Source organism: Mus musculus, chromosome 16 (assembly GCF_000001635.26).
Source record: "Mus musculus strain C57BL/6J chromosome 16, GRCm38.p6 C57BL/6J".
Classification (NCBI taxonomy): Eukaryota; Metazoa; Chordata; class Mammalia; order Rodentia; family Muridae; genus Mus; species Mus musculus.
The window spans coordinates 26,946,420-27,018,508 of NC_000082.6; the positions used below are offsets into that span (position 1 = coordinate 26,946,420).

At 38.0% G+C, this 72,089-nt stretch overlaps 1 protein-coding gene across 4 annotated transcripts; it reads right to left on the reverse strand.

The window, feature by feature from the left end:
• Positions 1 to 10,815: 10,815 nt before the first annotated feature.
• Gmnc (geminin coiled-coil domain containing) lies at positions 10,816 to 45,256 on the reverse strand. Of its 4 annotated transcripts, none has more exons than NM_001013761.2 (6): positions 45,054 to 45,233; positions 43,490 to 43,620; positions 19,157 to 19,331; positions 17,465 to 17,553; positions 16,475 to 16,591; positions 10,816 to 14,452 (listed from the first exon to the last, which is right to left on the reverse strand). In NM_001013761.2, the coding sequence occupies exons 2-6, from the start codon at positions 43,508 to 43,510 to the stop codon at positions 13,835 to 13,837; spliced, it is 1,020 nt and encodes a 339-aa protein (NP_001013783.1). In that variant the 5' UTR covers positions 43,511 to 43,620; positions 45,054 to 45,233; the 3' UTR covers positions 10,816 to 13,834. The 4 variants fall into 4 exon arrangements, with proteins under 4 accessions (NP_001013783.1, NP_001272847.1, NP_001272845.1 ...); XM_006522113.3 differs by having other exon boundaries at positions 12,651 to 14,452; positions 19,157 to 19,326; positions 45,054 to 45,256; NM_001285918.1 differs by lacking the exon at positions 19,157 to 19,331.
• Positions 45,257 to 72,089: the final 26,833 nt, after the last annotated feature.

A 72,089-nucleotide genomic window follows, 5' to 3' on the forward strand; every position in this document is an offset into this window, starting at 1 on the left:
AAATGAAATGACTAATATCAATGTGTAAATCTAAATTTTTTTATTTATTCAAGGAAAATGGGAATTTTATGATACAGATTTTATTATTGTATGTTTATTACTATTTTATAAAAGTGTCACCAAGTATGTTACTTATGACAGTTGGTTAGTATAATGACTAACATTCTTCATTTTTGATGCATTATTACTTTATGAAAGTGTCACAAAGTATATTGTTTATGATAGCTGGTTAGCATAATGACTGTCATCTCTTCATTTGAATAGTGTACATATTGAGTGAAATTCGAAAATAATATTCAATAATAATTGGTTATACAAGCCAGGCGTGGTGGTGCATGCCATTAATCCCAGCACTCCGGAGGCAGAGGCAGGTGGATTTCTGAGTTTGAGGCTAGCCTGGTCTATGAAGTGAGTTCCAGGACAGCCAGGGCTATACAGAGAAACCCTGTCTCGAAAAACCAAATAAGTAAGTAAGTAAATAAATAAATAAATAAATAAAATTGGTTATACATTCAATGCTCTGGATGGTGGTAGTGCACGGCTTTAATCCCAGCACTTGGGAGGCAGAGGCAGGTGGATTTCTGAGTTCGAGGCCAGCCTGGTCTACAAAGTGACACGACAGCCAGGGCTACACAGAGAAACCCTGTCTTAAAAAAAAGAAGAACAAGAAGAATGAGATCATTCAAATTTACCTCCTAAGGCTACACACTATAATGCTGATTCTGGTTTACTCATAGATGAACCAAACTGTTCAGAGGGATTTAAATTGTAGATGTGAAAATGATACCTTCCAGATAGCTACAATTCTCTCTTCCTCTCCCTCCCCCTCTTACTTTCCCTTACTTATAACAGCTCGGAGTATAACAGAGATGAGTAGTATTATGAAATGATAGCCATGGGCAGATAAAATGTGTATGCTGTGGGTCAAGTCACTTTCTTCTTTTGTGTGCCTGCTTACTTTTGTTTCTCAGAATGACTTCTAAAAGTACAATGGAAAATGAAATGCTATACCATGCAGTCATAAGCAATATAAAACTCACTTATAATGAATTAATACATTCAAAATATTATAAATTTTGCAAAATTGATGTTTTTTTTTAACAAATCAATGCTTTGCACAAAAGAGATCACTACTGAAGTACAAGGGGCAAAATTGTCTTTGTAGACAATTACATATTGACCATTTTCCTTAGAAAGAATAAATGACTAACAATTGTTTACAGAATACTAATTGGTTAGCATGCATAGTGTAATAGTAATAAGTTAACTATAATAATACTTTGTTTTGAAAATACTCAAAATATTTGTCAGAACAATAGTAGTGACTATATAACATGAACCATTAATATTTATTCAATTTCATGGAGTTTTCATGAAGGCTTAATTTTTATGTTTGGAATATGTTTGGAACAGTGGCCAGACATGTGTTGCCTCTACTTTGGTTAGTCTTAACAAATACCAGCATCCAGGGAAGATCACAGTGAAGAGCAAGGCCATGAAGGACAAACATTTTTCTCAACTTCCTTTAGAGATTTTAGGGGGAACTGTACCCCTGTTCAAGAAAAAAGAGAGCTTGAGTCTCTCTTTCAAAATATTGTGTCTCATTTGCATCCCCTACAATATTGCATGAAGACATGCACACATCCCTTGTAAAATTTGTGTAGATGATGGTGGTAGTGTTGTGTATGTCTCGTGTGTGTGTGTGTGTGTGTGTGTGTGTGTGTGTGTGTGTGTGTGTATGTATGTGTACTCTCAAGTATAAATGAGGATACATATGTGCCTCAACACATCCTGTGAAAATAACAGGCTGTGAAATTCACAGGTCAATCTCAAGTATTGGACTTCAAATGACACTTTGAGGCTATGGAGCTATGTCTAGGTTAGCTATCCTACAAACTTGCAAAGAATTCTCCTGTCTCTGTTTTCATCCTAATGCAGGAATACTAGGGTTACTCACATGTAGTACCACACCCGTTTTTTATGTAAGTTATAGAGATCTGGACTCAGGATTTCACACAAGTTCGTTTGTCAACTGTCCCATCTCTGCAGTCCAAGCTTTTGAAGATCACATATTCTAACCACTAGCTCTTCTTTCTGGTTTACATCTTTTATAGTGGAAAATTATGTCTCCTATATTGGTTCATAATAATAGGCATTTTTCCACATTTCTTGAAAGTCAGTTTCCCACATTGTTACTTTTGACTTTTGCCTACACATAAAGTAATATTTCAATTAAAAATATAAAAGTCTTGAAATTGTGTGATAAATTATTTTAAGCAAAGGTAGTTTAAGAATTAAGAGTACACTTGAACAGAGATGACCTAAGAAAATAGGGATGTGGTTCTGTTGACTCTCCAATGTTGAAATACCACAGTCCCACCAAGAAGTAAAATGACTTGAAAATTTGTTGCTCAGCCATCTAACTCAGTCACACTACCACTTATCTCTTCGCAGGAAACCACTTGCTCTTTGTTGATTTAGGAGGATGGAATTCTACCACCTGTTCATCATCCTGATCTATGCTCACTTATGTTTTCTGCATCTTCTTTTGGTTTCAACATTAGCAAAAATACATATGAGAGGGGAGAGATCACCCTAACTCTTTTCTACTGCTCTCCACACCCACTGTTTATCCAGTTACTTTTTATTATTTGCTTATATATAAATTACTTCTTTTATATAGTGATATAACCATTAGTTTTGTTTTAACACATTGTTTCTAATTGAATTATATAGATATAAAATTCAAAACATAAATTTTGTTAATTCATATACATACAGGTAAAAGACACATTATAGAATCCTTTGTACAACTGTAATCAGAGGATGATTCAATGAAGCTAAAAATATTATCAATATTTTGCATTGAATAACTTTATTACAGCCTGAATCTTTTAGTAGAAGAGAAACAAAAAACTCTGTGTGACAAAGTAAAAAAAAAAAATCAGTAAATATTTCTCACTGCATTACATTTGTAGATCAGCAGCGACTTTCTGACCACCTACAGAGAAAAGCAACAGCAAGGCATTTATAACATTCCTACATGCCATTTACACCTGAATACACCTAGTAAGGAAAGCCGCTGCCTAATGAGATTCCCATTTGTCTGTCTTATTCCATAAAACATAATTAATATATAAATTGAACTTGGATTATACCTATAATGAGAAATTAATATGGATGGTTAACTAGCCTCTTATATCTCAAAATTCATGAGAGTTATCAACTGACAGAATCAGAACTTTGAAATTCCAGGAAATTTTAGTAAGGTAATTAAAATATTAGTATTGGGGCTTGAGAGATGGATCAGTAATCGAGAGCACTGTCTTTCAGAAACTTGGGTTCCATTTCCAGCACCCTTTTGGCAGTTGACAGCCATCTGCAACTCCAGCATTATAGAATCTGACACCCTTAAACAGACAAACATGTAGGCAAAACACCAATGCACATAAAATTGTATTAGTTCTATTGATTTCAGTAACTTTATTAACTTCATTCTCTAAATCAGCAGGTAAGATTATTTTAACCTACTAGACACTCCGTGAGTACTATTTCAATAGATGAGAACACAGCAAACATAACCTAACAATTATTTCAGATTTATTGTAGCTGTTTTCTTCAAGATAGCATCACTGACTGCGGAAGTACTTTGTGGGTAAAACCCAAATGGTGTGCTTTCCAATATACTGTAGACATGTTCTTGACTTACAGTAACTTCTCAGACACATGATATCACCTGCTTAGAATTCATACTACATGCTCAGCTTATATAAGATTTTCAAGGAAATATTAAATTATTAATAGTAAAATATTAAAATGAGGAGTTTGAAAACTATTTCTTTTTTTTTTCCTTGAGGGATATTTGATTTACTCTTAAGAAATTCTGAGTATTTTGAAAGGAAACCTGTAAGAGTTACACTCACCACTTACTGTTTTAAGGACAGTGTAAACTGACCTGAAGCGTGACCCCTGCTGGTACGGATAGAAACAACACATCTAAACCATCGTCTTACTCATGTGGATTCAGTGCCCATTATTAGGTCCTACGATAGATACATAAGAAATTCTGTTTATGGAGAAACTTCTGCTGGATTCTAGGGACATTGTCATCCTTTATGGAAAGCAATCATGTAACCAACAATGCTGGTTCCCATTCCTGAGAGGTCTTACACCTTGTCATTGTCTTCTGTTATCCTTCTGACCTGTGCTTATACGCCTTGTAATGACAACTTTGCAATCCCCTGAATGTCCCTGATACCATGCTTTCTGCAAACACTCTCCTGATTTTCCTGTATTAAAATAACTTTTGGAACATGTACTATAGTCCTTAGGAAACAAGATTATATTTTGAAATAAGTATATATATGTACATATATATATACATATATATATACACACACACATATATACATATATGCATATATATGTAAATATATAAATGTATATATGTAAATATATATATTAAATAAGCAGAGATAATGTACTACTTATTTAAAATGGCCTGTTTTAGGAAGTATGAAGGCTTTTCCTTTGACAATTTAAAGAGGGATATTTTACCTGTGTGTAATGGGTAAGAATAAAAACCAGAATATGAAGCTATAAATCATCCTTTTAAAAAATGTATCACCACTTTCAGGTCAGAACACTGACATGGAGAATGAGAGTTTAATCCTAAGGATGCTGTGAGCAGAGGATCCCCGTTCTTTTTCTAGTAATTAATTTATTTATTCCCTTTACATCCCGATTGCAGCGCCCTCTCTTCTAGCAGTTCTTCTTCTCACATGGTCGCTCCCCCTACCCCTTTCACCTCTGAGAAGGGAGAGGTATTCCTATGTCTATCTGTCTCTGTTGCCCCCAGCCACACCCCTGATTTCTGTTCATTCTCCTGGCCCTCTCTCCCAGGAGCCACATAGTTTTAACTGCCAAATCCATTTTAGGTACACACTGTCATGGCTGCAAAAGGAAGGGATATTCAAGCACATGGTGTTTTGATTTGCTGGCATAAACATACCCATGTAATTGCTGCAGCTATTAATCTGTCTGTGTACAAAAACACTGAGAAAGAATGCTTTTGGAGTTCATCAGTGGGCTAGTTTAGAACCCTAGACCATTTTGTCCCTATGTTGCTAATGAGATGGCTCACAACAAACTTGATTCAGCCTCTATCATTTCAAAAGGCTTTTGACTAAAACATTGATATAAATGTTTAGTAAGCACAATAGGAGGGCAAAGTGGCTCTAGTCATGATCCTTGCACACCAAAGGAGAAAAGGCAGTCTTTGGCAAGATGGTGTTCTAACTCCCGATGGAGGATGTGGTGTCTACGTTCAAACAGCTCACCAGGCAGTTGGGCCCAGGGGAGCACATGTACAGGTGCCACTTCCAGATTCCACCTGGAACCACACCCTGATCAGCAGGGATGGAAGAAGGGGGATTCTACAGCCTCATAAGGTAACAAATCCCAAGAGGATGACATGAATGGAGGGTGTGTTTTGGCTTTTTGCCTGAATGTAAGGAGAGTTTTTGACTTCTCCCAGAGTCCTCATTAAATAGTGGCTCCGGCTGTCATATTCCCTGCAAAGGAGGATCCTGAGGGACCACTCCCTCCACAGGGTCCTGAGATACTGAGGCCTCAACCCAGCAGGACATCCATGCCTTTCTGTTTCAACCTGGCATAAAGATGAAGGCCAAAGCAAGAGCCAAATACACCTATTGTTTCCCTGAAAAAGAATATTTAATCCTCCATTTCCAAAGAGAGAGTACAGAAAGCTCCTGGGGTGTACGAACGTACCGATTCTGCATTGTATGTGTCTTCACCCACAATCTTACTAGCTCTCTGGGATTTTGTGAAATGGTCGCACACAAAAGAGAATAATGCCAATAACTCTACGAATATGAAGTCTATTTCCTGAAAGCCTTTGTGTGCTATGCCTGTGCATGTGTGGTGCCATATGCATAGCTATTTACGAATATGTGAGCAGACAAGTGTCGTGTAGATGTACAGACCCAGATAATATGAGTGAGGTGTCTTCTTCAATTATTCTCCACTGTACTTATTGGGGCAAGATTTCTTCTTGAACCCAGAGATCACAAATTCCATCCAACTTAGCTAGTCTATCTGCTCTGTTTTAAATGGATCCTGGGGATTTGCACTTTAGTGCCCTTGCTTGCTCTGCACACACTTAATTCATTTAGCCATCCCTTGCCCACCTTCCAGCAAACTTTCATGTGAAATATTCGTACATTTCTGCTTTAGGATTTAATATGAGCAGACATAATTGGGAAATAAATTAATTTTCCTTTTAACTTCTCTGCCTTTTGGAATAAGAAGCCCACTACTATTTTCAAGAGTTAGTCATGTCCTGATATTTTTGCCACCATTACATCCTTATACAAAATTTGTGCGATTTGAATGAGATCTCTGTTGTACATGATGAGATTTTGAGTCTCCAACTAGACTAGTGGTAACTATTTGTTCGAATGAGGACCTCTGAAACCTGTGACATCACATAGGTGGGACCTACAGACCTGTTGCCAAGACAACAGCCACCGTATTCCCAGAATCCACTCGGCTCCCTTCCCACTTTTACCTGTGTTATATCATTATTCATATATATATAAGGGGAATGCCCCTCCCCCTCTCTATTCCCCCCTTCTCTTTCCGCTGCCACCTTCCTTGGCCCTCTCTCTCCCAATAAACCTCTTACAAGTGGAACGGTTTCGGTGTAGTCTGCTGTGTTCAGATGTGAGCTGCTATTCTATTCTAACACACCATTTGCTGCTAATGTCTGATGTTTGGAGTGACCTGCGGCTGGCACAGAAGAAGAGGAGGGGTCTGAAAAGGTAGAAGTAGCAGGCACTGGGGTATCCTGGTGAGAAGGAGAAATTGAGGCAGCAGTTTGGGTTTTCAGCAGCATGGAGACAGGTTTGCAGATGAAAGGAGGTGGTTTGTTAGCTGGATCTAGCATTGTAGTGTCATCTGGCAGAGGTTGTGAAGGTTTCATGGCTAAGAGAAGTGTTAGGGAACAAGAAAAGCACATGGAGGGATTGGAGCGAAGATAGAGGAATGCTTGGACATAGGGGACCTCTTTCCATTTACCAGTTCGCTGGCAGTATGTGTTAAGATCCCTTAAAATAATTGGATCTAGAGTACCATTAAGTGGCCATTTGGAACTATTATGTAGCTGGTACTGAATCCAGACCTTATTGCAGAGGTATATTAATTTTGATGCCTTCAAATCAGGCGTTAGCTTCAAAGATTTGAGGTTTTCCAGGAGACATCCCAGTGGGGTGCCTGGAGGTATGTTCGAAGATATCACAGAACCCACTGGGGGTTTATTGTATTATTTGTTCCAGTGTCCTGAGAACAATCTAATAACCAAAAAGAAATCAGCCAGGCTAGAGGCCCAAGTTGTCACTAGGTCCCCTAGAGGCTAGACAGTATGTCCAGGATTTACTGCAAAAAGGTAATCCCTACTCTGGATCCAGGGATTTCTTAAACAGCTGCAAGAGCCCGGACTAGGAGGGGAGTGAGAGTTGCTTTCAAAGGAATGGTCACTCAAGGGTTGTCCTAATTCGTATGTCAGCTGGAAGGCGTAGCTGTAAAATGCCAACCCTTTAGCTCCCAGAAAAAGCCATAGCTGGGAAATAGGGGCCCTCTAGCCGACCAACACTACCAATTAATAGGCCGGTGTCTGTGCAAGAATTCTAGCTAACTGGTAAATAGAAACTTGGAACTGCTTGGGTAGGTTTGGGCCCGGCAGAAGCTAGTCCATCAAGATGAACTATGGCGGCACAGCTCATGTGGTAGAAGTTCATATGTCCTGCAGTGGTAGCAGCAGCAGCAGCTCACATGGTAGAAGCCTGTGATTCCTGCAGCAACCAGCTGACGGGCCAGGATGCCAAGTCTACTGCTCCCAGCCAGCATGCACAGTGGGCCAGGCCGAAGTTCCTTCAGGCAGTGAGAGTTCTGGCTTGTTCAGCTGGCAGCGGTATTAGCTGAGTGCCGGTAGCAAGCTGGAGCACTCACAGCAGCCTCGGTTGCAGGTTGCAACAGTCAGTGGTAGCAGCCCGTTCTGTGATGGTCCACATGGCCGTGATCCCACCGCATGTGCCTGACCCCACTGCAGCGCTCCGCAGCGGCTACTGAAGGTGCCACTGAGTTCCCGGGCTTCGGCATCAAATGATGTGTTAGAATAGTGGCTCACGTCTGAACACAGCATACTAGGCCAAAGCAGTTCCACATGTAAGAGTTTTATTGGGAGAGAGAGGGGCAAGAGAGGTGGTGGCAGACAGAGAAGGGGCAAAGAGAGAGAGGGTGGGGCATTTTCCCTCATATATATGAATATGATGTAACACAAGTAAAGGTGGAGGTAAGCCAAGTGGATTCTGGGAATATGTTGGCTATTGTCTTGGCAACAGGTCTGTATGTCCCACCTATGTGATGTCACAGCCTTCAGAGGTCCTGATGCCAACAGTGACAGTGAAATAAAGGATTAAGAGAACTGTCTACTTTCAGAGCCTCTGTATCAAGGGCTGGTGTATTCTGCTACAGCCATTGTGCCATATATTCATTTGGCTTCTATAAAATAAGCATTATATATTATAGCACGAAGAACATCTAATTGGACTTCAATTAATTTTTGTACTTGAACAGAAAACTGGCACTAAGTTTTCTAATATTTCTCGTTTAGATATTTGCATGTTTTTCCCATTTCCTTTTCCAGTTGCTCCTCCTCCGTGTGCCCCCAAGCCCTTTCCTCTCCCAATATATATCTTTTTCTTTAATTGTTGTTATTACATATATGCATACGTGTACAGATAAGTAAATATGACCTGCTCAGCCTGCTTGGTGTTTGGTATTATGTCTATAATTTTAGGGCTGACTACTTGGTACTGGATAAGCAATTGTGTGGCTCATCCATGAAAAAGACTAAGTCTCCCTCTTTCTCAGTAGCCATCAGTTTCCTGTAATTCTTTGTGTTATGGACAGGACTCCAAGTGATTTACCTCTTTTTCTGAAGCAGGTCTATCATCGTTAATGTTCAAGTCCTGTTTAGGCAATGATAGTACTGAAGTATAATGATGGTAACTCCCCTGCCATTTGTCTGAATTCCTTTTTTCTTGATGTTCCTTGAGACTAAGGTGGAGAAGTTGTGCTGTAGTTGTATCCATTGCTTCAGAGCAACCCATGGTCAGTTTTTCTTTGTATCTTGTCCAGTGTAATCTAACATTCAACATAATGTTCACCCTACAGTGGCCTTCTGTAACAATCTTTGCTGCAAAAAGCAGCTTTGATGAGGGGTAAGAGGTGCATTAATCTGTGGCTATAAAGATAAGTCTTTAGAGTTTAGTTAGGAGTGATTTTGCGTTATGGGTTAGTAAAGTAGTGCCAGAAGGTTCTCCTTCTGATTGATGACACCACTAGCCATTGAAAGGTGAGAAAGTTGCCAATAACAGGCATGATTTCCCTTCTATTGAGCAGTTCTTAATCCAACTAGAGACCCGGCGGCTACCACAAAGGAATAAAGCTACACTATTACACTTGGGGAGATGGTGCCATGCTGGTCCTTGTTGGGGTTCATAGGTGTTACAGCTGGAAGTTGGTTGCTTTCCTCCCTGGGCAGCTTGCCTGTACCTTCACTGCAATGACAGCTAGTCCTCAGGAAAGGCTTTCAGGTTAGATCCAGCATGGATCCTGGAGTTCTGTATCTGAAGTGCATGGTGTCTTCATGAATAGAGACTCACCTTCAACCAAAAACAACAGCAGTAGCCTCCATTGTTTGGGGAGTCTGCTCATGCTGTGTTCCCTTCAGGTCATTTATATCCTACTCTTCTCCTAACAAGCACTCGGCAGACGCAGAGTATTTACTTTCATGATTTCTGATGTTACTTTTGGTTGTATACTTACATCTAAGTATTTTAAGCTAAGAACTTACTGATAAGAGAGTATATTTGGCATTTGTATTTCTGGGCAACACCCTACTACACTCAGTATATTTTCTAGTTCCACCTGTCTACCTGAAAATGTCATTATTCTTTATACACCTATCATAAGTGCATTCATTATATTCTAATTCGAGTTCCATTCAGAGAGAAATTCGGTCATTATTTTCTCCAAGACAAAAGAAAAAAATAAATAAATCTCTATGCATTCCCTCTAGATATTAATAGTCTCCTTGTGAATGATGGTCTAAAATAGATCAGAGACTTGGAGAACTGCTCAGTTTCCAGGTGCAGTTAGTCTGGTGTGCTGATTGTTCACCTTGGCCGAGCCTAGCTTCCTTCCATCGTTTAGGGCAATTATAGGTGAGAAGATCAGAAAGTGTTTTATGAGATGAAGCTTGCTTTTTAAGATCACAGAACTCGTCAGAGCCTGTGTTCTTTGAGGGTTGTTTGTGTAAGCACCTCTTTATCACCATTTAAGAATCTTTTTCCAGTCACAGCTTCTCTTGAAATTCCAAACTTGATTCCTTGAACATGGATTCGTTCCCAGTGGGACAGGCTTTCCCATCTTGAGAGCCAGTAGTTTCCTTGCTCTGATGAAACACATTCAAGTTGTGTTTCTCATTTGCAGCTACTTTAATTTTAAAATATGCAGTATTCTAATATCCTCATTAGCGTGCATCACAGGTCATAGCTATTAAACAGTTTCTCCATTTTAAATACTTGTGCTTTTAAAAAACTGATTTGGAAAAGAGAATGTATTTTACGATATAATATTTATAGCAGAAATAGGTACAAAAATCTCTTTCTTAGTACATTGTTCCATTCAGTACAAAACATTTCTAAAATAAAGAGTCAAAGGGCAATAAAATAAGTTTTCTCATTTATTAGTCATAGATTGATTACAAAGTTGACTTATATAATTAGAAATTGTTCCAATCAAAAATAAATCGTAGAATTTACACTCCAAGTAGTAAATCGTGCTTGATATTTGTAGATAGTCTTTGTAAGAATTAAAACTAAATGCTTATGTACCTCTGTCAAAATGAAGATTTAAAACATACTGAAAAACATACCTATGCTATATGTTTTAAGAACTAAGCCTATCAGATTTATTCATAAATATCCCAAAACAGAGATCTTGGGTGCATATGGAGTTAAGGGTGGAGAAGATGGAAAAGGGAGGAGTTAGAGATATTGATCATCAAAATACATTGTATAAACTTTTGGATAGTTAATATAATATGATTAAACATCAACATTAGATTAAAATTCTTATATGATGTTATGTTTAAGACAATTGTATTCATTAGGCATTTGAACCTTTTTAGGCCACAGATTATTTAAAAGTCTCAGTTATATACCTGGAAAAAGGAAATAATCAATAACCCTAAGTGCCAATGATAGTAATCCAGATATAAACATGTTACAAAATTAATGCAAATAAAGAAGGTTATGGTTACAACCCAGATGGAGAAATAGCTAATGTTGGAAATCATTTGCACCATATGAAAGTACCCATCACATTCAGAAAGGGACAGTTTTTATCATTTTTTTCTTGTAAGATATTAAGTGGATTGCTGGAGAGAGAAGATCAACCTTTAAAGTCAGAACATGTACTCACATAATAAAATTTCAAATTTCTTACACAGCAACAAAATGATAGCCTATATATAACTCAAATAAATATCAGAAACTTGCAGATATAATTGCAAAAATATGTGGTAATTCCTCTGTTACCACCTTTCATATTATAAGTCTAAACACGTTATCAATGGGATCTAACTTCTATACACCAGGATGAGACCAAGTTGATTTGAAATGATCTCAAAAGCTGTGTTATGTATGTAGCTGTTCTTTGTGCCCAATGCACAGTGCTGAACTTGAGAATTTCTTCTTGGCATACATCACACAATACAGTGCTTAAACAATGCAATATAAATATCTTTTAGTTAATTTGGTTCTCTGTTTATTTGACTTTCAAAATAATTGCATGGTTTACTCAATTCCTAGCAGAGCAACATACAATCAATTCTAATGTTCACTTTGTTATTCTAAAATGAGATTGATGTCACCCACCAGGGATGTGGATACTAAAATGTAAAAGGCATTCCTCTGAAAAGAAAGCTTTTAATAGTTCTATTGTTCCATAAGTTATGAAAACACCCCAGCGAGTACCAGTGCCTTCAATGATAGTAAATAAAACTGATTGGCAATAGAAATTATAACACAGGTTCTTTGATTTTTGTGATCAAACTAAAACAGAGAACAAAGAGCAAAAATCAAAAGAACGTCCTTCTTACAAAAACTTACAGACAGTACACATTTCAGACATGTTTTCTGTGAAGTGACAGGTTGAGAAGGAATGGGGACGAGAGAAATAGCAGTGGACTGTATGCAGACAATATGGATGTGTGTCCATGATACATGCTTAATTCTCACAAGATCAGGGTGCAAAGGAAACAAACATGTGGAAATGTTTCTTTAATCTAGAAAGCGATGAATCCTTGATGTCAGGATTTGCATTCAAGCTATGCACAGCTTGAAAATGAATACGTATCTATTGGTAGATGCCAATGACTTTCCACTAGGCTACACTAACACACAAAACTGGCTTATGCTGAAGAATATCATGATGAGAACAGAATTGTGATGATTATATATATATATATATATGTATATATATATATATATATTATATAAGCAATATGCATATTGCTTATATTCATTTTTCTTGTTTTGGTTGTATATAAGGTTCACCCTACATAATATCTGCATCACTTATCAAAGTTAAAGGGAAGAATAGAATGGGATGCCATTTTGGACTAAAGCAAATGCAACGCACACTCCACTCAGAATGCAAGTGGTTTCCTAGCCTAACGCCTATATTCTAGAGGCAGAAACACTGAACCTTCACACAAATGAAATAGCTTTGAGAAGGTTAACTTGTGCACTTGTGTAGGTCTTGGGACATATGTGACCTTACCTTGTCTGACATGGATACTAAGTATTCTATACATGTTTTAATGGAATGCAGAATGGAGGATGAACAAGGATAAGACAATGTCAAAGTTAAGCAAGACTACAGTTCCAGTGAAGGGGATGTCAGCTCGGTGTAGTCCGGGAAACCTTTCCTATTCTTTATTTTAATTAAAGTCCCTCAAAATATGTTGCATCATACTGCTCAAAGAAACAATGTCAGGTACCAATAGAGATTAATATAACACATGACACATTAAAAGAGATAAAAGTAGTTCTTTTGACTGCTATAATCTGTCATTGGTATTGCTTATCGGTGAGGTTAGCTTTCTTTAAGAGATTCTTTGACAACATTACCATGGGACATTTAATTATTTGATCTTCCATGAACAGAGTGTTACTTATATTGACCCTGAGTCTTCAGTAATGCTAAAGGGCAGAAGCCCCATCTGTGGATATCCAGTAGCAAGTATGTGAAATAGAATTGGGACTCATTCTAAGGGTCATCTTCAGACACAAAGACAAGCAGAGGAGGAATAGAAGCCATGTTTAGACAATCTGGTGGAAAATGATATGCTGTTAAACGGTCCATAATTGGAAAAGGACAGTTTTGTCTTGAAAAACTATACAGGAAATTAGAAAATATATTTCCAGGCCTCAGGCAATGAGAGAAAGCCGAGGGCAGGTATGAGCCTGTAAACAGGTCAAGAATGAATAAAGGAAGAACAGATCGCTAACAGTGTGGTTTATTGACCACCATACCCTGCAAGTTGATGTGTGTAGCCTAAAGGAACAGTGGCAGTGGCAGGAGGCAGGCTAGAGCTGCTGTGTTATCAATGGTCAAGTCCATATGCAAGAGGTCTTTACAGACAGAAGTCCTGGCAGTGTTCTGTGATAGAAGAAAGGAGTCACTAGGTCTGCTTAGGGACCCAGGTAAACTTCCAACCTCCTTCCTCATCTCGACGCACAAAGGCTTGTCCCTGGTGGAAGGAGTGAGTTTTCACATTACAGTGAGGGCTCAAAGATGTGGAAAAGGCCATCTCTGTCTTGTTGGGTGACACATCTGCAGTGTGGTAAGGAAGAGTCTGCACCCTCACTGGAGGATTAGAAAGCCTAGGAAAACTGTGACAATCTTCCTGGTGGATGGAGGTGGTATGTGAGCCATGTGTTCCCTGACCTACATAGTCGAGGTGTAGATCTCTGGGGACATTTGCATAGCCATTTGCATCATGTACAAACAGAGAGGAAATACTGGGAACTGCTCTGGGATGAGAGGTGGTGGCACTGTAGTTAGCTGGTAGAGTGTCATCAATGGTGTTGAGGTCTTTTAACCCAAGGGTTTGAAGAACCCAGGGGTCCACATGGGGCCCAGGTTGTTCCTCACAGTTAGAAAACTCTGTGGAGAGGTTTCTCTTGGCAGTTTTGAACTGGGGAATCTCAGCAGGGGAGTGTCTGTGTTCTTTGGGTTTCCTCTTCTCTTTTCTGAGTTTTCCAAACACTTTGGAAAACTCATCTGATGACAGCAACTTCTGGAAAAGCAATATTTGAAAACTAGACTTCTTTCAGATATTTACTGTTCACACAATTGCTTAATGAAAAAAGAAAAAGGCTAAATGTCTTGTGTGTTCCCACACAAGTAAAACTAATCAATTAGCTACTGTTTGCTGCATAAATATTCTTAATAAGTTGTTACTTTAATTCACATTCTTTACTCCATTTTTAAAAGTTGAAGGAAGCAGATGACATCTGTAAGGTTTCAACTAAGAGAAGGAAAAGCTGTCAATAGCAGGTATCACTTATAAAACTTATTTATAAGTAAATAAAATAGGACTATCATTTATAAACAATTGATTACATGTTTTTTCTCATTTTGTGCAGATGCTATTAAAGTCATTAGTAAATAAAGCAAGACATAGTCATAAGAGAGATTGAGGACTCCTTAGCCTAGATTTAAACCTCATTCATCAGAGTCTAGACAGAACCTCTGATTTAAACACTATAAACCACCTCTTACTTTTATTATAGTCACTTTCAAAACAATCCTATGTGATGTGTTCCATTATTCTAAATTTAGAAACCTGATATCAAGACACTTAAAAATAATATCACTTTAATGATTTTATAAAATACTTTTTATAGATTGATAACCACTGTATTTTATAGTAGCAACTTTAAAAAAGTGTGTTTTAGTCAAAGCTCACTAGATTGCAAAGGAATCAAATTTAGTGACTCTTTGAACTGAAAACAAGTGGTAGCATCAGATCTAGATTAATGTCATCGTTTGTGTATACGTAAGATTAAACTGATGATAGACACAGTAATGTAAGCGAGGGCAAATGCAAACTGAAATGTAAAATGGAAGGAAAAACATAAAGCTTACAGGTGAGCTATTTATCACTGAGTTAAAGCAGTTCACTTAGAAGTGCAAGAAAAATGGGGAGAAAGATAGAATGCTTGCATATCCCTACTCACAAGTGAAGTGTGTGTGTGTGGGGGGGGGGGGGGGCAGAGTTTGAGTTTCGTGCCTTTCTCTACAACTTTTCACCTTATATTTTCAGGCAGAGTCCCTTGCAGATCTTTCAAGTCAAGCTGACCAGTGGGATGCATGCATCTACTCAGTTTCCCTGCAATCTACTGGGATTGCAGGTGCAGACTGCAGGCTTTTAATGGGAACTCTTCAGCATCCAAATTCACTTCTTTATGGATGCATGAAAATGCTTTACTTAATTAACCATCTCCACAAAGCCTAGAGAGAATTCCATCAGGGCACTTAGCCCATCCATTTACAAATTAAGATAACAAAGGCCCTGTACTGGTTTGAATAAGAATGGCCCTTAAGTCTCATGGATTTGAATGGGTGGCCTATAGGGAGTGGTATTATTAGGAAGTAGGGATAGCATTGTTGGAGGAAGTGTTTCACTGTGGGGGTGGGCTTTGAGGTCTCTGATCCTTGAGCAAGGCCTATTGTGGAAATCTCTTCCTGCTGCCTTGAAATGCAGATGTAGGTAGAATTCTCAGCTACCTCTCCAGCACTATGTCTGCCTATGTGCTGCCATACTCCTCTTCATGATGATAATGCATTAATTCTCTGAACTGTAAGGCAGCTCGAGTTAAATGTTTTTCCTTATAAAAGTTGCCATGGTCATGGTGTCTCTTCATAGCAATAAAACCCTAACTAAGACAGGCCCTAAGGAAGAACTTTAGCTAACATCTAACACATACTTAGAACTACCAATATTTTTTCCCATTTGATTTCTACTCAAATATTCCACACTTTATGAACACCATAGTCATCAATTCCTCTGATTAACTTTAGTCTTTAAAGAACTTCCGTAGTCACATCTAGCTAAAAATCTGAAACTAGAAACTTCTGGGAAATGGTATACAAAAATCCTGTTGAAGCCATCTGAATCAGGAAGGGTAATGATTCTATTAAGTCCCATGAAGACGCCTTGTTCAAGCAAACTTCATGTTCTCAGTCATGGGATGGTATGCAGTGATTTCCTCTGTCAACTCACTGACTTGAACTTGTAGAACAGATAATTACATACCTTGGCCTTCTCTTCCAGACGTTTAACCAAAGTAGAATTCAGGTATTGTCTGAGGTGATTATTCTCTTCATGTAGCCTAGCAAGTTCTTCCTCCTTCTGCAGTAGAGTATCCTGGAGCTGTGGGAAGCACACAAAGGTGTGGGGTGCTCCCCTGTATTGGTGGGGGGGTGCTCCCCTGTATTGGTTTTGTAACCTAATAACAATGCACTGCTCCCCAACCTGCTTAAACTTGATTATTCTTGTTTGTTTTATGAACATAGTTTCAAAAAGCCCTAGTCCTCGGAGTCCTAAATTAAATCTACACTCCCTACCACCGGATTGTTCAGTTTTGCGCACCTCGTATTCCATTCATTACAAAGTATTTAAAGAGATCAGATGACTCTCAAAACTGTAACCACAGGGAATCAGGTGGGTATGGAGGAAAGTGAGCCACACGGAACTGTTTAAACATAGGAAGGATAGTTAGAAGGTTTGACTGGACTCTTTCCTTGCATGTTCATGAAAATAAAAACAAGAGATGTGACTTTGCTTCCCCTGGGGTCAAACTGGTCTGCCTGTGTTGTGTCCAGTAAGTAAGACTGCTCTCCAGGATGAGCCGTGAATGAATCCTGGAGAAGGAGTGATCTTTGGATAGAGTTTATCATCATCCCTCCTCTCAAAGATGAGCTATGTTTACTGTTGAAAACATTACTGTATTCTGTCTGTGCTCTTGGCAGCAGCCCAGAGAGTAGGGCTGCAGAAATAGTCCACAGCTAATGAAAAAAAAAAAAAATGGTGAATTGAGAGGTCAGTCACACGTTTTCTTGGAGCCACTGTTTCTGTGTTTGTTCATCTAACCGGTATTTCTTTGGACACACAACACTGAGCCACTGTGATTTTAAAAAGAGAAACAATGTAAAACTAAAAATCAATATGATTAAAGGGGAGACTCAGGAAAGAAGGGACTTTATGGAATTGGATAGTCTCAATATTCTTGATACTTTTCCATACCTGTTTATTTCTGTAGAGCTGAGATGAGAGCTGAGCCTCTTCCCATGAACATGAGTCCAGAACAGGGAAACTTAACTCAGAGGGCGATTCTATGTGAAAATTTTTTAAAAAATGAACATATTTAGAACTGTGTGATTAAAACTCAACAAATGACTTCAAATATTTAGTAGACTTTGTTACTTCTCTTTCACACGGGAAAACAAATTATTTAAAGATTTCAGAGGAAGGAAGTGAGGAAATACTTATGTAGTGCCTACAAAGGTGGCTAAAGGGATGCCCTCTGAGAGAGCTGAGCAGCTCCTTGAATGGATATGTACCTTCTTGCTGGCTAAATGAATAGAGGCTATCTCTACCTCATAAGAATATTGACTGACCCTGCTTTCCACTAGGCACAATACTGTGATTCCACTACCCCTTTCTAGTGTTTATCATATTTTCTGATTTTTAGCATTTGATAGTGCTATGTTAGGCTTCCTGATCAACTCCTATATTGTGAAGCTACGTTTCCCCCTCACTCAACTTACTTGTGAAATCTGAAAGGGCAGAATTTTTTTGAGAATTTTATGCCATGGTATGATAACATTTTCCAGCATTTGTTTATTTATTGGTGCTAGACATTAAAACCAGGACCTTGTATATGCTGGAGAGGCCCTCCATGGCTCAGCCAAGTTCCCAACTCTTGTTGCCATTGACCTCAGTGATATACTTCTTGTTTCTCTGAAGAATTTCATGGAGATTTTACTGCCATATCATACATGATCTATTTTAAGTGTTTATATCTGTATATTTTAGTGCTTTTTTTCCCAAAAAGGTTTTATGTTTTTTATCATTTATAGCAACTATAACCAGCAATCAAAACTGTTTCTGACTCATTCTTAATCTTGATCTGGGCTGGACTTTAAATGTTATTGTTGAAACATTTAGTACAAAATCACAATGATGAGCAAGAAAATCGAAATAAAACTTGGGTTGCCATCCTGAGACACTCCTGCTTTTGCTTATAGTAAAAAGACAAGACTGAACAACTTTCTCCATGGTATATGTGTTGGTTTTTGCTTCAGCATCTAGTCATAAACACTCCAGTCTCCAAATACCTTGGAGCAGGTGAATACATGGGTCTTTGATTTCCCAGTGCCTGAGAGTTTTTACAGAAACCACACATTAAAATAGAAACTTCTTTAATATACGTAAGCTCCAGCCCAATGTTCTCTTTATAATTTCCATCAACATTGGACATCTTTCTAAAGCTGAAGTGTATATGTGAAAGGGGAATGGTTGTTTTCCATGGATGTAATACTGTCCTCAGAATTTGTGCTATGAAATAAACATTGTTACTCATTCTTGATTTTTCTCTCAAGGTCACAGGGAATCTAACCAAATTACAAAATAAATGCTCCACCTGATACATTGACTCCAAAAATGTGCGTTTTATGAAACTTTGTTATAGACCCCAAAGTTACTCCAGGAATCCGAAATCTCTAAGAATTGTACAATGTAGAGAATAACATGTTCCTAACACACAAGAGGAAGGGTTTCGTTTTTACTAGTTGATGAGTACAGAACACCCAGATTTATCCTACAAAATGTAGCAGTTTTGGGGCTTACTTGAATTCCCTACAATATCTCCTTTTCTGTAGAGGTTCTGCTGTGAAAAGGCCCATTCTCCCAGAGAAGCAGAGGAGTAGAACTTACCCAGCACTTGTGGTGCTTGCTGGAGCTCAGTGTTGTCCAGGAGACCAGCAGCCCAGAAAGAGACCCAAGTCTCCTTGGAAACGTCAACACCAGATTCTGACGTTGTAGTGGAATACGGGCAATTATAACTCTGGCCTCCTACAAAATACTGATCTTGGCAAGGCAGAATGCTGTTCTGTGAAATTCAGTATCATAGGGGTGTGAGAGAAGCCATGATGGCAGGTGGGAAAGGGAGAAAGTAGGAGAAATATAGAGAAATTATATGTGGTGAAGCAAATAAACAATGAAGATGATAACTACAAGTCCAGATACATATTTGAATGGTTCGATTATAATTGCTAAAAAGAAGTAGGCTCTTTGAGTTACCCTGTACTACCTAAGGCCTTTTCACAAAATAAGTAATATTGGATGGGCCAGGTTAGTAAACATCATACGAATATTTCCTACTGTAGTACTCAGTTCAACTATAAGCTACTCAGATATTAAATAAAAAGAATAAGGCTTCATGATTCAAAAATATAAGAACTATCTGTTACTCTGTAGGAGACATCTTGATTATGTTTCTCCTAGCCTTGAGAGATAAAGATCACAGGCTGCAATGTGTTAAGTGAACAGTTCTACATGGCACCATATCAACAAACCTTCTAAACTGGGAATCTGAATCAGGTGTGTGCCTTATACTGTAGGAAAACCAATTCAGGCTTATCCCCGACTAGCTTACAAATAAATGAAGACTCAGACTATGGTTATTTTATTTGGCTTTGACAATTACTCGGGTTAACCCCTAGTCTACTTTTCTAACCATTGACCTGGCTACCTCCCCAGTCCTACACTCCAGATACTTGCTGTTTCTCATGCCCACATGCTCATGGTTCATCTCCTATCATGGTGGCTTCCTCCTCTTCTCCCATTCTTTCTCCTTCTCCTCCTCAGTTCTCCTCTCTCCTCTTCTAGACTCTCCAGTCCCAACCAGGTAACTCAAAACCCTCCAGTAATTGGCTGTAGTCAATTTTACGCAACCAATAGTTTTAAATTAAGGAGCAAGTTTGCACAACAAAAGCTTATAATTTACTCCTAGGGCTAGAGCTTCTGGTACAGAAGTTAGCATTACAATACCTAGCAACAAACCAAACCTCAACATTACAGTTGGATGATATATACGTGAATGGATATACAAATATAGGCATATATGCATACAGAGGTGATTACATACATTTGCCCCCAGGTCCAGTCACTGGAGTCTAGCATCACTCCATAGAAACAGTCAAAGGCTGAGAATAAAGGCAGTGGGCTCTAGTTCCCTCCATCAGTAAAGCTTAGTACCCTTTCCAAGTTCTCTTGCCACCAGTAGCTGCCTGGCATTCTTTCTCCACCTTGTTCTGATTCAGTGAACACCTTCCTGCCCCACCGCACTCGTGCCTCAAACCTCAGATATGGCCTTTCCAAATGTCCAGTCAGGGCAGGTAGGCTGCCTGTTAGCTTCAGTTGTCCAACAGCCCAGTCTTAATTATGTGTCAATGTTTAATCAGGTAAAAGACATCTGTGGCAACAGAGTCCAGGTTTGAACAAACTCTTTTTAAACACTCTAAGTCTGTGGCTGCCTTGAAGACTTTCTTGGACATAACTTAAATAAAGAAACCAGAAGAGAAGACAGAAACGAGGGAGAAGAAAGGAGGTGAAGGAGGGGAGAGGAGGAAGAGGAGGAGGAGAAGGAGGAAGACAATAAGAATAAAAGAACAGATTTATTACTATTGAGTCACTAGAGTAATACTTGGGCCCTGCTCCCAGCAAGTGAACGTTATTTGGAGTACAGCCTGGACAGCCGTTGCCTAAAGAAATTCGGCCAAAAGTTTATCAAGTGCTATTTTCTTTTTTTCTAAAAGTATATTTGTAGACTCTTTTCGGAGGTTATTAATGGAATCAGAGCTAAGCTATTATGCAATTGACACCGGAGAGGAAAACAAACCCCAAACACTTCTAAGTAGTTTAAATCTAAGTGTTTGCAAATATGTGCATCATCTGGAGGAACAGGTGGAAGGAAAGAAAGCCTGTGCAGGGTGAGGGCAAACGGGTGGGGTGGGGAGGCAAATGTGCAGAGAAAGGGAGCAGAGAATAAAAAGGGGTGCGGGGCAGCAGGCTTTGCCTATTTTAGTTGTTAAGTACAAAGACATCTCCCAAGGAGTATATTTTAAGTGCAGTTTATTATTGTCTTCCAGGGCCCCCAGGTCCTGGCAGCAGACCAGTAAAGGCCAGCTCCTCACTTACCATCTTGCAGAAGAAAGCGCTGCAGAAACTAGGCCCACTCAGCTTTTTCTTAAAGCCAGACTTAACTTTAAATGGGACTTCAGGGAGGAGCAAGGAGGCGAGTTCTAATCCGCTGGAGCTGCCAGCGACGCGCGCGAGGCTCCTGGCTCTTGCTGCTCTCTGATTTAGTAGGAGGCTGTCAAACAGGTGACGTACGTGCCTAGGGAGCCGCCCAGCCTAAGCCACGGACACTTCAGAGACACCAGCACTGGCACCTGAGACATGCGCGTCGCCTTGCGGGTGCGGAGGCAGGATCCAAAGCCGCGCCCGACCAAAGCCTGTGCCCGTGAGAGCTGAGTCTACAGAGTCTACCTGGCGCAGTGGCAGCCGGCGATGGGGACTTGGCTGCCCTGCTCCCTCTGTGCCACGCGCCCAGCAGCCGGCAGGGCGGGGCCGGGCAGGGCGGCCAGCCAGCCCCCGGAGGCATCTGAAGGCCAAACTTTGGTCTCTGCGCAGAGCTAAAGAAGCCCATCCAAGGGACCCTAGTTTGAGCGGCACTCTGTGCATTCCCTGGTCACAGGATAACAAGTGATGGTAACTTAATAGCGGCGACTTGATTTTATTTATTTATTTTTTTATTTACTGAAAGAACACAGTTCTTGCAAGGTTTAAATGTGAGGAGAAAGTGTGTAAAATCTAGAGTGTACATTTTCCAAGACACGTACCGTGGACAATTGCCTGCACACAAGTACTCAATAAAATTTGTTCAAACAATGAATTAATATTTATATTTAAGAATCTAAAGTGCTTTTCGCTGAGTCAGGCTGATGCACATCACAATTATATAAAATGAGAAATTACGATTAGGAAAAATAATGTCTGTCAATACTTCATAGCATTATTTTATTTCTCTATCTTTTATTTTATCTTCACAGCCATCTCTATGATGTTCAAGTATTGATGACAGAGAAGCAATGCCTCCCTTCAACAAACCCCAGTAGCCAACTCTCACTTATGCTGACCATTTAAAGGCTAGAAAGCAGTAGATGAATGGGATCCAGCTCCTGCAAGCCTGGGAATATCCCCAGAAGTCTCTAAGCCTGCCTGAGACACCTGTACAACCCTGTCTATTACTGTTCAAGTCAGTACACAAGGTGTGGAGTGTGGCGAGTGTCCACCAACCGATGAACACATGAAGAAAGTGTTTAAACCAGGGAGTTTTATTCAGCTATAAAGAATGACACTATGCCCTTTGCAGAAAAAAATGGTAGTCTTGGATATCATAATGCTGAGTAAAATAAGTCAGACAGCTATAGCTTATTTATTATTTTATATAAAGAGTCTCTATTTAAAGTACGTGTATATGCGTATGAGTGTGTGAGTGAGTGTGTGTGTGTTTGTGTGTGTGTTTTAAATAGAATGGGTACTGCTATTTTACCAGTTGTTAAGAGGAAAAGGACCAGAGGGTACAGGGACAAGAGATGGTAGTGGGTATAAATATGAGCAAAGTCCATGATGTGTATGCATGACAAGATTATGAGGAAGCCTGATATTTGTACAAGGAATAAATGCTAATAAAAAATAGCTAAAGATTTTGACAGTCAACATAGAAGCCACGTTCTACTATTCTCTCAGTGTAAAAGAAAATGAACACTGTTCGCATAATAGGTGAGTATCACACTTGGGTTTTGGAGTTCAGGCTAAAGCAGCCGAGCTTCATTCTACCTATCACAAGAACATTATACTCAGTGCTCTCACTTCTACCCATAAATGTGTGCATAACTACCACAGTTACAACAGATTTGTATTTCTTTGAAATTCATAGGTTGAAGTTCTAGTGCCAGTGTTAATTGTATTTAAATAAAGATTACTTCAAGAACTAAGTTTAAATGTGTTCCTGAGAGTAGGCCTTATGTCTGGTGGTATTATCAGAAGGCAGTCACACCAGGGACCTGGGATGGCACTCAACAAACGAAAGGTCATAGGAGGGCAGTGAGGAGTCATCTGTCTGCGAGACAAGAAGGGAAAGCTCAGAAAAGGCCAAGTGCCCAGCAGAAACCTTGATTGGACTTCTAACTTCTGAGACTGAGGCTAGGCCTATGACATAATTGATAGGTAGCCCTGGCAGACTAATATGTACAGGACACAGAAACTGAGAACCAGGATTTGAGTCCTGCTTAAATATAGTTTTTAGAGAATAATTTGACATTTTTTTGATTGTCTTCTTCCTCTGTCATGAATAGAATTTAGGAAAATTATGACGTGACTAAGGGCTCAGAACCCCAAGATCAAGAAAGGTATAGAGGAGGGAGTTGAGAATGTGCCGGACTCATTGACATCCTTTCTCCTGTTCTGATAATATGTATTTGTAAATTTTAAAGAACAAGACTACACGTGAAAATCGCTGCATAGGAAACTGGAGATCTGGATCATTCCATGCCAACCCATTCTAGTGTGTTCTAACCCATTCTAGTGTGTTCTAACTCATTCTAGTGTGTTCTAACCCATTCTAGTGTGTTCTAACTCATTCTAGTGTGTTCTAACCCATTCTAGTGTGTTCTAACTCATTCTAGTGTGTTCTAAGAGAAAGCAATCCCCACTCTGCTCTGGCAGCATAAAGGACAGAGCCGCAAATTAATTTAGATATAGCGAATAAATGGTCTTGTTCAAGTCAAAGAGCTGTTTACGCGTTCGTCCTGTAAACACCCAAGCTCTTTAACAAAACCAGGTTAGCTTTCTGATGAGCAGCAGAGGCAGAGAGAGGAGGGCTGAGGAGCCTGGCCTTGGGAAGCTGTCACAGATGAGAAGCATGAGAAGTGTAAGCCTTTGCAATGACACAAAGCAGGGCAATGAGCAAACGTAGCATGATAAAAAGAAAAGAAAAGGCCACCAGCTTTGCATCAAAATACATGTGGACTCCTATTCCTGGTATTTTTTAGATGAATTGTGTGGGTTGCTAGATCAAGGTCTCTAAGTTCTCATAACCCGTCTGATGAATTAGAAGCAAAATGCTTACAAGAGACTTCACATATGAATCATATTTGCTAATGCTCATTAATTTCCCTTTTCCTGATTAAATAAGAGGAACTTTTATAATATTACTTAGAGGGAGAGTTCTGACATTGATGATGCATAAATATCTATTGCTCTGCTGGGTCTGTTAACTTTTCTAAAGGGCATGTTGGATTTGCAAACTGGGTATTTTTTGAGGGTTAGATGTAAGTTCTAAAATTCTTTACTACATTTTTAGCACATACATGCTTTGCACATCAACTACTTTAGCACAGTAGCAATGGGTGAGCACATGGAGACATAGGATCACAGAACACTGGAGACCTATTCACAACTGAGTGCAGAGCAGATCATACATTCTTGGTGAAATCATTACACAGTGGGGCTGTGCATGGTGGTCCAAACACTTAACCCTAGCACGTGGGAGACAGAAGCAGGCAGATTTCTGAAATCTAGGCCAGTCTGGTCAACAAAGTCAATTCGGGATAGCCAAGGCTGTCACACAGAGAAACCATTTCTCAAAAAACCAAAGGGGGAAAAAAAGACCCCCAAAGTAAAACAAACCAAATCTGAAACCAAAATCTGAAAACCAAAAATCAGAAATTAAAAACCAACAAGAAAAATAAAACCAGAAAACCTACAATGGCAACGCTTCAAATCCTTGAACTCTGGCTATGCCCATTATTTTCTTAAGATTTATTGCTGCAGCATGAGCTTGATTATTATTTACAAACAAAACAACAAGAACAAGAACCAATACTGGAGAAAATAAGCAAAAGTGTGAAGTCCTTTGCTACATCTATCTATGTGTATGAGATAAAGGACCATGATTCTTCATGATGCATATCAACCCATGCAAAATCTTTTTTTTTTTTTTATGTAAGCAATGAGATCAGTTAAAAGCTTCCTTTGTATTGTGATAGAAGAGGTGGGTGTTGAAGAGGAGGCTAATAACAGTTCAGTTGTTGAATCAGGGTAAAAATATAGCAAAATAGGAGGTAATTTGACCTGCACAAGAACCAAGTCTGCAGACAGCAAAAGGTAGAGTGTGATCAGAGGTGAGGCGAGGATATAAATAGACAGGCATATGGAATGGTCTTTCATTTCACCCCTGGAGAATGCTTTCTTCGATTTGCCCATTAGTGGATTCAGTAGCTAGCATGTATAATAAAGAAGAATCATTTTTCTTTGTAAACACAGCTCCTTCCCATAGTATAGACAGCTGAGTCTCCAAGTAACAGAAGTATCGTGTTTCTCCTATCTCCTACAGGTTGAGTTTTGTTACATGTGGAAAAATTTCAATGCAAATTTTGCATTGACTTTTGCGATTATTTAGTATATTTGGAGAGAGGTTACACATTCAGTTTATGAGATACAGTGTTAACTTTACTCATCCAAAAACATATGTGGGAGTAAGTATTTTATTATGGACAGAGACTTAACTGATATTCACCACTTGGATGTCATTGGAGATTTCTCATGGATAGGATATATAGTAAACATTTTAAACTAATAAAAATCATTTCTATAGAAACAGGATGTGTGAAAAATAATCAACATTTAATTCTGCGAACAGAATTAACACAGTTGAGAAGAGTGTTGTGGTTATTAGCTAGAAAAGAGAAATGCCTTATATGAGGTCAGGAGTGAAATGTGACAAAATACAAACGGATGCTTCTGTGTGAAATGTGTATGTGTGTGTGGTTATGTCAGCCAGAATTTCTTTAATAGATTTATATCTACCATTATTTATTGACTCATAAATGATTGCTGATAATTTAGTTATACTTGATGTATTTTGTTAAGGCAAATGACATAGCACCGTCGTGTTGCAAAATCAGGAGGTTATCATGAAAAGGGCTTATCTTTTCAATATCATCTATATAGCGTGCATATGTGAGATTGTTTTCAAATGGACACAGGCCTGTATTCATTATTCAGGAATTCTTTTCTGTCTCTGGGAGCCTTGCTCTCTGCCTTTTGTCATAAGTTAGTGTTTCAGCATGGTATTTGAATCCAGGTAGACTGAAGCAGCTTCACCTTGCTATTGATAGATATGGGAGTTCCTCCTTCCTTCAGGTCCCACCTGGGATCTGGGGCAATCAATGCCTTACCTCTCTGCCTCTTACTATGTGAGCACTGGTGGGAAGCTCTGCTTAAGGAAAAGCTATCTATCTAAAGGGAAATAAGAAACGTCAATAGTACTATGAAAGAACATTAGAAAAATTGAAATTTACCTCACATTAACACAAACCCTGGAGAGGAAGCACTGTAACCAAGCAAAGAGTTCTCAGGGGTCAGGGTAAGCTCTGTGATGCAGTGCTCGGTGATAGTATGAGCCCTCAGAATCCACGCCCAGCAGCAGTAGCAAAATACATAAACAAGTCAGTAAATCAATACAGCTTTATTCCACACACTCTACCTCAGTGCACTAAAAAATGATTAAAATAGTTATGGTGAGTAATGTATGTCAGGATATGCTCATCTAACTCTGATATAAAATAAAATTCTGCCTCACGAAAATCAATATTTTACCAACTAGATTCCAGTGTCCACATCGTTCAAGACTTCTTGTCAGGGATGCTTGGCAGGCCAGATGACAGAAAGCCAGTGCAACATTAACGACTTGGAAGGTGAATTGGCTGTGACTGTAGCATTTACATTTATTGAAAATACAGAAATCAGAAAGTCTATTTCTATCAATACAACTGGACTCATTCCATTCCAGCCTTACCTGAGAAACTAAAAAGTGTTAATTGTATCACATAATGTATACCACAACTGAAAAGGATCCCCTTATTTCTTATTTCTTATTTCTTAATAACACATTAATTCAATTCAATTACAATCACATAAAAGAAATTTAAGTCAATCAAACTTCAATTTCCATTCCAATTTTATTTTCCACATTTCCCTTTTTTTAGAAAATAAAAGCATAGTGCCAATTTGTATCAATGGAAGCATATACATACTTCAAAAACAGTCTAAGAGAATAGACCTAGTGTTTACTGCCCTGAAAGTCACATTACTCCACTCTGGAAAACACTTTAGTGAGAATCCCAAAACCCCACCATCAGCTAAGGACAGATCCAAACTCTCTGTGACTTTGAATGGGGGACACTGCAATGGCAAATGAGAACAGTGCAGAAGCTCACTCTCCTTCTTTCCTTCCCTCTTTCATCCCTTCATCCATTTCTTCTTTCTTCCCTCTCACTTTGTTTGTGTGTGTGTGTGCTTGTGTTTGTGTTTGTGTATGTGTGTATGTTTATTCCCCTCAGTGGTACTTTTAACAGACATACACATTTCAGTGGCTTCTTATCTGGGTAAGAGAGCCACAGGAGCAAGGTGATGCGGTGGTGCTGCACACCTTTGATCTCAGCACTGGAGAGGTATAGGAAGGTGGATCTCTATGAGTTTGAGGCCAGCAAGATCTACAGAGAGATTTAAGAACAGACAGGTTTACAGGGAGAAACCCTACCTTGAAAAAAAACCAAACAGAGAGAGAGAACATTTTTTAGCACATGAAATGTTTTTTCTTCCTAAAATACTGTATCATGTGAAAACTTTCATTCCTTGAATTCTCTAGTACTCATGAATATACATCTAGATGTACATGTTGCATTTATTTATTCCTATCCATGCATCTTGAGCACCCAGTAAAGCCCAAACCTCAAAATACTAGGAGATAAATGAAAACATTCAGATGTTAGACATGAGCCCTTATTCTGAACAACCAAATTCTCAGTAAAAACAACAGTCTAGACATGTTTGATTTGTGATTCTGGAAAAATAAAAGCAATATTTTTCCCTTTACTAACATCAGTGTTTGTGTACCAATGAATCTCTACTCGTGGCAGAACTTAGAGAGAAGCCTGTTCCCTAGGACTGTCTTATTGGCTCCATATTTCTCGGGATAATGTATTTACCTTCTTCAGACATGCACACTAAGAAGCCCAGTTGGCCTATACATAAACATTTTACACCTGTTAATTTGCAACACTCCTTTTTTCTTGAACTGAAACAGCAACTACTTAGAAGATACTAAAGGCAACTTGTATTTCTGCATCTATATTGGATATCTGTGATATAAGTGGTATTTCCGCAAGTGTTGTGAGCACTACTGTATGCAAAGAAGCAATCGAGTGTTTCCTCGGAAATCAAATCACTAGGAGAAAAAAAATTGTTCACTTACATAGAATAAGTTTCCAGAACCATTTCTACTCTTCCAGATGGAAAGGCAAAAGAAACCAACCAATAAAAAAATCTTAATCACAACTAGTTTATGACTTTGCTCACATATCAATATAATGACCAATGATCATCATTTTGTATTTTGTGTGCATGGTGCATTTGCACAAGTTTGACACTGGGTAGCTTCACTTCTCACTCTCCTGTATTGAAGCAGTCTCTTGCTGTACCCGAGCCTACTGTATTTGACAGTCTATCTACCAAGCTTGCTTGAATCATTCCTAATCCGCCTGCCTTGCGCTGAGATGACAGGGAGGCCACTGACCCGCTTTACTGAGAATATCAAGGATCCAGGCTTGGTCCACACGCTCACACAACACATGCATTACACACAGAGTCATCTCCCTCACCTCTGATAACATTTACAAAGCTGGAACAATAAGAATAGCTTCAATAAATTAGACTTCCTGCAGTGTGCATTGCTATTCCTGGGAAAAAACACTATGTTCATTATGTTAAAATATATGCAAACATATTCTCATAACCATAGAGGTATTAATATAGTAATGTCTTAACTGTGTTTATTGCAGGCTCCTGCGCAGCCTTGTTGTTCATCAATGCTGGGAAATAATGCCCAGAAACTGCAATAGTTCTGCAGTGTTTAGTGGGTACCCATTTTAAATCTGAAGCCTCAGGACATCTTATTCTTTATTTTACAACAATTTAGAGCTTTGAGATGTGATTCTAGTATCATTCATTGATAATTCTTAACATCACGAGAAACATTTATCAAATATTCTGAATTAAATTATATTTGGATTATCATACTGTTTTATTTGGTAGAGTAAAAAAATATAGAACGCACCATATTTTTAGAGGGGGGAAAACAAATAATAAATTAACATGTCTAAGAAAATAAAAGAATTCCATAATTATGACAAAAATATACAGTGGACATGAATATGTACAAAAGAAAATAAGTGGCTGCCAGTATACAAAAATATCAAACTTACCTCTTGAGATAGGAATCCAAAGGCATGCAGAGGCTACCTGGGGTAGTTGCTCTAAGTGACAGCCTCCAATCTCAGCCTATAGCCTATAGTTAATCCTCAGCACACCCTTCCCCTGATTTCAGAACTAGCCTTGTGCCCTGACCCAAAGTGGCCAAGGTAATTTATTCATGTCCATATAATTTAATGTCCACAAGCAATTGTGTATATAGTAAATGTACATACAAAATACAAGACTATCTTAATATTACTTTACAAAAAATGAGGGTATTATAAACATTTATTTATATATTTTTCAATAATATCTTGCAAGAATAAAACAAACTGAAAGAATTTTTATGCATTCTTTCAGATTTATTATAACTCAATAAATTTCTAAACTGTTACATTTGAGAGAGATTACATAATGCACTCACTGCTTCCTCTCTTAAAGGATATGTTCAGATGTCTCCTATGCCTTTGTTTCTATAAACAATATACAGGCTCATCATCCCAATACCCAGGGGGTGCAACAAAAGTTCAAGAGTTTAAAGTCATTCTTAGCTCTGGAGTGAGTTTGAGGTCTGTTTCAAATTCAAGGTGGGTAGGAAGGAAGGAAAGAGGGAGGGAGGGGGAAGGGAAGGAGAGAGAGACAGAGAGAGAGAGAGAGAGAGAGAGAGAGAGAGAGAGAGAGAGAGAGAGAGAGAGAGAGAGAGAGAGAGAGAGAGAGAGCTCTATTTCAAAACAAAACAGTGCAAAGATTTAAGTCGTTTCTCTTAGCAGGCAGAGGTAGGCACAACCTGGCATGGTTGTCCACTGAGAGGCCCTACCAGCAGCTGGCTGAGACAGAAGCAAATACTTACACCCAACCATTGGTCTGAAGTCTGGGACCCCAGGGTTGAATTGGGGGGGGGGGGGGGATGAAAGCTGAAGGGAGAGTGACCCCATAGGAAGGCCAGCAGCCTCAAATTATCCAAACCCCAAGGAGCTTCCAGAGACTGAGCCACCAACCAGGGGCATACAGGGGCCAGTCCCAGTCCTAGGCCTCTGGCACAAATATAGCAGAGAACTGCCTGGTCTGGCCTTAGTGGAAGAAGATGTGCACTTAATCCTCATGAGACTTGAGGCCCCAGGGAAGGGGGAGGCCTGCTGGGTTGGGGGAGAGAACCCCCTTGGAGGCAAGAGGAAGAAGGAATAGAATGAGGAATTGTGGGAGCGGGGACCAAGAGTGGGGGCAACAACTCGAATGTAAATAAATAAAATAATAAAAATTGAAGAAAAAGAAGAATAAAGGGGAAAAAAAGAGAATCTAGGCCAGTTTATTAAGTAAAATCCAGGCCATCAATGCTATATACTGAGACTCTGTCTCAATAAACAATTAAACAAAATTTACTGATTTCTTAAAAGTGCATCTTACATTTTTAATGAAAACTCCAAAATGAGTTATACTTGATTTTTAAAGATTCCCTTCAGTTAGCTAGAATCATCACTAGCAGGAAGAAGTGAGGTTCTTTCCCACATTAATGCTAATTTGTTTCTTTATCCTAATGCTTTCACTTTCTCAGTCACCACTGAAATCTAACAGCAACAGCGGGCTTCCCAATTAAAGCTCTGACGTTAGATAAAGTGACATCAAGCATCAAGCCTTTGTGATTTGTTACCTTAATTGGTCCTTGATTTGTCTACATCCAAGTATTTGTCTAGTTTCTCTTCACTTTTCCATTTGATAAAGTAAGGAATTCCTCCTGTCTTGTGTCAAAAGTCTCTCTGGTATTTCTGACTGCAGAGTTTTGATAGTTGGTTATTTCTCCATCTCTTCAGTGTATCAGAAGTACCCGTTCTTCAGATATTTCATAGAAAACCCTATGAATCTATCTCTACATATTTCAATGTTCTTTTATTCATATTTTCTACTGGTAAACTTCAACTGGAGTGGTTATATAGTTTTCCCAAACCATCCACTTGTTTGCTAAAAGTCCATGGTAGGAGTCACATCACAACATGCATTCTATTCATGTCTCTGCGGTTTGATTCTTTTTTCTCATGCTTGCCAATTTTACCTTCTGTTGTCTTTGATTGGGATTTTGAGGGTATTATCATATCAAGCATGGCTTTTCAAAGCTTTGCTGATTTATTTGTCTTTTGTGTTGTCCCTCGGTTGTAAGCAGAACTTACAGTAGCACCATTATATAATGATATGTAATACACATAATGGGTGTTATGGTAATAACTGGGCTCATCTTCATGAGATGATTATTTTGCTCAATGACAATATGAAACGTGTGCAAAGTTCTTACTGTAACTGAAGTTTTATTAAGTTGCCCATGTACTAACAAGCAGTTTTCCTTTCTGTCGTCACCTGCTAAAGCTTTTTATACAGAGGTCTGTGACTGTGTGTCTCTCCACAAATACACATTTTTAAAATTTTTTTAAGCTTTATTTTATTCATGTGTATGAGTACACTGTAGCTGTCTTCACACCAGAAGAGGGCATCAGGTTCTATTACTGATGGTTGTGAGCCACCATGAGGATGCTGGGAATTGCACTCAGGACCTCTGGAAGAACAGAGCCATCTCTCCAGCCCGTTTGAAATCTATTTTTTTTTTCTTTTTTACAAATGCACATTTATCAAAGGATAGCAACCTACTTCATTTTTCCGACCGTTCTCACTACCCCGAGTCTAGCTGTGAACATGAGTATTGCATCTCCTTTGTCATTGTTCTACATCCTATTGCCTTTTAGATTTTCACTGCTTTTGTTTTATTCTGACTCTTATAAATTGCACACACATATTTTTTCAAATTAAATTAAACAGCATAAATCTTTTTGGAAGATTATAATTCACTCAATGTTATAATTTGGGAAAGTGTTTACTAACTGGCATTGTACTTAAGGTTTGAGTTCATACTTTTTAAGTTTATCAGCTTAGTAAAATCTTTCCAATATCCTTAAATCAAAACAATTCGCCTATATTTTCTTCGTAATTAGACATTATTTATAATTCAAATGCATAAACATAACTGTTATTATTCTTTTTGAGATTATTACAATCATATATTTATATATAAATATATACTTTAAAACAGCAAATTATTTTTTTAATTGGGTATTTATTTCATTTACATTTCCAACGCTATCCCAAAAGTCCCCCACACACTCCCGCACCCACTCCCCTACCCACCCACTCCCACTTCTTGGCCCTGGCATTCCCCTGTACTGAGGCATATAAAATTTGCACGACCAATGGGCCTCTCTTTCCACTGATGACTGACCAGGCCATCTTCTGATTCATATGCAGCTAGAGACAGGAGCTCTGGGGGGTGGGGGGTATTGGTTAGTTCATATTGTTGTTCCACCTATAGGATTGCAGATCCCCTCAGCTCCTTGGGTACTTTCTCTAGCTCCTCCATTGGGGGCCCTGTGATCCATCCAATAGCTGACTGTGAGCATCCACTTCTGTGTTTGCCAGGCCCCGCATAGTCTCACAAGAGGCAGCCATATCTGGGTCCTTTCAGCAAAATCTTGCGAGTATATACAATGGTGTCAGCATTTGGAAGCTGATTATGGGATGGATCCCTGGATATGGCAGTCTCTAGATGCTGTTAATACTTTAAGCTGTAGTTAACATAGTATCAATTCATATATTAAAAACGAATACAAATGTACCACATTAAATGATTAACAAGTTTACACCAATGGATGATGTATACAGTACAAGAGAAAAATACATCACTTTAAAATTAGTAAGCATTATTTTACTTCTTTTAGCATTAAAGAAAAGTTGAATGGGAAGTATGGAATTTTATGATTTGATTTTTCATCCCTCAACCTCCCCCATTAACTAACATGCCATACTAGGAATAAATGTAGTACATTTTCAAAACGACTTTGGATCATGAGAACTGAGTCCGTGGTTCAGGTGTAGGTGCACACTTTATGTTGTCACTTTAGGGATGTTGACTGATGTGTAACGGCACATGTTCACAGGTAAATTGTCAACAGCATTAGCTCCACTGCCATAAGCCATCCTCGGTCCCTTCATTCGCCTCTTTCCCCTCATTTTCTATTTCATTTTAAATATTTATGTATCATGTTTTTCTTTCTAGTGTAATTTTGCCTTTTTGGCAAAGTTAGTATTCATCATCTTGCTCACTTTCTGTTATCTATTTATTTTACTTTTAGTGTTCATACTTAAGCATATCTCTACTGCTTTTTCTCTAAAATAGTATTAATATTATTTTGTACATTTTATGTGCTTGCCAATCATTAATAATCAATAGTCTATGTTATCTGTAGATTATAGCTAATAGTCTAGAATTATCCATAGTATCTAACTCAGTCTTTACATCATTATAAAGTGGGCAAAATAATTAATCACAAAGAAAAAAAAGTTTTTGTGCAAATTGTGCCGATAATATTAAATGGAGCTAGCATTTTTTGAAATTAGGTAGATTCAGTTTGGGCAAAATTTGGTATGTTTTTGTATACTTTTTTTTCAATTCCTCTAAAACTTTAGTTTTAGAAACTGAAACTATATAATGACTTAGCGATACTAAGAGAGGCATCAAGAGAAAAAACTATGAATAATTTAGTAATCCTTCTATGGACTTTCTAGAATCCATCTCAGTTCCTCAACCCTGCCAGCCCCCATCGGATATTTTTATTTATTTACATTTCAAATGTTATCCCCTTTCCCGGTTTCCCACTATCCCATCTTCCCTCTCCCTGCTTCTATGAGGGTATTCACCCACCTTCTACTTATTCCTGTCACCGTGCCCTGGCATTCCCCTATACTGGGGCAGCAAACCTTCAAGGGCCTCTAATCCCATTGAAGCCGGACAAGGCCATCCTCTACTACATATGCAGCTGGAGACATGGGTCCCTCCGTGTGTACTGCTTGGTTGGTGGTTTAGTTCCTGGAAGCTCTAGGAGGTCTAGTTAGTTGATATTGTTGTTCTTCCGATGGGTTGCAAACCCCTTCAGGTTCTTTAGTCCTTTCTCTAACTCCTCCATTGGGAACCTTACGTTCAGCGTGGCCAATCATTGGTTGGCTGCAAGCATCCATCTCTATATTTGTCAGGCTCTGGCAGAGCCTCTCAGGAGACAGCTATATCAGGCTTGTCAGCAAGCACTTCTTAGCATCTGCAATAATGTCTGGGTTTGGTGTCTGCATATGGGATGGATCCCCATAATAGGATAATTTAGAAAGATTACTTGTAGATTATTATTTTTGAACAATGCTTTCTCATGTCACAGAATCAAATGAGATTCCATTGCTCACAGGACAAATCAAATTAAGACTAAAGTGAATATCAAGAAATGTCCAGAGCACACAGAGTAAGTTAGCATGGCATAATTTTGAAAACTGGTGTGTTGATAGAAATACCTGTATATTGAAAAATATTTATCCCCTCTTCCATTTGCAATTCATATCACAATCATTCAGAAATTAAAATGTAATTTAAATTAAACTGTGTTAATCATAACACTAAAATTCATCAAAAATTAATTAAGCTAGATATATTAATAACATTTAATCTTATGAAAGAATTTTATTTATCCATTAAAAATAACATGTAAAAGAGAAAAAATGACTATAAATTCAAAAAATGGTGAATGTGGAGGCAGGCAAGGTAAAGAAGAGATGAGATAATTAAATTAGCATCTCAAAGAATTATTAAAAATATGCAAATAATTCAAGCTAGAAATATCTCACACAGTCCTGGGACAACAAGAAGGGAAAGCTGTGTGATTTGGCAGCAACTACAAGCTGATGAGAACATCACAATGGCTGCCTGAGCTTAGGAGCGTAATTTCACATGCAGGTTTATAAATCTGTAAAGATTTTATAATGATTATTTATGATCAATTCCGACTCCGACATTCTAATGTATTATACTGCATTTGTCCATTACCACTTCCCGGAAAGCACAATTTTATTTCATACTTCTGTACATTTGACAACAATATTCTTTTATTTTTTGAGATTATAATATAAATAATTTCTCCCTTCTTTTTCTCTCTCAAAACCCTTCCATGTAACTCTTCTTGCTCTCTTTTGAATTCATGGCCTTTTTTTTTTTTTTAAATCCGTGTTGCACACACACGCATGCACACAAACACTTATTCCTAATTGCATAAATATGCCCTAAAATGTACTTGTATGTATGCTTTCATAGCTGACCTTTTGTACTGGGTAGCCTTACATAAACATCTACAGGTAATAAAGGAATACTGAGTGCATTATATTCTTTACAGCAAAGTAGGGTCTCCTACTAAGACAACTTGAACCATACTGCCCTCTATGGGATGTTGGCTGATTTACAGCGTTTCTATTTTTCTTTTTCCTCCCTCTTCTATTCCCTTTCTCTTCTCACATTCTCTCCCCTCCTCTGTACATTTGTTCTTAAAGACCTAGTCACAGATTGAAGAAAGAGGTAACATGAGCAAAACATATGTGTACTCGTGGAATTTAACATAGACTACAAATGCAAGACCAAAGCAAAGCTTGAAGTTTGAACACATGCACAAAGACACTGGTTTGGATAAAATTTGGATAAAATTTGTTCTACAAATCATAGACTGATATGTTGACACGGATTTTTGAGGAAGTAAACAAAAGGAAAGACCACTAACGGCAGGTGATTTGATGCTCAGCGTTCAAAGGCTACATGTTCTTGTGCCCCTATTTGGCCTTCCCTCTGGGAGATTTATGTAGAGATAATTTAATGACAGAGATGACGCATTAGTGAAACCACTGTGGGTTTTGTCTTAGTAACAGAGACCCTCTGAGCAGAGCTCACTCACTCTTTATCTCTCTCTTTCATGGTTTTTCTTTAAATTTAAATACGATTACACAATTTCACTATCCCTTCAGCCTATCCTGTACCCCTCTTCTCAAATGCATGGCCTCTGACTTCCACTATATTGTTGTTACATAGATATTTAATATAAAGATGAAGAAACAATCTTCTTAGTCTTTACAATGTTGCTTGTATATATCTGAGTTAATATAGAACACTTGGCATTGGATAACTAACTGGGCAGCTCTTGCTTGGAAAAGACTATTTCTCCTCCCAGAATTCCTTAGTGGCCTGTAGCTCTTTGACTAGAGTTAGAGTCCTGTGTGTGACATTACCTTCCATGGTATCATTTCTGTTTGTGTCATCCATATTCAGGTCCTGTTTATAGCTCTTTCTTTAACAAGTTTTCAGGATTTTTAACGCAATGATCTCTCACTTCACAGATAGACTGACTCGGTGGGGTTCCAGGTTATATAATTTCTGCTCACTCCTTTCTAGGTCTTCCTGGGTAATGCCCACTTATTCTTTGTCTTCTTCTTTGTCTTCTGCTTCCTCCTCTTCCTCTTTTTCTTGTTCTTCTTTTTCCATCTTCCTTTTCCTTCAGAGTTTCCTCAAGTCAGGTAGATTCAGACCTGTTTGTTACAGTACCTAAGGGTTCTTTGCAATCAACATGACATTTACCCCCTTTCTATTCATAACCTAGATTTTTGGTATATACTGAATACACCACAGAACACATAATTTCATCTATCTGTGTGTTAAGTTGAAGGATGCAGAATGGAGGGAGAATTATAAATTGGATGAAAGCTTGGTCTTAAAACAAAATCATCTCCTGTTAGAAGCAAGCATGTGGGCTACTAAGTTCTCCTGTGCCTTGACTTCTTCATCTCTAAAATCCTTTATTCCCACACGCTTTCTGTTTTGAAGACTAAAAGAAATACTATTTCTAAAGATTCTTAGGCATACTTAACAAGCCTTCATACATTATGTGAAAATAATTAAATATTTAATGAAAAGTCAAATTGAACTACCTTACATTAAAACTGTTAAAACCTTATTAATTATTTTGAAATAAGCAAGACCACATTTTCACTTATACTCTGTGTTGCCTTTATAATCTCATTAGGATGTTTTGATATTGGGCAATACAATTTTAAAGTGGTTCAAAGAATATTTTCTTCATATCACTTATTGTCCTGTATTTAATTTGTTTAGCTGTTTCAAAATCACAGTTTTCTTTCTCGGAAGTTCTTATTGTTTTATCTCATAAATTGGAATTTCTTCCTATGTATGTCTTCAGAGGCCCCTAAAACAATATAGGCAATTGTCACTGCCATTGGGTGCTAAGCAAAAATATTGGGTGAATACAATAGTGAGGTACAGTATGACATATTTATATAAAATTAGTATATCCTAATAAAAATATAACAAAATCTGTCAAAGAGGAAAGTGTACTGATGATCCAAATTGTCTGCAAGGAACCTATCACTGTGATACTAAGATGCATAACTAGACTGAGATTTAAGATGCTAATAAGATACATGATGTATGAAGTCATATGTAAAATAATGCATAACATGTAGAGCTTGTATATAAAAAGCTATGATGTAAATGAGGCAGACACAATATTTCTATGCTTTACCTAGTAGTGTGGTTGAGCTGCCTGTCTTTCTCCCTGCTCTAGCCCACTTCCTTTCTTGGAAGTGGATCTTTAATAATTTTCTTATATTGCTTAGAAAAATTCCCCATACATTTAGTAACTGTGTACCAACTTTCTGTTTCCCGAAACAGAGGTTAAGATTTATCTTTGTCAACAGAGTCAAATTGTTCCAGTATGCTTCATGATAATTATCTGTAGCCTGCTGCCATGTCCCCGTGCATATTAGTTATGTGATCATATTCTGAATAAGTCTTTTGGATGTTTTATTCCGTTCTCTTCTTGTATTCTACAGTATCACATGTCATGATTACTGTATTGCTAGAGGTATACACTCTAACCACTTTTCCAGGCAGGTTCATTTTCAATTTATTAATTTCACTGTCAATTTTTGCTAAAACTTTTCTGAGGTTTGTTTAGGAACAAAATTAAATTTATATATTGCGTTTTCAAAAAATAAATCAGTGTGTAAAAACTGGGTCTCATAATCGTGGCTACAATGTATCAAGTTAAGAATTATTAATGAAGCAGGTCACCATGAAGATTGCCCTAGTATTTTCTTACCACTTTGACCCAAATACCTGATTGAACATGTAATGGTGGAAAGTTTTATTTATTAACACATCTTCAGAGAATTCATCTTATGGTCATATGTTCCCCAAGCTTGGACAGAACATCATGACTAAGGATATTATGACAGGAAAGGGCTGTTCAGCACAATGATAGAAACAGAGATAAAAGTAAGACAGGAAGGAGCCAGAGGGACAATCCCAAGAGGACTTGATCTCACTGACTTACTTTCATCCAAGTAGAAACCAAACCCTAAAGTTTCCAGAATTCCCTAAAATATTAGCCTAAGCTTTAAGAAAAGAGTCCTAGGAGGTGTTCCATATTTAAATCAGAATCTAATGGGTTGGGGATGTTACATGTAAAGCTATATGACAAGGTATGGGAAGACATTTGAAGTGACATATTTTAGGAGAAAGCTGAAGAGCTTACTTGATAAGTTTAGTTTTCTCTGTAAAGTAGAAGATAGTGCAACCACTGATAGATAAACGTAGCTGTGTGAACAGCTAGGGAGGTCAAAAACTGGCACAAAGGGAAGAAAAAGGGACTTTATCATCCGTCAAAACAATAAGATACAAATGCATGGAACTAAGTTTTATCACGTTGAGGCAGACAAACGTAAGACAAGTGTTAGGATGGGTTTGTGTTGGAGGATTTTCCTCAGAAGAATGAAATTCCCAACTCAGAAGATATCAGGACAGGTGGCTATCCATGGGAGGCCTCCCCTTCCTTCTCTGAGGAGAAGAGGATGAGAGGTGGGGGAGGGGATGTGAGAGGAAGGGACCAGCAGGAGAGGACAGAGGGGATCTGGATGTAAAATAAATAACCTTAATTAGGTCTCTCTCTCTCTCTCTCTCTCTCTCTCTCTCTCTCTCTCTCTCACACACACACACACACACACACACACACAGTCATCTTCAGTGAGCTGTTGCATCCTTCAGACACTAGAGGGGGCTTGCTGAAGACAGTTCTAATTCTCAAAAGGGAAGCAAAGAACAGCTCCATTAACAGGATTGATCATTCTAGGTAAGGAAAGGCAGTTCCATTGTGCATTTTAAAGCACATAAAAATAGAGTGAATGTTGCAAAAACTGGAGGGGGAATGTTTATTTTGTATAACCTTGCAATATGACGCTCAGTCAACTTGCTTTAAACTTAGCCATGGCTGCACACACTTGCAATTCCTGTACTAGAGAAATAAGAACAAAGACATTGTAGGTTCAATGTTAATCTCAGCTACAGAATAAGTTTAAGGCCAGCCTGGGTTACATGAGACCTGACTCAAAAACAACAAGCAAATAAACAACATAAAAGGAGAGAGGCTAATACATCAATCTTCTCTAAATACTGGTTAAATCTAGAACATTCTATCTTCTACCTTTAGATTTGTGAATGAAGGGCATTTTTAGGAAATAAAACCCAGAATATATGCAAATATAAGAATATGATTTAGTATTTTTTTAGGTCTTGGAATTTTATCCTACTGATGACCGGAAATCCACTGACTAGTGAAAACTTGGCTGGTTCATAACTTGGTACTTCAAATAGTGTTGTGATAAAGCCAGATATGCAGTTATCTCTGTTATGAAGGAAAATCTGTAAAAACAAAACACAAAAAACAAAACAAACAAACAAAAAAACCCTGCTGGGCAGGATGGGCAAGACAAGTGTTTGGATAGATTTGAGTCGGAGGGTTTTTCTCAGAAGATGTCAGGGCAGGCTGATAACCATGGGAGGCCTCCCCTTCCTTCTCTGAGGAGAAGAAGATGAGACGTGGGTGGTGGGGGAGAAGACAAAATAAGAAGGGAACACTAGCATTATTGGTAGATATATAAATTTCACACTCACTATATAAATTAGCATAGAAATCCTTAAAAATCTTAGGCTAGAACAATCATATGATCCAGTAGAATCCAATACAACTTCCGACATGGTCATTTGATCTTTGACCTATATCTCTAGATTTCAGTTTTAAAATGTACAATATGTAAACAATAATAACAATTTTATTTTACTCTGGATTTTACTGGCTGTGAAATATATGCATATAAATGTATATGAAAATCAACATCTGTGTATATGTGGTGTGTGTGTGTGTGTTGTGTGTGTGTGTGTATGAATTTGGGTGTCTTTTTTATAACCTTCAATATAGGGCTCTTCTGGCAACACATAATGGAGGCATAGACCCATCAAGGAGAACTGAGATTCAAGTCTACTGAATCTTGAGCGGGAAGACTTGTAGGGAAAGTTCTAAGACCATTTTTTCAACTAGATAATATGATTATTGTAACATGGATGGAGCAGAGAGAATGAAGCAGATCCAGGTCACTAGAGTAGGCTCTAATGAGTGTGTGGCTACTGTGCTTTCTCCCCAAACATGTACCTTCGGCAAAAGCTAAACATGAAACAAAATAAATAAATAAAACACCCCTGAGTCTCACAATCATATCAACATGAAATGTATAATTTATACTATTTCCTGGAATTTCAAAATCCCAATTTGAATTACTATTCATAATTCTAATGGGGATTCAGTGGGCTTAGATTTTGATTCCTATAACACCCTATCAACAGGATGTTCAACCATTAGATTTCCTTGTTAATGTCATTTTGGTCAAATGGTCAATTTGTACATTCTTCAAATACTCTATTTTCTTGAATGATACCATTGATCACATCACCTCATCATTGGTATAAAGTCCAATAAGATCTTGTCTTTACTTTAATGCTTTACTGGATTCAAAGATTAATATTTAATCTATAGTAAATTCCTGGATTTTTGTTTGTTTGTTTGTTTTGTGAGACAGGGTTTCTCTGTGTAGCCCTGGCTGCCCTGGAACTCACTCTGTAGACCAGGCTGGCCTCAAACTCAGAAATCCACCTGTCTCTGCCTCCCAAGTGCTGGGATTAAAGGCCTGCGCCACCACTGCCCGGCTTAAATTAATGGATTTTTAACAACTTTAGAAATCAATATTATGAATTAAAACACATTCAAACTCCATGATTAAATGTCTAAAATAAATTCATTGAAAAAGAAAAGTTACAATGGACATTATAAAATATTTAGAACTATAGAAAAAGATGGATTTTTCATCAAAATTTGTTAGGAATAAATATATTAAAAGTGCTTTATAGATTTAAAATACTGAGAAGAACTGGGGCTGTTGCTTGGTGATACAGCATTTGCCTAACATGAAATCATTTTCGCTTCCTGACAAACAAAATCCTCAAAAAACCCTGGAAAACAAAAATTGAAATTTTACCTTATTATTTAATCTACAAAGCTAGGAGAAAAATGTTGAAAGGAAAAGAAAGAAAAGATTGGTGACAGAATAGGAGTCATTGTAATGAAGAACTGAAAAATGCTGAGCTCATCAGAAAATGTCTTTAATTAGTTTTTAATATATCTATTCAATAGACATTCATGTAATAATCTGGTATGAGAAGAAAGAATGTTAAACTGTCTGAGATACTGAGATAAGTATGAAATTACAGTTACTCTAATAAAAATGTATAAGCACTTTGAATTTATGAATGCATATAACTTTGAACATTTTCTTGTTAATATTTTAGAAATATTGATATTTAAAGTGTTAATTATGGAGTTAGAGAGATAGCTCAGCTATTGCAAGCACTCCCTGTGCTTTCAGAGCACGTATGTTCAGTGCCCAGCATTCCTGCTAAGCCCCTCACAAATCCTCATGGCTCCAGTTTTAAGGGACCTAAAACTCTCCTTTGGCCTCCACGGACACACATATGCATTGCTCACACTCACACATGGTCATACGTGCACAAAAAAATGTGAAAACCTACTTGAAAATAATAATGATACACTGTGCTCTTGTGTTCTCATTAATGAGTGTTTAATTCTACTTACAAAACCTCACTGATCTTATTTCATTGACATTAATGGTAAAGAGAGAAACTTCACGTATGAGGTGTGTGATGAAGCTAAAGCAACACTCAGGTGAAATCTGATTGAGAACTGTGTTAGATATCGCAGGGTGGGATGGTACCCAAGGGGTCAGACCCCTCCTCTAAGGAGAAAGGGAGGGGACGATGGGGGGGGGGTTGTAAGGGTAGGACTGGGAGGAGAGGAGTGTGTGTGTGGTGGAGCTGTGATGGGGATGTAAAGTGAATAAAACATAAATTATAAAAAAAAAGATAGAATTACCTTAGAAAGGAAGACACATTGTTCAAGCTGCCCTGTAATGATAGCTGCAAAGTTCCAACATCGGGAAAACATTGCCTTTGTCTGTGTGATGTCACTCCATCCTTACCACCCATGGTTTAGAGAAGAATTTGAAGGATACCAGTACTCTCTGACTTCTAGCCGTTTCCTTCAAGCTTGCTCTCTAAACTTCACAAAATTTTGTTACCTTTTCTGGCTGTGCAGAATTGACTTGTAGAGCCGCTTTCAGAACGTTTTCCAAATATCCCTGATCGTAGGCTTGACCTACGTAGGCTCTGCTGTTCCCTCACACAGGGCGCTAAACTTTAGGACCCAGACACACTGCCTTGGATGCACCACTCTCTTTGCAACAATGGATCCCAATGGAGAGCTGCTCCACTTGAGCATCAGGCATCTGGTCCTGCCTATCCTCTGCTTCGCTGTGCATTCTCACTGATCCATTCTAATTAGACAGACAGCAAACTCCGCATATTCTGTGTACCAACAACCGGCTTCTAATATACTCGTGTTCACGCTTTTTCTGACACTCACATTTTATTAACACATGCTGGTTTGGCATTATTAACATCTCTCTCCCTCTTCTGCCAGAAAGAGCCTCTGAGTCAGTCCTTAGCATTTCTTGTTTCTGCCTCTTTCTAACCGGTTTTACTGGCACCACGTTGGCCAGGAGCCCATCACTAACCTGGAACACAGCATCTTCCATAGCCTCTTGTTGCCCAGTCCGTGATTCTCATCACTGCTCAGTTTTTGTCAAGCATCATGCTCATCTGTGAGCTCACACGAACGCCTTCTTCAGCGAGTCACTTTTTCTTACTGCAAAAAAACGCTAAAAGATTTTAAGAGCTCTCAAAATCAGTCCCCCGTGTCTAATCAATGTAATTTCCCATGTCTAATCTGCACCTCCTTATGTTCCTGGTTATAATATTCACAATAAGTGAAATCTCACTGTACATTAATCACACTGAAAGTGAATTGTAAAGACCTCCCACTATGACCTCGCAAATAAGTCTTTTGCTATTGAAACAAGATTATAGTTTGGGTCAATTAAATTTTCTTTTATTAAAACACACCCAAATAAGAATGTAGGAAAGATTAAACTGGAAAAGTAAGTTTATTAATTTATACTTTTATTTTTGGTTTAAAAAGAATTATTTCTTGCTTAGCGACACTAATAAAATATTTTTTTCTATGATGGCAAATTGTGTTTAAAAACAAACCTTTGGCTCTGATTGTTAACCAGTTTGCCCCACAGGGGGTAGTGAAGAGGTTTTGTGCAGCTTGTCTAATATTATCCTAAAGGGTTATTAAGAAAATTGCCTGTAACTTGTACCGATCTGTGGTTTCTGCAATTTCCCATTGACTTATGTCTTTTAATTCCCTGGTTATACACCATATCAGTTGTTTCTTAATTCACTTCAAGCCACATATCATTATGTCTGTTACTCAGAAGCCCCAAGTCCCTTGCCACCCTCAATGGTTATTTAATATGATAGTGGAGATTATGTAATCGACAATGAAACTGGATCGCAAGCTGAGGCTTAAGTTGTAAGGGGCAGTAGACTATTCTCAGATTGCTTCATGAAAGGATTTACAATAATAGCAACAAAATCACAAGTCTTAAAATTAGCATTATTTAAGTAGCCAGTTTCCTATCTATATTTAATTTTCTGGATTCTTAAGTTTTATATTTTAACTACTGCTTCTGCTTTCTCGTGTGTTTATATCCACATTCCTGGTCCCATATATGTCATCAATGAAGATTATTCTTTCTAACTGCTATAATATATTCATGAATATAAACTCAAAATAAAATATTGTAACATTTAAATTACAGGAAATATACCCTTTTTTAAAGTTGAGAAATGTATTCCACATAGTCATACTAGGTTTTTAAAAAAATAATGCTACCAAATTCTGGTAGCAAAATTCAATATTATTCGATGCTGTTATTATTAGTGTTATTTCTTCAATAAAAGCTGTATTGATAAGCTTGGCACAGCATGCATATGTGAATGTACATTTGCTAAAAGTATTCATCAACTTTCCATTTATATTGAATAGGCACATTTAAAGCCATATATACATTTTCAAAATATTAGGGGCTTTTTTTGTGTGCAGTCAATAACAACTAAAACAATTCCAGAAAGTTCTCATTTCTCCCCCACACATTGTGTGACAACTATTTCCCAGAGAGATTGCCCAGACCTGCAAATTCATACATGTAAGTTTATATGTAGCACTCTTACCTTGAGATGAAATTTCTTAGCCAGAATCGTGCACCACTGTCTCTAACATTTAACGTCTCATTACTCTCTGGAAACCTCACTACTACCTATAAATGTGTTCTGCTGGCTCATAAACAATTATATCATCAGTCCCCTCCGTCTGTAACAGGAGACCTTAACCACAGAACTGGGAAATAAAAGGAAGACTTGTGCCAGGAGCAATACTGATGCCAAAAACCTGCCTTGCAATGATTGGCTGAATGGGCCAACCAGTTGAGTTTCATTCACCACACCGGACTCTTGAGTTAACCTACAAGCATTTTTTTTTTCATTTTCTCTCTATTTTTTTTTTTCCTTTTCCAAGGTCCCCTTTGATTTCATGCTGGCTTTTTAAATTGAGGATAGAGTTAATTCACTTAACAATGCCACAGCTGGAATTAAGTATGCCTCTTTTACTGCTGGGCTGAGCGGCTGTACAGCCTGGTTGTGTCTTATTGGATGCCCAACACCCTTGACGGCTGTTGCTGACTGAGTGGTGCCTCTAGCGACAGGAAAGAAGTTAACTAATTATGAACATATGGTTTGGCAGGCACCTTGTTAGCTTGCTGCTGCGTAGGTGTTTGGAAGCAGGAGAAGGGGAAACTTTGAGGTAGAAGGTGCGGTTAAAAGTCCCACTGATAAGCCTGGGGGAGATTTGACTGATCCTAATCTATTCTTTTTGTCAGGAGTCAGCGTGCTTCTGGCAGCAACAGCTTGGTAATAACAGAGATTTGTGGCCCTTAAGCTCTTGTGGTGATAGCCGGCACACGACCAGACCAGTCAACTGGCTGCTTAAAAGGTCTCGCATTAATTGGCCATAGTGGTGAGAACAGAAATGAGAAGTTAGGTCAAGGTAGAACACATGGTCTACCTGAAATGGCTCACCATGATCAGCTGCACAGATGTCGTTCTTTATTGATGTGATCCACAGTAGAGGAATAAGAGAATCCTTGGGGAATGGGCTGCAAGAAAGTGTGTATAAGAGCAGCAAGTGTGGCCTCTGTGTGCAAATTACCTCAAGGAAAACACAGGTGTATACAGAATTGGAAGAAGAGTTATCACATTGCTTGTGGGTTATTAGATTAAAAAAAAAAAAACAACTGAGTGCACTTTATAGAAATGAAAAAATTAAAAACTAAACAGAGAGTACTGTAGAATTGAAGAATTCTGTGACTTTTACAAATATATCAGATAAAATAGTGTTTATTCATACTCAGTGATCAACAGCAAGTCATATGAAATAGGATATTTTCTCATAACTATGTCTCCGTATATGCAACAGACTTGTCTCATTATATTTTCTTTTGCTATTTGTATGTGTGAACATGTATGTCTGTGTGTCTGTGTGTGTGTGTGTCTGTGTGTCTGTGTGTGTGTGTCTCAATGGATTTGTGCCTGTGGTGCAGGCGCCAAGGAGGCCAGAGGCATCAAATGCCCCTGGATTTGGAGTTACAGTGGTTGTGAGCTTGCTGGACAGCTGGATGCTGGTGCTGGGAACAGAACTCTGGTCCTTTACAAGAGTAGTATGTGCCTGTAAGGACCAAGCCAGTAACTAGTTCCTAGTATTTATGATTTAAGCACAAACATTTAAACATTTCACTACATTGTTTGTTGTACTATAAAGGTTTCCACGTAATATGGGCCACAATGGACTTATTGTTTTTATCAATAGGCTCATTTTTATCTAAAGTTTACAACTTTCTAAGACTAAGTTTCTCCCTGTCTCTCTCTCTTCTGTCTCTGTGTGTCTGTGCCTGTGCCTGTGCCTGTGCCTGTGCCTGTGCCTGTGCCTGTGCCTGTGCCTGTGCCTGTGCCTGTGCCTGTGCCTGTGCCTGTGCCTGTGCCTGTGCCTGTGCCTGTGTCTGTGTCTGTGTCTGTGTCTGTGTCTGTGTCTGTGTCTGTGTCTGTGCCTGTGCCTGTGCCTGTGTCTCTGTCTGTGTCTGTGTCTGTGTCTGTGTCTGTGTCTGTGGTGTCTGTGTCTGTGTCTGTGTCTGTGTCTGTGTCTGTGTCTGTGTCTGTGTCTGTGTCTGTGTCTGTGTCTGTGTCTGTGTCTGTGGTGTCTGTGTCTGTGTCTGTGTCTGTGTCTGTGTCTGTGTCTGTGCCTGTGCCTGTGCCTGTGTCTCTGTCTGTGTCTGTGTCTGTGTCTGTGTCTGTGTCTGTGTCTGTGTCTGTGGTGTCTGTGTCTGTGTCTGTGTCTGTGTCTGTGTCTGTGTCTGTGTCTGTGGTGTCTGTGTCTGTGTCTGTGTCTGTGTCTGTGTCTGTGGTGTCTGTGTCTGTGTCTGTCTGTCTGTCTGTCTCTCTTTCTCTCTCTCTCTCTGTCTTGCTTTGGTGTGAGACAGGTTCTTCTGGCTATATACCCATAATTTCCTTACCCATCCTCATGAGTTCTGAGATTATAGTCCTGAATCTTCTACAGAAGCATGTTGTTCTCTGAGAGGTTCCACTCCGTAGCTAAATCAGACAGATGCAGACACCCATAGCCAAACAGTGGATGGAGCTTGGAAACTGTTATGGATGAATAGGAGGAAGGATGCAGGCCCGGAGGGATAGGACTCCACAGGAAGGCCTAGGCTTTCCCGCACATATGTAGTAGATGGGCAGCTTGGTCTTTAGGTGGGTCCTGAACACCTGGAGCAAAGGATATCCCCAAAACTATTGTCTGTATGTGAGATATGTTCTTCTAGCTGAGCTGCATTCTCTGGCCTCAGTGGGAGAGGATGAGCCTAGCCTTTCTGAGACTTGAAGAGCCATAGTGGAGGGATACCCAAGGGGGCCTAACCTTTCAGAGGAGGGGGAGGGAGATAGGGGTAAGGTGTGGCGGGGGTGGCTGAGAGGGGAGCTCTGAGTAAGATATAAAGTGAATTCGTAAAAAAAAAAAATTAAAAAAGAAAAGGGAAAGGAAAACTCAGGTTCATTATTTTTGCCATGACTAAAAAGCAATAATTATTTCAGCTCCTGTTTTCACTGGACAATTTAAAGTATATTTGACTCTACCCACAATTGCCCATGTACATGACTTCATTCTAATTATATCACTTAGCTAAGGGATAGAGAATACTCCATGCATGTGGGCTTCAGATTAGAGGAGTGACTGAGTCTAGTTCCTAACTGTGACTCTGATACTAATTAGCTACATGACCTTGATCAAGATGCTTAACTTTTCAAAGTTTGAAATTTATCTCCATAGAATAAGAACATGATATACTGAGTTCTTTAAGGATGTTATAATGAAAGATGCAGAGTGTCAAACAAACACAAGCACCTGAATCTTAAAGTATAATAGAAATTGTGTCTGAGATAGGGTTTGTGTTTCAATTACTAAGAACATAGCTGAAGTCTTTTACATGTAAAACAAATTCTTGAAGGAAGAATAGTTGAAAATACAAGTGCCAGTGTACTTGTGTTTCCATAATCCACTATGTAATATGTACAATATGATCACAATGGATTCTCACAAAATTGGTTCAAACTCAGCCATCTTAGCAATAAGTGGCTGGTTTCAGGGAACTAAGTTATACAATCAATAATAAAACCATTCAGATGTGGAAGACTCAAGCGATGAATGTCTACTTATCTGACATTGTCAGAGCTCGGACTTTCTGATTTTGTATAGAGAGTACCTCGTTACCAGCACTCAGTAAGGCTGCACTGGAGAATGACAGTAAGACTGACCATACTTCAGACAGTGCAGACTCAGGCAGCCATATAGCAGGAAAATCTCTTTCTTAGATACTGAAGTGTGGACAGAGCCTGGGGAGATGGCTTAGCCAGTAAGACCACTTGCTGAAGAAGCAGGAGAATCATCGGAATTTTAAAATAAAATAAAAAAGCAGCACCCTTATAAAAAGACATGTATGGCTGAACTCAGGGTCTGAAACCCCAGTACTGTAGTGAGTAAAGATAGGAGGAGATCCGGGGTCTGATAAAACTGTTTCCAGATTTAGTTCTGTCTGAACAGTCTGAACAGTAAGAGCAGCCTCTGATGTCTGCATCTCTTCATGTTAGATGGAGAGCTTCACCTCCATCTCCAGTGAAATTTTGCCACCAATGAATGTGTATATATATATATATATATATATATATATATATATATATATATATATATACATACATACATATGTGTGTATGTATATGTAAACATATATATATGTATATATATAAATAAGAAGCCATATTTTATGCTTTTATTAATTTATTTTAAATTTTTTGAGAACTTTATACATAAGTTCTAATTTTACATACTTTCCATTCCACTCTCTCCCTATCATCTCTTCCTGTATACTTGACTACCTCTCAATTTCATAGTCTCTCTTTTAATAATTATTGTTACACACACACACAAAACACCACACACCACACACAAAGAGGAATCATTGACAGGAGTCACCTACATTACTTCATAGATTACAATATGTGCTTTGGTACATGTGATCATTTAAGCTTAAATTTCTAGCTATTTCAATGTCAAAGGAGCTTTTATTCTATTTTTTAAAATCAATTTTATTATTCTTTCAGTTACAGTGGAGTTAAGTGACTGGAAAAGTTGAGTGTGTGTATGCATGCGCATATATGTACATATACACATATATATGTAGATATACATTAATCGCAGATAACTAATAATTAGTCATATTCAATACTATATAGATTGTATTGAATATAATTATATGTATTATATATAATATATGTGTGTGTGTGTTTATATATGTGTCAACATGTGAAGGGCCTCTTGGTGGTAATGGCTAATATCAGAAAGATGTGGTAAAGTTTCTGTAGCGTCAAGCCAAGATGTGCAGGTAGAAATCTGCTGCCACCACCAAGAATGTCATCTTTAGTTTGGCAAAGTCCCTACTCTCCTACTGTCTAAAGTGGTTTTCTCAAAGCACCTCACTTTGTGAAAAATTCCAAAATTACCACTCCCTGCACACTTTGTTTACTATTTTCCTCTCAAAATGTATGGATATATAATTAGGAGAGATTTACAGCTCTCTAAATGTTTTACTTTTTCCTTTCTTGCATTAGGAAGCTGACCCTGAGGCATGCCTGATGATAGACCCTTGCTATTTTTGGTATTTGGCAGGATGAGGCCAGAGAATTAGAAGTTCAAAGTCAGTATTGTCACTGTAGCAAGATGCTGTGTTAAAATGAAAAAAAAAACTAAAATAAAATGAAAAGTGTACCTCCTAGTCTGCTTAAATACCTATAATACTGACCTTATGGAGCCACTTGTTTTTAGGATCTGGCATTAGTACTTACTGGACAGATTGCTTGTCCTTCTCAATTGTATATACTCCTCAAGTGCTTGGTCATTGACTTGCTACCATTAAAACAAGTAGCTAAATCATCAGAGGCATTCCTCCTCCAAGTCATGGGAACTAATGTAGACAGGAACTAATTGTACATAGCCACAACTGCACAACGTGCAGTGAAAGCTCTCGAACAGTCAGTTCTCAATGGGATGTCTCCATCAAATCTTCTCCCTTGGGACTCAGGGGACCCTTCAAAGGAAGAAGAAGAAAGGCTGTAAGAGCCAGTGCAGATGGGAGACACCAAGGAAACAGTGTCTTCCAGACATAATAGAACTGATGCACATATGAACTCATGGAGATGGAGGTGGCTTGCACAGGTCCCAGATAGGGGTTCCATCACTGAGATGGGAAGTAGACACAAGCTCCAATCCTTAACCCAGAAGCTATATCCAATCAATAACTACTTGCAAATGAAAAATTAGTCTTCTTCACTGGATTTTCACTGTGTATGCAGACCACATTTATGTTATGTCCAGAATCTCAAATGTTACCTTTAGGACTTTTGCTTATATGTTATTGTTTCTGGTTTTATGGGATCTCTCTCTCCCCCTCCCCCCTCTTTCCCTCTTTCCCTCTCTCCCTCATTCCCTCTCTTCCCTCTCTCCCTCATTCCCTCTCTCCCCTCTCTCTCCCCACTCCTCTCTCTCTCTCTGTCTCTCTCTCTCTCTCTCTCTCTCTCTCTCTCTCTGAGTGTGTGTATGTGTGTGTGTAACTGGGTTTATAAGAGCCTCTTGTGTTTTTTCTTTGGCTCTTTTTTTCTGTTTGTTTTGTCCTGTTCTGATTTGTTTCATTTTATTTAAAATGCCTGTATGTATGAGAAAGGATAAGAATGAATGTGAATTTTATTGGGGAGCAGGTGGAGAGGATCTAAAGAGGTTGGAGAAGAAAAACATAATAACGTGCGGTATAAAACTCTAGTTTCAATTTTAAAATGCTTTGGCTTCTACTACTATCTCACAACTGGCATAGACTCTACTAAAATACCAAATATGTTTTGTGTTGCTAAATGTGATTAAAATGTAAATATTTATCTTAATTTAGTTTTTTTAAGAGCATTAGTTTGATAACTCTCGCCCCTCCTGCCACTTCAGTACTTTAAACCAGTAAACTCATAACTGTGTGGAAATCTCTCCCTTGACTTGGCTCTATGCTCTCAAAGTCTGCATTTTCAGCCATAGGCACCCACTCACTCCTGCTAACCTTTCCATTGATACTCACTATTATTACATTGTCTCCTCAAAAATCAGTCCTTGCCCTTCTTATTCTTTCATTTCATTGTCTGCTCCTAAAAATTTTACACTTTTTCTTCTTATACCCTTCACCTAATTTTCTTATCAACATCTGTGGATTTATTATCCAGATAGATGCAGATGAATAAAAAGGTCTGCACAGACATCTTCTGAGTTCCTGACACAAAAATCTACAGCCTCATTGCATCTTCACACAGATGTTTTCCAAGCATTTAATATTTGATGTAAGCAAATCATATAACCACACCCCAGTTCTAACATTCAGCTTTCCCCTGTTCTCTCTACAGAGAGCTCATCTCCTCAGTTCACAGTTGCACCTAAACATGCAACAGACGTGGACGTCTGAACCCTTGACACCCTTTCTCACCTTCATCTTGTCCCATAGAACTTATCGCTACCTACTTGTATTGTTTTATGGTCTACACACTTCAAAGATCCATCACATATTTTTACCTTTACAACTTTCAGCTTCTGTTGCTAATCTTCCTCACACTGTCAGGATCTGTCTATCAGATACTTCCACAGATTTAGAACTGCTCCTCCAACATCTCTCAAGATTATCTGCCAATCTCAATTCCAGAAGGGAGTCAATATTTTGGTGATGGACATTTAATCCCATTATTGATCCCTATTTAAATCCATTTAATCTTTTCAATTTTTTTCTCATAATGAAGACCAAACAACTTAAGAAAATTGTCTGACTGACAGACAATTTCTCTAGCTCTTAGTCCCTATTATGCTTTTTTATCAATCAGTCCAGCCTCACTAACCTCATCCACAATGAAGACAACAGAGTAACCCACAGGCAACCCTGACCAGCTATGCTCTACAGGCTAGAGTCTGTGACGTATACTGTTTTACTTATTAAACCTCACTGGAAAGTTGCTTCTCCATTCTCTAGCAATTGGTTCTTGAACTCTGACAGTTAATCTGGATAACTAAATTGCCCAGAAGAAACCCAGGAAACCAAAATGGTCTACAGAAGTGTGTGCTATTAAACAACAGATTTCTTAAAAATAAGATGGGATAGCTCCATGCACCAGGCAAGCACAAGCCCAGGAAGCCCTGCTCACAGAGATGGAAGCACAGTCAAGTGTGCCAGAGCTTACCTATATTTGGGTGTAGGAGAAGAATTAACAGAGCCTAATGTAACAAATATTACTCTAGAGCCAATTGCAAAACTCCAAATAGAACACTGTAGTCTTTCACTGAACACTTGGAAAAAGATACCACAGAGGAAACTCTTAGACTGGAGTAAGACAAGTTGAGAAGGGCAAATGAAACCTTAGGGAGGAAGTAAAACAGATACTAAATCTGACCATACCGAAAAACCTGAAAAATGGCTTACACATCTAAAATTTTCTGTCTGGGGTAATGAACGATCAGCCATGCATTCTGCAGCAATAAACTCCATGACAGCATACTGCAATTCTTGTTATTTATCATCCCAAAGCTGAACACATTGGTCTCTCTCCTGACAAACAGGATGTTGTCAGTAGGGTGACTTGCTTCCTGCTGAAATCACTATATCTGGTGTGTAAGGCACAAAGACATTGTTTTAAAAAGCCTATGGTTTTGAACAAACTGGCCCAGCAGGGAGATTTTAACATGCCCTCCCTAACAGGCACAACAGCCTGTGTTTGTAAACACAGCCTTATTGCACTAGTGAGAGAGACACAGAGCAGTGTCAGCTCATTAATCAGGTGTCAGCTCCCTACTGGGAAGAAAGCTTAATGAGTCATCTCTTCATAAAGAATGGTGGCTCAGGGGAGGCGATGGCTTAGGCGAGGGGGGTGACTGGTCCAGCAATAACTATGGGGATAGAAAAGCTTGGGGCCCACCTGTTGGGATAAAGAGAGAACAGCATTTGGGCACTGATGGTTTCTTAGTATTCTGCTATTCATAGGGGAAATCTGAGTTTATGAGTTTTTAAGTGCACCAATTACCAGTCTATGCACTCAAGTTATTAGAAATGTAATAAACTGCAATTATTCAAAACACATTGTATACAGATTTAGGGAGTTTTTCTTCTTCTAAATATATACACTCCTGCATTTCTACATAAAATCTATGAAAATGTACATTCTAAATCCTGATTCTATTAAAAACTGAATATGTCCCTGCAGTTTACTCTAACCAATATGAAAATGTGCCTACTTTGCCTAATTGTGTTTTACAGAGTCACTAGACAATTTTAAGTAACAAAACCACAGCCTTAAATATAATAAATGAAACTTCTCTTTAGTTTCCTATTCAAATCTATCCCAAGACTGTATCAAGAAAAGCTTTTTCAGAGTCCCCTATGTTCTAGGCTTTCATCAGATGCCAGCTCATAATTAGGACAGTATGTTTCATATGGCCATTCACCTTATAAATTTATGAATATTCTAATATCAAACATACTAGCTTACACCTATTTACTTCCCTCTCTACTTATACTTTGTCTTTTTGCCTGCTTTGTTGTCATGCATTATGTGAAGAAAATATAGTCTAGGAGGCTGGAAAGATAGTTCAGTGTTTAAATATGCATACTGCTGTTGCAGAGAACCCCAGTTTCATTCCTAGCACCCACATGGCCTACAACCATCTATAACTCCAGCTCCAGGGTTTCTGTACCTTCTTCTGGCCTCTGAGGGCACTGCATGGATAAAGTGCATAGACACAGAAGCAGGCAAAGCCCTTAAACACATAAAATAAATCAATGAATTAAAAAGTGTATTTTAAATTTTCACTAATTTCACTGTTCCCAAATTTCAGCAGAATCTCCAAATCTCTGCTTTTTGTGCTCTAATTCTCCACAGTAAATAGCCTTTCTGACATTTTATTTGTTTTTTTTTTTTTTTTTTTTGGTTTTTCGAGACAGGGTTTCTCTATATAGCCCTGGCTGTCCTGGAACTCACTCTGTAGACCAGGCTGGCCTTGAACTCAGAAATCCGCCTGCCTCTGCCTCCCGAGTGCTGGGATTAAAGGCGTGCGCCACCACGCCCGGCTCTTTCTGACATTTTAATTCCTCATCAAATAACTGGTTCTTCTCATCTTTAGCTCACATCCTTCCCCAAGAAAGATGTCACAATTGATATATCATGCATTGTCTTGAAAAATAATCAGGGAAGTTTAGCCATCCATTTATGCATGCATGCATCCATCCATGTGCACAAGATTTCTTTTTCTGCTCTATAAAATACAGTCATCACTCTGGCTTTTAGAATACCTTCAATATTTGGAATCTCTTGTGTGCTATATAAATTTCCTCCCTTCACACCTCTTTAGGGCATAGGTGTACTAATGCTGTGTAGCTGTAACAAAGGTCATGGAACTTTGTTTGTTTGTTTGTTTGTTTGTTGAGAGACTCCATGTGGACACCCAACTTATGGTATAAGAAATCCAACATTGGGACACTGCCTTAGTTAGGTTTCCTAGATGGGTTCTGGGGTAATGTAGGAGGCAAAGCCATTTGATTCATCCTTATGCTGGTGCTTCACGTGGATTTGAGGAAGTCTGCAGGGGTCACTGAGTGGCAGCTGTTCAAATCTTCCCAACTGAGCTTGCAGATATTGTAGCATGAAGAAGAGACCCACTGAGTCCCTCACTAACATTTAACTTGCAGAACCGGGCATGAGATAAGTTATACTCCAGAGTTCTGCATTTGAAGCAACAGCTACTGGACTACTTGTCACCAATGAGTTTGGTGTTTTGTTTTGTTTTGTTTTGTTTTGTTTTGTTTTGTTTTGTTTTGTTTTGTTTTGTTTTGTTTTTAACCTGCTCATCAACACAGCATAACTCTTGCTATCCACTGTCTATTTTTGGTTGGCAACAGATTTAATCTTATAAGTTAATTCAACATGCTGACTCCTGGTTTCTCAGGAACTTCATCTATATCTTCTTAGGCTCCAAATTGCTTTGAAAATGTTTGCCTTTGTTGGTCTCTAACTCACTTTGCTTATTTCCTGTTCTGTTTCTCAACACCATCATTGCTGGGACGAGGCCATCCTCCAAAGTCTCGTAATACTTCCGAGAATCTTATTGTACTACAATTAGTTTGATTCTTTAATTAAGCTTTTGTTTATTTTATTTTTTGTACTTTTTATTATTTCAAGGACTATTTTAGGGGGAATTTTGTATTTAATGAGTAGCTGTAGAGCAAGCAGTAAACTAAAATCTATCATGGTTGAATAAATTCATATATCTCTATGTATATCTCTATACTGTCTACTCTTTATTAAAGAGTTTTGTCAAGTTATCATTGATGTCAAGGAAACATCGCAAAACTGTGCAATTTACAACCATTAATGCTTATATAATTTATATCTTTAAGTTGTTTTTTTTTTTTGCTATAACATATATGCAGAGGAGCTAGGTCAGACTCCTACAGGGTCCCTAATCACTACAAGTTCCCATGAGTCTTGATCAATTGTTTCTGTAGGCCTTGTTCTTGTGGTGTCCTGAACCTCTCTTCTTCCCCTGATCTCTTTCATCTCCCTTCTCCACAGGACTCCCAAGTTCTGTCTAATATTTGGCTCTGCTCCCATGAGCAGTTGGATGAAGTCTCTCTGATGATGACTATGCTAGATTTTAGTCCAGAATACTCTGCAAGCAGGACAAACTGTAGATTTTGTGGCTGTGTTGGTGTGCCAATCCCTCCTCTTGTGGCCTTGCCTAATTATAGAAGATGACCTATTCAGGCTCCCTGTTATCCATTACTAAAAGTCTGCTAAGGTTACTCTCATAGATTCCGTGGACTTTCCATTACACTAAAATACCCCCAATTCCAGTCATTTCTTCCACCATTTTCTCCATTCCTCTTTTCCAACAAGATGCCTCTTGTTCCTAACTGTGGTGGTTTGGATATGCTTGGCCCAGTAGGTGGCACTATTTGAAGTTGTGTCCTTACTGGAGTAGGTGTGACCTTGTGGAATGAAGTGTGTCACTGTGAGGGTGGGCTTTGAGGAGTACCTCCTAGCTGCCTGGAAGGCAGTCTTCTGGTTCTTCTTACAAAAACATGTAGAACTCAGCTCCTCCAGCAACATGCCTGCCTGGGTACATTTCCTACCATGATGATAATGTACTGAACCTGAGAACCTGTAAGCCACCCTCAATTAAATGTTGTCCTTGATAAGAGATGCCTAGGTCACGAGTCTCTTCACAGCAATGGAAACTGCAACTTAAATACCTACACAACTCACCCACAATCCACCAGCGAAATCTATTCTATTTTCCCTTATCAGGGTAAATTTTGTTTCCCTTCTTAAGCCTTCCTTGTTACTAAGCCTCTCTTGGTGTATGGATTGTAGCATAATTATCTTTCACTTTACAGCTACTAAGTAAGAATATACCATAGTTCTGGTCTGGGCTACCACACTCAGGATGATTTTTTTTTTCTAGATCTACCCATTTGCCTAACAATTTCACAATGTCATGGTTGTTAACAGCTGAGTAACACTCCATTGTGTAAATGTACCACATTTTCTTTATCCATTCATTGGTTGAGGGACATCTAGGGATATTCTGGCTTCTGACTAGAATGAATAAAGTTGCTATGAACATAGATGAGTAAGTGTCTTTGAGTATATGCCCAAGAGTGGTCTAAATGGGTTTTGAGATAGATTGAGTCTAAATTTCCTGACAGGACAGCACAGCATATTGATTTCCAAAATGACTGTACAAGTTTACACTTACACCAGCACTGCAAGTGTTCTCCTTGGTCTACATCCTCATCAGGATGATTTGTAACTGAATAGTTTGGTGGCTTTGTGGGATTCCTAGAAGTGGAAAAAGGGGCTCTGACTCATATGCCACTTTTTCTCCTACTAGGACTCTTTTTCTCCTACTAGGTTGCCTTTATCCAGCATTGATGTGATGGTATTTGTACCATTTTATTGTAGTTATCTATGCTATGTTTGGTTGATGTCTCTGGGAGCCCTGCTCTTTTCTGAGGAGAGATGGAGGGGTGGTACAAGAGAGGGTGAGGAGAGACTTGGGAAAGGGTAGGAAAGGAAAAAACATTGTCAGGATGTAATATATGGAAGAACTTTTTAAAAAGGAAAAAATAAAGACACTATTCATGCCAGCTGTGTTTTTAAAAGATTTATTTGTTTTTAATTTAGGAGTATTTATGAATGTGTGTGTGTGTGTGTGTGTGTGTGTGTGTGTGTGTGTGTGTGTGTATACACTATCTATGTGTCAGTTGCCTGTAGAGGCCAGAAGAGGGCAACAGATCCCCTGTATCTGCAGTCACAGGCAGTTGTGAGCTACCTGACAGTGCTAGGAACTGAACTGAGGATCTTTCGAGGAGCAGTAAAGGCTCTTAACCACTGAGCAATCTTTCCTGCCCCTATGTCTACATTTATGATAGCACCACCGCACCTAAGAGAATGACTGCACCTGTTCCTGAACAGCGTGTCCTTCTCGTGTCCCTTTATACTCCCAAGCCTGTGCACCATGCACTTGCTTCACAGGGGAACTACTCTTACATCATGACAAATTGTTATCTTTTAGAACTCTTTGCTCATGAAACTGTGAATATATTTTTTGTTGGCTTCTTTTTTTCATTATCCTTGTGTCTTATTTTTATCACTCAGGGATCACTAGGTTCACAAACACAAGAAATGTAAAGTCTATAATGTGTTTTTATATTTATTTTTCATGAACAGGCTAACAGAAGAAAATATGGTTCAAGTGGAACACATAACAAGATAAATATATATCTGATGCTTTAAGACATTTTCAAACCATATTTCAAAATGATTACAAGATTTTTCCACTAGAGAAATTTTCAAACCATATGTACATCTTTGCTACAAATAAATATGGTTAATGGTTATAATTTTAGGCATTCTGATGGATGTGGAGTGGTATCCCATGGTTTTAATTTTCATTTTACTAATGACTAATGATAACATTACTTATCTCCCAATATTATGATGAATTATTTGTTTAAATCATTGTGCATTTTTGAAAGTTTAACAAATTTTAAATTATACATCTCTCTCTCTCTCTCTCTCTCTCTCTCTCTCTTTCTCTCTCTCTCTCTCTCTCTCTCTGTGTGTGTGTGTGTGTGTGTGTGTGTGTGAATGTTTGTACACCTGAATGAAGTATCTGAGGAGTGAAAACCTCAGATCCTCTGGAGGTGGAGTTATAGGAAATTATGAGCCAACCAACACCGGTGCTGCTAGTGAAACTTGGGTCTTTTGCAAGAGCAGCAAACTTAATCACTTAGATGTTGAGAGCAAGCAGGTGAACAGGCTTTTGCAGCATACGCTTCATCTGCTAAACCATTTTCTGACCCAGAACGCAAACTTCTCTTACATAAGTGGCTTGCAAACCCTTTCTTGATACCTGTGAACATTTAGGGACACGATAATTTTCTAATTGTTATACGGTTTTGATGAGTATTTGTTGGGATAGTGAAAGCTCACCTCTTCATCCTCACTCTTGAGAGTGAAGCTGGTTTAGGTGGTCTAATTCTTTCTATTTTCATGTGAATTTTAGATCAAAACAGCCATGTCTGTGAGTGATACTTGTTTCTTAAACACTCCGAGTCTCACATACATAACGTCAGATCTCTCCCCACTTATACATGTCTCCTTAAATAATTCACGAATGTGTTTCAATTTTAATAGATTTTTCCATATTTTGTCAGATTTGTCCATAAGGGTTTGTATTTTATAATATGAGCCTTAATTATTTCCTGTTCCTCATTATAAGTTAAAATCTTTTAACTTTTTATTAAGTGAAAAACTCATTTTACATTTTTTCATAAATTGTTTTGTCTGGATTGACGAAATCCTAACTCTAGAATACAAAAACCTTTACTTTTATTAATAATGATGCATGTTGGACTAAAATGTATCATTTGTACAAATGTTGAGACGATCATTTGGTACTTGTATTCGAGTTCTCTAGAGTCACAGAATGTATGGAATATTTTTCTATATTGAGGGAACTTATTATGATGAGTTACAGTCTGTAGTCCAACTCCCAACAATGGTCAGCTTTGAATGGAAAGTCCAAGTATCTAATAGTTGCTCAGTCCAACAAGGCTAGTTTCAGCTGGTCTTCTGCAGAAGTATATTGCAAAAGATGTGCTGGCAAGTAAGTGCAAGCAGATAAAGAAGAGTGAATCTTCCTTCTTCCAATGTTCTTATGCAGGTCTCCAGAAGAAGGTGTGGCCCAAATTAAAGGTGTGTACCACCATGCCTGGATTGGGACTTGTAAAGTCCCAGGCTGACTTTGAACTCAGAGATCTCCCTGACGTAGTCTCCTGGGATTAAAGGTGTTTACTACCTTGTCTGGACCTAAGCTTTTCATAGCCACTATGCCTCAAGATTTCCATACCAAGATCCAGGTCAGATACTTGTGTCTTCGAACCTCAAGGTCTGGGCCACAAGTGAGCCCTCTAATTCCAAATTGTAGTTCATTCCAGATATAGTCAAGCTGACAACCAGGAACAGCCATTGCAGTAATGATACTTGTCGTATTAAAGGAACAAATTGTACTGAGTATTAAATTAACTCTGCACCACTGGAAGGAAGTAAATTATCTTTGACGCATGCTACTGTGGCATGTACCCTACCCCTCACTCAAAAATAAATAAATCGAATAAAAATAAAGCTTTAAAAAGATAATTTTTGCATATAAAGTAATTATAATAGAATATTGATTTAATATGAGTTGTGAAATACATATCCTCTTCAGTATTAAAAGAAAGTTTCAATAGAATTGGTACTTTTCTGAAATGTTACTTATCATTCCCCAGAAAAGTTATCTAGGTCTTGAAGTTTTGCTACTGAAATATGTTAGACTGTAACATTCATTATTTTAATCCCTAAAATGCCATTTAACCTGTCTAGTTCTTCCTCAACTTGCCTATTTTACTTTTTTTCAAGAATTTTCTTTACTTCTAAATTACTTAGTGTTATCAGTATTGCAAAAAGATTGAAGGACTATGCTACTAATATTAAAAATGCAAATTATTTTTGTATAACAATCTTATAGGGTTGTACCATTTCTAATCTCAATTGTGGACATATTGGTATTTTCTAGAAGCAATCAAGCTTTGCTAATAATTTATTGATTCATGACCTTCAAAACATTTTAATTAAAAAGTTAAGTGTGTGTGTGTGTGTGTGTGTGTGTGTGAGAGAGAGAGAGAGAGAGAGAGAGAGAGAGAGAGAGAGAGAGAGAGAGAGAGAATGAATTAATGCACATGGCTCCTGGTGCTTTCAGAAGCCAGAGGCATCAGATCACTCTGGACTGGAATTTTAGTGGTTGTGGGCTTCCTCATGAGAGTGCTGGGAGCTGACTGGGTTCTCTGAAAGAGCAGTAAGTGTGTTTAATTGCTGAGCTGTCTCCCAGTCCCCAGTTCATATTTTTAATCCATCTTTTATTCTCCAGATAGCTTAAATGGTTCCATGTTATAATTAGACTGTGTTTTAAATTTGCTTGTGTGGAGATACTTTTGTCTGATATTTTTCCTGTTTCACCAAAATATACCCATTTGGTTGCAATGATTTTAAATATTTCAATTTATAATTGAAATTATTTTTGCCCTAAAATTTATTTTTTTAGGTATCAAGTGAGACCTCTTTGAACTGGTGATAGCATGGGGCCTCTTTTCCACTTGCCTCTAGTTGGGGTTAGAGAGAGAGAGAGAGAGAGAGAGGAGAGAGTGTATATGTTTGTGTGTGTATATTCTCACATGAAGTGTCCATTGAAGCTGTCAGAAATCCCAGAGCTGGAGTTACAAGTGTTTGTGATCAATAGAACATGGATACTGGAAAAAGACATCTGTTCCTCATAAGAGCAACAAGTATTCTCACTCACTCTGGCTGCTACTTTCTTGTATTTAAAAGTAGGGTGTTGTGTGGTTTATTTTTTGCATCATCTCTTAAAATATCTTCTAATTTCAGTCTTCAGACAACGTATTTAGCAGAAGTGTTAATACAGAAAAGTTTAAGTTAAACACTTTCGTACATTTTTCAATCATTCAATCATTCCTTTTTTCCTTGTAGAATAAATAAAGGCAATTTTATTTTCCATCTTCTTTTTAATTCATTATTTATTCTTTCTTGTGTTATTATTTCACAGAGCTAACAATAGATACCTTTCAATTATAACAGGCTACTCTAAATTGACAATATACCACTTCATAGATGATTTAATAACAATATAACAATAACTGCCTTGTTTCTAGTTAGTTTTTATGTCACTTAAATTTGTCAATTTTCTTGTGAGAAGGCATGTGATGTTTTGCTGAAAGCAAACCCTTAAGAAAGCATGTGATGCTTAGAGACAATATAAATGTAACCCCACGAACAGTGAGAAGACATTCTCACATTGCTAGGCCGTGCAATGTCTTTACTGATCTTTGCTGATGTTTGCTAGTCTTCTATTGGTAGAGAGAAAAATGTCAAAGAACTTCTCATTGTTGGATTCCAGCTGATTCTGACAGCTTCTGCTGACTCTTGTTGGTTTGGTGGAGTTTTGCTGTCTTTGCTGAATCCTGCTGCCACTACTGATTCAGGTTTAGTGTTTGCTGTTGAACTAGACTTCTGGTATCTTGACAAGGAAAAGTTGCTTGACCCCAAGGGACTACTTCTAAACAGGTTTACAACTCTCCTTTTTTTTTTTTTTTTTTTTTTTAATTTGGGAATTTTTAAAAATTTTTTTATTTTCCTCAATTACATTTCCAATGCTATCCCAAAAGTGCCCCATACCCTCCCCCCCACCACTCCCCTACCCACCCATTCCCACTTTTTGGCCCTGGCGTTCCCCTGTACTGGGGCATATAAAGTTTACGTGTCCAATGGGCCTCTCTTTCCAGTGATGGCTTACTAGGCCATCTTTTGATACATCTGCAGCTAGAGTCAAGAGCTCCGGGGTACTGGTTAGTTCATAATGTTGTTGCACCTACAGGGTTGCAGATCTCTTTAGCTCCTTGGTTACTTTCTCTAGCTCTTCCATTGGGATGACAATTCTCCTTTTATTTTTTCTAAAAACCTTCTTTCTCCCATACCTCTGGTCAGTGGGCTAGAAAAGAGGTTAAAACATTTGAGAATCCTAAATAAAATAGATATTGAAAAAGTCTAATCCTACAAGTTAATAATATTCTATGTAGCTGAGAAGTTGTTATTCTGATGTAGAATCCTGCTTTGGACAGATCTGTTCTAGGCTCCCCAGATGCCCACTTACATCTTGTACAGTACTGCTCTGCTGGTTACTACTGTTGGGACTTTTAGGTTTAAAAAGGCTTTCACCTTAATTTTATAAATATTAGTATCAAACTCTTATTTTCAAGTATTTTTCTTCCAGTTTTAAAGATAGGTTATTTGCTATGCCCACTCCAATGAAGTCTGCTTGACAGGCCAAGATGCCTGGAAGCACTCATGAGGCAAAGAGTTTCAAAGAAACTATGCCTCCTGGAACCTTGGCATTCTCATAACCCATATACTCAAACCCTGTTCCCGTGTTAATCTGACATATGGATCTGTGTGCTTTCTTGTATTATAAGTGCCTTTAAGGATTGATTTTTTGACATAGGTAAGCCTCCACCAGTGTTCCAATATCCTAGAAAATCCTTGAAGCCGACAGCAAGCTTGGAATTCAGTAAGTATGTTACCTATTCAGTAACATTTAAATTCACTTCTAGTAGAAACTGTGAAACTAACAATAGCCGCATCTCACCCAAACACAGGAATACACAATGGCCTAGCGAATAGGTGAGTTAACCATGAAAGAGTTAGTGGAAGGAAATTCCCCTGGTACCTGTTTCTTCACTAGGCCCAAAGGAATAGCATAATCAGGTATTTACTAAGAACCCCTGGTGGTGGGTTTAACAATAGCATTACATCAGAGCATTCACCTGGCTCCATTTTAAGTGGTAAATGTGGCCTGGTCCCCGCCATCTTTTGATGTAAGCATTCCTTTTGTTTTGTGTCACTGTAACTTGGCGGATGTGTCCTCCTGGCTTTTCTTGGTTTTCTTCTGTATAAAAACGTCTGCTTTTCGTTTGGACCTTACATTCAGATCCAATACACTCTCTCGTGTCTACCCATCTGTCTGAGACTCTGATTCCCACTGACTGAGGGGTGCCGACTGAGCCAGGTCCGTGGCAGTTATCTTTCTGAACTTTGATGTGGATGGTGACTTGTTTACCTTGGGTTTAGAACATTGAAATTAAGAAGAATCCACTAGATAATAGGAGTCAAGTATTGGGCAAGGAAATGTTGCTCTAGGAAGTGCCTCCATCCAATTGGAGTAATGATATCGTTCTTAGGGGACTCCGGATACTTTTGACATCAGCTTCAGGACAGATGTGATATGCAAATGAAATTCCCAGGAGATCTTTTACTGGTATGAAAACCTATACCACTTAAGTTGATACAGAGCAAAATAATATAAACAGGATAGACACATAGAACATTTCCCAATTTGAACATTTGTAAAGATTCATAGTACGTAGGCACTGAGTTTCCAATTTTATTTTTAAATTTAAAAAAAAGTTTTAGAGTCACTGACTCACACAGTTCCCATCACAGGACTGTAATCGCCCTGACTTTCAGAATTGCCATGCCTGTAGGTCAAAGCTTTCTGTCTGTTCAGGCCCCTCCTGGGTCTCTCTCAAGTTTTGATTTGCAATTAAATACTAGTAGCTACAAGAGTTGACATAGTTAATAATGTCTATCTATATAAACTATAATTACAGTCTAGATTCTACTTAAGAATTTTCAGCCTTGCTATGTTGAATAATGAGGCTAAGAGTTACAATTAATATGAACTTGTAATAAAGGCATGAAAGGAATGAGTAAATTCTATAATAAAGTGATACTTAAACGTGATCACAGGTACTAAACAACGATCTTCTATTGGTTATGCTCAAAATGTTGAATTATGAAGTAAAAAATAATCAGTATCCAGTTTAATCATGAGGGACTTGGGTAATTTGAATGAAAAATACACAAAAATTCATGCTTTAAAATTATGTTTACTGTGTGTTTATGTGAGTTTGTGTGTGTGTGTGTGTGTGTGTGTGTGTGTGTGTGTGTGTGTATTTAGGGGTGTGCACGTGTGTGCCTACATTTATAGGCTAGGGGAAAACCAGAAGTGTTTGGTTCTTTCCTGCCACCATGGGTGTCCCGGGGACAGAATGCACGAAGTTAGACCTAAGGATAAGCACATTTATGTACTGACCCATTCCTACCAGACTGCATTCATTCAGCTTTATCTATTAGAAATCCAAACATAAGTGTGAAAACATCTATCAAATGGAAGGTAGCAGGAGTGGCATGAGACACCTTTGGATAGAGAAGACTGTGATATCGTCTATTTATATTGTAAAAGTCAAAACACTAGCAGATTAAATAAATCTTTGGGAGAAAGACTGAGATGAAAGTAGAAAGAAGTTGATGATGGATTTTTGGTTACTAAGAAGAAGGTGAGCAGGAGGAGGAGGAGGAGAAGGAAGAGGAGGAGGAGGAGGTGGTGGTGGTGGTGGCAGCAAAGGCTCCTTTCTATATCTGAGCTGTGTTTTACCGTAGGGATGGATTTATTGACCAGCCAAAGAGACATTAATGGCTCCATTCTGTGACCAACACAGCAATTCTTATCAATGCCTGGTTGAGTAGTATTCCTGGAAATTAGTTTCCTGGTACTTCTGACATGTGGATAAAACAGAGTTGTTCCATACTTAGAAAACATTATTGTGAAAGGAAAAGTTGGTTCTGAACAATGAAAGTCAAGGAATCAGACACTTAAAGCTGTAAAAAAAAAAAAGAGCAAAATGAGTGGGCTGGGTCTTTTAGCCTTATTTATGAATATAGAAACATTTTACAAATGGTGAATTTCATTGGCATATTCATAAAATTCTGACAGTGTCTGCCCGCATTACACTATATTTTTCTCTTCTTTTTGCCAATTGGCTCCCTTTCCTCTTCTAAAATAGTTTCTCTTGTACTCCCATCACACACACACACACAAACACACACACACACACACACACACACACACACACACACACACACACACTCTTCACATACTCTTAGATGAGACAAAACAAAATATTTATATTTTGAGTCTGGCCCATTTCACTTTTTAAAATGATATTAAGTTCCATTCATTTTCCAGAAAATAACATCATTTGTTCTGTTTTTGTTTTAAGATTTATTTTATCCATATGTGTACACTGTAGCTGTCTTCACACACACACCAGAAGAGGTCACTGGATCCCGTTTCACATGGTTGTAAGCCACCAAGTGGTTGCTGGGAATTGAACTCATGACTTCTGGAAAAAAAAATTCACTGTTTTTAACAGCTGAGCCATCTCTCCAGCCGCCATCATTTGTTCTTTATTATAACTGAATATACCAAAAGGAATCTAATCCCCCACACTAGCAAGATAATTGCACATTTCTGCTTACTCCAACGTTGCTCACATAGACATGTTATTGGATTAGCTATGTTTGTTGTTCAGATTGTTGGTTAAGACAAATTGCTGAGTGTGAATGCACCATAGCTAGGATTGTAGACTGTTGATGTATCTTCTTGGAATGAGGACATAGGGAGGGTTAAGCAACCCACACTTGAGTGTCCAGTCACTCCTCTCAGTAAATTGAATATAATTTTGCCATAATTGCATGTGGCTTTGGGGTCCCTGGGAGAGGATTGAATACATAGATAGGAGTGTGTTAAAGGGAAGGGTCTACCTTCTTTCCACAGCCACAGGGACTCTGACATCCTTGCTAGGTTCAGACTTTCCAATGCAGTTGTTTTGATGTTACTTATTCTCTATTCATAAGCTCTTACTCATTGCTCTGTAAGTAAGCCTGACGAACAAACTGATTCTCCAAGATGAACTTTCATGGAATTGTTCCTTGGTTTAATATAGGGATCTTAGAAGTAGATGTCACTTCCCTTTCATAGAAGAAATTTCAACAACATGTACAGCAACAAATAAATAAATAAAATTCTCCCTCCCTCTCTGAGTACTAATTCGATGCTGCTGCCTTAATTCCTTAAGTAAAAAAATCCAAATAGTCTATAATAATTAATCCCTTGAAATGAACTTAGCCATGTAATGTGGAACTCTAAAGGGATTCCTTTAAATCCTAAGTGGACACGTAAGAATGGTTAGTTTTGCTGAATGATACTGGTTTTTAAAAGATACATAAAATATATTGTGAAACTTTAGGTATATAACAAGCTGTGATAAGTCACACATATGCTAAGCTGGTTACGGCGTGGAAGTTCAATTTATAATTTTACGTCTTTTAATCATTCATAATTCTTGCTGTGATGTCAAATGAGACACCCGCAGTGGTTAGAAACTGTAGTAACTTTCCTGTTTAGAATGTTTCATGAGGATCAAGGAGGTTGCTTCATTTACTCATATCTTTAGAGTGTGTGTGAATTGTTATTTTGTGTGTGCTACATTCTGTATTCAATTTAATAACACTTTAAAATTATGATGCTTTATGTCCTATACCTTAGCCTCTTGCTTCTTGATAACATTACCCTTAATAGTTACTGTTAGGTGGTTTTGGTTTAAAAATTAGCAAAGGAAATTAAGATGATGACATATCAAATATATACATGTACTTCTACTCATTCCAGATAAGCTATATGAATATGTATGAATATGCTTACATTTCCACAAAACTATGTTTTTGTATTTATATTCCAAACATAAAATATAAGGGATGTTAGTGAACAGAATATACATCAAGAGGTTTTCAGGAATGGAACACTGACTGAGGAAGAGTTAAATATGTTGTGGGATACCTGAAGCAAATATCAATATGCATGGTGGGCTGGGATGGCAAGCTGAGGAAAGGGCCTGCTGGGAAGGTTCTAGTATTCTAAATGAGCTCATAGGAATGCCTTTGGGTGGGAAAATTAGATGAAGCTAAATGTATGTCCAAAATAATGGACATGAACAATGGATATACATGTAAATAAACATGGCTATGATTACTGTATGTGTCAGTCTAATTTAGCCAGCAGGCAAGCTGAATGTGCTAGAGATCCCAGGATAAGTGTTCTATAACCAGTAATCATAGATTTATAGGAAGACATTTGGTAAGAAGTCTTTCCAAAGTAAAGTCTACACAGAGAGTGGAAAGGACAAAGAGCAGCCATTGTTCCAAAACAAGAACTAACTACAGTAATGGCTTATTAGAATTTCCTCTTTAATATATGTCCATATTCACTCACCCATGTTTTTCAAATTTAAGATGAAAAAAATCAGCTTTCTTCTCTGATCCACCATCAACTGACTGGCAAAATTGCACCGACAGAACACGAGCAATGATGGACAGCATGTGTATTATGCTGGGCAATGGAAAGTGTCTCACAAGAATGTTTCCTCATGGGAGAAACATTTCTAAATTCTCATATAAACTGGATCCCAAAGGTTTTTAATGATGTGTGAGTCTTTATGGTAATATTTTATGTCCCAAAACAACCTAGTTCTAAAATGCATTTGACCTGTAAATTGATAGTAAGGGAGTGTGTAGATAGAAAATTTTGTATAGGTTAAGCAAAGCCCAAATTCCAGAGGTGTTTACCGTTGGAAAGAGATGGAGTCTTTGGAAGGTTTGTGTCAGTTTACAAACATTTGTTAAAGAGGATAATAGTGGTGTATATATATGTATTGATTAATGATAGATGACAGATGATAGAGAGTAAGATATATATATATGATATATATATATGAGTTTAAAATAACAGACATGCTAAAAGTAACTTTAAACATGAATACAATCATATTCAGAAATACTTGTAGAATATATTGCCTAAAAAGTGTATTGGTAACAATGGACATAATGTCTTTCAAAAAGTGCTATAAATTAATAGAATTGGATTCTATTACTTTAATATCACCCTTTTGATCTTTTACAGCATAATTGCTTCTGCAGACATTACCAAGATTTAAGGGAAAAGAATTATTGTAAAAGTAAAATACAAGGGAATGGTGTGTTTAACCTGTACATGAGATGTATGGTGGTGATAGTGACCTACGTTAATGACACAGTTTTACTGTCCAGGGTTATATATAAATAGAAAATAGCGCATTTGTAAGTAAAATACAAGTTTCCAGTATTCGAAAAGATAAATGAGCACTGTCCACCTAAAAACACCCTGTTTTGTCTAAAATGCACATACCTAACTTAGCACTAAATGCTAAAATAATTGCTAGCATTAACCTGAAGCATCTGCCTGGTTTTCCACTGTTAAGTGTAGGAGAATATAGTTACTTTACTTTCATGGTTAAGTAACAAAAGACTAGCGTTTTGTCGCTGTTGTATTTGTCTACCCTGGATGATCATCAGTCTCTGTCTATTGCTCATTTCTCTGAGCTTAATGTCTTTTTCATCATAAAACTTTTAGTAAGTTATCACATTTTGAATGTTACATTCCATGAAGTTTCTGGATGGATTTTAGAAACAATATAATTACGATTCACTGTCATACTACACTGTTACTCCGGACATGTCCTGGAATTTGTAATCTCCTTGGAAAATGTACTTCTCTCTTTTTCATTATATAAAACATCATGTCCTTCTTCAGAAGCCATTTTGCTCACAATGTCTTCCTTAAAAATCAGTAAGAAATTTGGTTGGAAATATCTCACAGAAAGTGAACTGCCTGCTCTGAAACCAGAAACTAAACCTTAGGAGCAGGGAAGTGAACTTTGCCAGCACATAGCACACATGACTCAGACTTGGCTCTTGCTTATTTGTTCTTCACTATAGGATATATCCTAAAGATCTTTGCAATTAAAGACATGTTTGTAGCTTCAAAATTTTGCGTGTTAACATATAAGTTACAATAGGAATTTTCTAGAGGCATTTTCCCTACTGTTTTCACTTATGCTAATAAAGGTCATATAGATGTAGGCTTCTTGATCGACAATCTATGCAACAGCAAGCAGCATACTAGCTGTATCTCGATTATGTCTGTGCATCTTTCAGTCTTTCTTGGGGGGAAAATCACACTGTATATATTAGGCACTCAATTCTTTTTCAAAAATATAACATTGTTCTTTGTCTTGAGGTCAATGTTCTAATATGAGGTCTAATTACTGTAATTATTCATGGGAACAGGGATGTTGGTGGGGGTAAGTGTAATTTTCATTTATTTTTGGTCGTGAGCCTAGCCTTTAACAGCTTAGCTATCTCTCCAGTCTATAAGTTTAATTTTCTATGAAAACATTTTAAATCATCGAAAACATACGGTCCTGGAAGTAGGAGTGATCCCTTAAATTAACGTTCTTTTTACTCATTGAAGATTTTATCTCTTTGAACTTTTTTCTTCATTATTTAAAATATGAAAGCAATGTTCTGACTGTTTTAATATCAGTAAGTCTAGGAAAATTAGTTGCCTTACTTTCAGGGTTAAGTAACAAAAAGACTACATGTAAGCAGATTTCTTGGCCTATTTCATTTCTATAAGTACCTTAGTTTAATCCTGTGAACATGAGAATATGCCAATTCTTAACATTAGACTTAGCACTATAATAGGAAGGAAAATGTTAGATAGATAGATAGATGATAGATAGATAGATAGATAGATAGATAGATAGATAGATAGATAGATGATTCATAGATGATTCATAGATGATTCATAGATTGTAGTTAGATCAACAAAGATGACAGATAGATTATATATGATAGATTGATACAAGAAAAGATAGATGTATGATAGACAAATGATAGATTATATATATATATGATAGGTTGACAGAAGAAAAGATTGATGATAGATAACAGATGATAGTAAGATAGATGATAGCTTTTATATATATGATAGACTGATAGATTGATGATGGATAGATGATAGATAAATTATTTATATGATAGATTGATATACAGAAGAAAAGATTTATAACAGATGATAGATGGATAGGTAGACTTGGATTTTTAAAATTTCTCATGCTTAACTGGTTTCATAACTCAGCCTTTTCATGCTTTCAAGCTAATCTTAAACTATTTTTAAGTTTTTCCTCTAGTTTTCTATTTTAATGAAAAAACTGGCTAGATCTGCCTTCTACTTAGCTATCCATCAAGTCAGTTGTTTTATAGTTATTTTGAATAGGTTCATGCTCTTTACTAGTATAAGTAGCCTAGATAAATTCTTCCTCTTTCCATAGTCTTAAAATATTTCTGCCTATATATTTTATTTTAAGGGGTATACAGTATAATTATATTAATGCAAGCTGCCACATGAAAAGAAAAAAACCACACGTACAATGCATCTATAACTATAACTTAAGTTCACACCTTCCTGTATAGCTCCGGGTAATTGCCAGGACGAGGTGGAGATGGATTATCATGTAGCATCTGATGGCTGGCCTTATGCTGCAAAGTGTGTTTTCAGAAATAATTTCCTGCCACATTCCTGACTGCATTTGCAGGCTGAGTTGATCCCCTTCCCTGCTGTTCTGTGATCTGCCCCTGGGTTACTAACAGCCCCAACAGACAGACTGGCTGGTGCTACCTGCTGCTCCGACGCAGATTAACTCACTACCAGCCATATGGGCTAGCAACTTCATAAATTCCTCTCCTTTTGCTTTTGGCTCTTAGGATAGTTAATGGACAGTTTTCTGGTGGGGAGAAAAACAACCTGATGGTGTGCAGTGTGGGCAGTAATCACCTGCACCCCACACAACTGCCCCTTCCATCTGCCTGCCTTCAGCAGCTGTGTGTGTGAAGGGAACTGATTTCTGCCTTTGGTCCTCCTGCGTTGTCAGCCGCTGGCTTTGCCTGCAGGAGAAAGCCAAATGTGTGTTCTACACTTAAGATCATTTCTAAGCATGCCCATTCTTAAATACATCTCAAACTGTTTCCAGAATTAAAAAGTCCGATGTGTTCTGTCATGTGTATTAAAACTCCTGTTTCTTTTGGGTTGTGAGCCTAGCCTTTAACAGCAGAGCCAGCTCTCCTGCTTCTTTTTCTTCTCAAGTGTAAGAAGAATAAACGTCCTAAGAAACTGTGTAGACCTGAAAACATCATATATGGTCTTGTAATCTGAGTCAATGGTGACTCTGGGCAACACCTTCCTTATGCATTCTGTAACATGATCAGAAGACATCACAGAACAACTTAATATAGTTGTAAGAGATAGCAGCCTTTAAACTTAAAAAGAAGTTAGCGAACTGGTCATCTCATTCACGGAAATGTTTACATCTCAGGTGTTTAACTTTAGGTGAATATTCAGCCCACTTTAATTTCTAGTCTTAAAAATAGCCTTGTAGTTGGTTCTCATAAATAGAATAATTGAAATAAAATAACTTCCTCTAGACTTAGTAGCAACAATATAATATTTTACTTTATTTCCTGTCCTTGGCCAGAACGTAACTTTCTCAATCTGCTGATAATAAAATGCTCTATAAACCAAGGTAATGACTATTTTAGTTTTATGTTGTATATATTAGGGTTAGAAATGGTATAAATGATTAAATTACT

Bases quoted from the DNA above. Each gene is read 5' to 3' on its own strand.
- Gmnc (NM_001013761.2), bottom strand. From the start codon at position 43,510: ATGGAAGATGCTGTGTTCCAG. The intron at 19,332-43,489 runs GTTAGTGATGGG...TGAATTTCACAG, and splicing joins TGGAAGATGCTGTGTTCCAG to AACAGCATTCTGCCTTGCCA. The intron at 17,554-19,156 runs GTAAGTTCTACT...ATTTTCACATAG, and splicing joins GCAAGCACCACAAGTGCTGG to AATCGCCCTCTGAGTTAAGT.